Below are 72,089 nucleotides of genomic sequence, written 5' to 3'. Positions count from 1 at the left end.
ATTTGAAATAATATTCAATAAATAAATAAGCTGAGTCATAAGCCCTCGAATGAATATTCGAAATAATATTCAATAAATAAATAAGCTGAGTCATAAGCCCTCGAATGAATATTCGAAATAATATTCATTAAATAATATAAAGTTATCGAATAAACCTTATTCGATTAATAGTTTTGAAAACTATAACCATATATATATAAATATATATATATATATAAAATCTACTCAGGATCCTCGACTCCCGGTTTTAGAAAATGTTTTCACCTTTGGGTCCCTATACTAAGGGTATATGCAATTTACCGCTATTCTCTAGCATAGGTATTATCAACTGAACCAACAGATATATATGGCAAGAATACGAAACAGGCATGCATATGTACCATATCACATGCTACAATATATCGCAAGAATTTGCTAATTTAACCATCATGCATCTATCACAAGATCATGCATATACAAGTGTATACATCACAACAACAGTGTAACGGATAGAAAACTTGCCTGAGTGCTCCCGGATAGGCTTAAGCTTAGAGTGGGTCCGATAACCTATGAACAACAACATAAGTCATAATTAAACCCTGGTCGCTTAAGAAACTAGACTTTAACCATTTAGAGTCCTAACGTTCGCTTTCGCGCTTAACGATTTACTTAAGTCGCTCGAGTACCCTCGGCTCCACCATTTTTAATAAATTAACCATTACGAGTTTTAAGGCGATTCTTTCGCAAGGGTCTTACCAACTACCTATTACACCTTACATAAATGTTTCATACTTCAATTAGTCCTTTAAGGTCTTTAACCTATGTTTCAAAGTAAGGCGAGGGGTAATGATTCGTTCGCGAAACGTCATTACTTAAAACGGCCGTTTCTCCTAAACCGTACATCATAATCAAACGAACCACATATTAAAATGAAGCTCGTAACATGAACTATCTAAACATGGCAATGGTAAAAACCTAACAGTGAGTTAAAGGGTTCTGATGTTAAGAACAAAAATAGTCTACGGTAAATCGGGCATTACGACGGCTATGTTTACGTGATTTCCCAAAATTTTACTTAACCAATTCAACCACCAATCAATCCCAATTCACAACCCAATCAAAACTCCATCCATACCATACTACAACAGCCCCAACAAATAAATATTACCAATTCATACTTATTTCTCAATTATGAACTAAGAGTTTACTTAAGTTCATTGACTAATAACCAAGATTTCCAACTCCAAAAATATCACAAAATCAACCAATCTCTAAACACACCATAATCATGCCTCTCACCAACTAAACTACTCATAACAAGCTTTAAACATGATTACACACCCATTACACTAACCCATCATCTAAACATTAGGAAATCTAAACAACAAAGCTTAAGACTAAGATCATGAAGAGTTATACCTTCCTTGAAGCTTTTAATCCATGAAAGATCCTTGGAATGCCCATAGAAGCCTTAATCTAACCTCCTACAAACTTGATCTTTCAAAGAAATCAAGAACACAAAAATTAATTTTCACGAAGTACTATTCACCATCTTCTTCCTTGATTTATAAAAAAAGATTGGCTTGGAATTAGAAGCTTAAACTTATAGGAAGTATGTAACTATCCATGGGGAAGCTTAGATAAATACCTTGCCAAATATTAAGTGGTGGAGCTTGGATCTTCATTTTTTAAGAAAAGGGGCCGAGAGCTTCATGAAGAAAATGGAGGGTTTTGTGTTTTATTTGGTGAAAAATGAAATGTTTGGCTTGGTTGGTTGAATTTTGATTTATTTTAGGTTAATTACCTAATTAACCTTGATTTTGTGTGGTTATCATTCAACCACACTTCCTCCCCCCCCCATGTCATGCTTACATCATCAAGTGATGTCACCCTCCCTCCTTTGTCCTCTTCCTATTGGTTTGATGACATCATCCCCACTAATCCCTTTGATTAGCTTCTAATTGTTTGCCTAATGACCGCCGATCTGTTATACGGTTCGCTTAACTTTCGTTTTCGTTTATCGTTTGAGGGATCATACCCGGGATCTTATTACTTGGGTTTCCTTAACCTTTCTCAATACATTATATTCCTTTTATGATCCTCTCTTATAATCCTTTAATTAAATCCTTTTTATCCTGTTACCTTATACTCAATTCTTTCCGTATCTAGTGGATTTCCGGGAAAAATCAAAGTGTTCGGAATTGGATTCTGACGATCTTTACATACACTTATATACCACATAGAGTAATAATAATATCCCAGAAGATCAATAAAAGAACCCCTACATAGTGTGGCATGAAAGGTTTTCTTATTCAGCATAATCTGCAAAATCACTATTCATAAGGGTTTCAAAAAAAAATTCCAAAAATTGGGGTTATTATAGTCTCCCCTCCTTAAAAGGATTCCGTCCCGGAATCAGATAAAAATGAATAGGGATACTCTCTTAGCATTGCACTTTCTAACTCTCGAGTAAATTTTCCCACATTGTGGTCCTACCACCAAACTCTGCCTAGTTTGATAACCTTTCTCCTAAGCACTTGTTCCTTTTTACTCTATAACCCTTCCTGGTTGCTCCATATAGGTTACGTCGGGTTGCATATCTATGCGCTCATATGCCCTTATTTATCTGGCATCCTACTTATACTTCCTTAACATTGATACGTGGAACACGTTATGACTTGCTACATGTTCGGGGGTAGGGCTAGCTCATATGCTAACTTCCCAAAACGTCTTAATATATCTAAGGGTCCAACAAATTGTAGACTTAGCTTTCCTTTCTTTCCGAACCCCATCAATACTTTCCAAGGGATACCTATAACATTACTAGGTCCCCTATTTCATACTCTTTGTCCTTTTGAGTCAAATCAGCATACCTCTTATGTCCATCTTGGGTTACTACCAGCCGTCCTCTGATTAGATCTATTATATCCCTGGTCCTTTGGACTACTGCGGGTCCGAGCATCTTGCGCTCTACAACTTCATCCTAACATAAGGGAGATCGACATTGTCTTCCCTCAAGGATCTCATAAGGCGATACCTCAGTACTGACATATGATCTATTATCGTAAGAAAACTCAATCCGTGTTAAGTGATCATTCCAATTTCTTTCAAGTCTATTTCACAGACTCTCATTATAGCTTTTAGCATTAGAGCTTTTGCTTCTCAATACCCATTCTTTTCCAGTTCGTAATCTCTACTACCTTCCGTTCCTAATATTATACTGGTTATACTTTTGCTCGTGAGCGTTCTATAACCTTTTAATAACCACGTCAACCTTAGTATCACGAATGTGTTTCCATTCCGAATACCACCACAACTTTATTACTCCTTTTTTCAGCTGCTTCTATCTTCGAAAGCTTAGTCCTTCATATAGAAGTAAAAAAATTTATTGAGAGATCACTATGATCATGAACACTTGTTCTATTGCATAGTTAGTACAGAAGGTGGCCAGCCTTTAGTACTTGACAAGCAATTAAACAACATGTGGTATCCTACTAGGCTTCTATCACACAGATAGATAGTCATTCGGCAATACCTCCCCTTCTGGAAGGGTTGTTCTTCTCAGCATATATGAAATGAAAAGAAGAGAAAAGAACGAATTGAAGAGAATTGTATATATGAAAAAAAATATACTGCCCCAAAATATCTGGCTTGGAACCTACCTCTGAATTATAGAGGTTTGTCATAGGAGAACAAAACATATGTGTATATATATCAACATCAAGTATTATAGCATCGTATTTCACATGCCTAAATATTTTTTGCTATTCCATCCATCATTCTATGGACCCATGCTCTTCCTCGAGCTTATACACAATTACCTTTGAAACTCCCTTGATATCGAAAATCGAATCTGGGATCTCATTCCAGACATCATCGTTACTAGAATTCTATGCTTGCACCGCAACCTTCCTCATATAGTAATACGACTCTCTTTTCATAAGAGGGAATAAATATTCAATAGGTAGATACTCTACTTAATTAGTCTATCAATGATAACTTATACACTACCACGACCCGATTAGTGGTACTCAATCTCAACATCCATTCCAATACAACTCTCACGGTTGTAATCAGCTCATTACTCGCAGAATCATTGCTGCATTACTATGGTCCACTACTGACCTACTGTCGTCATTCACGTTCCATGAAATCTTAATATCTAACCATACGGAGTCCATATATGTCGTATCAAATCCTTCTAAGGAGGTAACATAATCACCATTCCTGATTCATGAAGAACACTCCTGATCCTGATATACATACATGACATGAAGCAGATAAAATTGTAGAAGAGTTTCAATCAAAGCAACGATAGCAGGTTAATACCATTCTTAATCATATACCTTCAATAGAAGACTTAACTCGAAGGTTCGTTTAGTCCTTTTTGAAATATGGTCCTGGATTATTCTTAAGATAGGACCTTCTAAGATAGATAGCCCGCTCATGGCGATTACATGAATTAAACCTTTACCAACTACTATTACGGTTGGGTATTACACAGTCATCAGAAGGAATGTCAATCTTTCAAACCATAATACAACCTGCATAGCTTTAACCATCATCACTGTATTCCTTTGGCACAAGCGCCTATAATTATCCTCGTACCTTTAAAGTGTCGGCCACCTCTTTGGCCTTTCCTGATAGTAAAATTTCCTTACAGTCAATGTCATCTTAACCACCTCCGAATAAGTTTTCTACCTCATTTCAATCACTGCTTATGTGAAGATGTTTTCCTTAAAATCTGATGAGTAAAAAAAATCACCCTTTTTCTATAAGTTATTGCCTCAGTCTTTAGAGGTTAATCACTGTCACGATTGACTTTTAATCATACTTAGAACATCTTTTTATCTTAAGTCCTAATTGCCCTGAACAATTTCGACCATTACTGGTTCGATCCATACTTTCTCGTGGTTTAACACGTGCCCCACTTGGCATCATTATAATTACGTCATATTTCCTTTATCAACATTTCTATTCTTGAGAATTTTGAATATTACCTTTCTCCTTGTAAAACCTCTAAGGTTATCCTTGAATCGTTCCTCATGTATTCCCTAGATACAGGGCATATCAAGATACCATTTATTAATACCAGAATCATTTTCTATATACTTCTGAAAAAAAATTTCTCCACTGATTCTTGAAGGTTGTTATTACCTTAATCCTTTCCAATTCATACTGTCAAAACTCATACTATCCCTATTAAGGGTGAAATACCAACCTTTATGCATTCCCCTAGGATTCATTTTAAGTTACCGATGTTATATCCTTAATTCCACCTTTAAAAAGGTACATGCATCCTTCCATGGATAAATCAAGTCATATATCCCTGATAAGGGTGTCTTATTCAATCATTCCCACCTCGATAGTATATGCCTAATTTCACAATAACATCTGTATTCAAAATGAGGTCAATCAATTATGGCCTTCAAAAGATAACAACGGTTATCTGCTTTTCTTTCCTAATTTGGTAATGTCAACAGGGATGTTCTGGAAGATATTGGTCGTGTTCAATGTGAACTTCTTCTTAATAATTCCGTATTTACTTTTGTTGTTTATCTCAACAGTCACCTCAATATTGGGATATCTTTCATACCTGGCGTCTCCCTTCCTAGATATCAAGCCACCGGTCTTACACTTCACATTCTTGAAGGTCACTTCCTTCATCCAATTTTCCTAATTTCTTACTTCATTGTCTCCTTAGTCTATCCGCGTCTCATTATTTATCCTTCGAATTATCTCAAGGTTTCCTCGAATCCTTGGATGAAATATATGTATCTCTTATACCTTCAACCATCAATTTAACTCATGATGAATCACCCTCATCCTGACGAATGCATACTTTTCTATTTTTATTGCTACGAGTCTTTAGGGTTTCCTCATACCCAACTTCCTTATCATTCCTCAAACTCTATTGTCTTTATACTCCTTTCCCCTTCAGTTTCTTTTTATTTTCCTTTCTCTTATCATTATTTCATGAACCCACTAATCATTGACTTCAAGCATCACATCATTCTGGGATTCTTGTCATCAGAACGAATCTTGACAACTTTTACAACTTAGATTCATAATTCATCATACTCGTCTGTCTTTGTTCTGGCTCCAAAGCTTTTACACTATCTCCTTATCTTTTGGAATTACTTTCCCGAAAACAATTGACTGAACTTAAATCAGTTTATTATAATCTCTTGCTTCGTGCCTTCCTTGGCCTTTCACCAGCGGGTGGTATCTCTCTTAGGAGGGTAAGTGACAAAAACAGTCTTTTGTGATTCGTCAATCATTTAGAATTTCAAATGATTCCTATATTTCCTTTAGTCAGGCTCTTGCCTTGACGGGGTCAGCTTGTTCCTTGGAACTCTAAGGGCTTAGCGACTTAAAGGTCCTGAAAGAATTTCTCACCGCATTATTTCCTCGGGGTGGTGGTTGGGGATAATAGTCTAAGTCCTTTTTAGACAGGTCCATGAATTGCCGTATAGGAGTACCGTCCCGGGTCTCCTTTCCTTACTCTACTTTCTGTTTCCTTAGTATGAAATGTTTCATCCTTCTCCCATACTTGGGGTTATCTTATACGTTAAAATCCTCATTTTCCACTTCATTATGTTATGGGTTCCTTCTATCTTGATGGCGTCCTCCCTGACTATCACATTCAGGGTTTGTCCTTAATCTTATTCCTTGAACTATGACTTTCATCTAAGATCTCATTTTTAAGCTCTTGAACATTTGGAACCCAAATTCTATAGGAATACCTCATTATTCCCTTATCATCTTTCTCGGTATTAATTTTATATCTATTTGTTGGCTCTCTGCCTTCATTCATCACTTTTTCTGGCACAATATGTTCTTTTCCAAAAATTCGGTCTATATTGCAATCTCAAACAGCTTTTCGGTACCGGCTCCGGTTACCTTCACTTCTATTTCCATTTTCTCAAAATCTCTTATAAACTCTCCCAAAGATATTATTATCTTGAGTCTCTCCTTTTTACTAAGGGCATCAGCCACCACATTGGCTTTCCCTGTATGTTAAAGAATCTCCCAATCAATATTCTTGATTAGCTCTAACCGCCTCCTCTGGCGTATGTTGAGCTCTTTCTACGTGAAAATGCACTAGGGCACTTATGGCTTAGGTAAACCTCGCACTTCTCTCCATACAAGTAGTGTCTCCAATCTGTAGGGCAAAACTATTGCCACGAGCCCAAGCTCATGGGTGGGGATATCGAATTTTATATTCCCTTAATTGTCTTGACGCGTACGCAATTACCTTGTTGTGCTGTATAAGAAGCACCCTAACTCCTTATGCGAAGCGTCACTACACATCACAAAATCTCCTTTTCCATCCGGCAACGCCATCATAGGGGCCGTCACCAATCTTTGCTTCAGTTCTCGAAAGCTGTTCTCGTATTTCTCTGTCCATTCGAACTTCTGAGTCTTACGAGTAAGTCGTGTTAAAGGGGCCGCTATCTTTACAAACTTGAACGAACCTTCGGTAGTGACCAGCCAATCCTACCGCTGGGAGTTTCCCTAACCATGGTCATCAATTACTCAGTGGTCCTTTATTCATTCTTGTCAGGATCCTTCACGAGATCCTCCTCAGCAACAATCCCTTCTAGGACAACATCCTCAATCGTTACATCCTCAATATCAATATCATCCGGTCCTGCGTTAGGACGCTCTATAGGATCCACAATCCGACCTCCAATTAGTAATAAAACATCATCGCGCTGTTACTCCTCAACCTCAGGGTTCGGTGTCCCGCTACCATATACGATAACGAACTACGCTTCTATCACGATATTTATAAGGGTTCCCATAAGGGTTTTAACTGTCAGTACTACGTTAGGTAACCCGACTATGAACTTGGCAAGAGTTCTTATTATCTTAGTTATTATCTTAACGTCACATCATCTCTGAGGTTTATAACGCTTAGCTCTGATACCATTTCTGTAACACCCCCAAATCCGGGGTTGGGGATTCGGGTTGTCACGAGTTCCATTTCCCTTAATAACACCCAATCTTAGTAAACAATCAACTACTCTGTACTGTGACCCCACAATAAACACACACACCATAAGTTATAGTCTCAGAGATGAATATCCAAAAATAATCACAAGTCGTTTTATTCCATAATTATATGCCAATACACCTTAAAAGGGTTTCTGAATAAATTTACATTTCTTAGCCATTATTACAATTCATAAATATACATAAATCTGGTACATCAAAAGTTGAAGCCTAGCCTATTGGTAGTTCCTACCTCAGCTACAGCGACATCAATGCCTATAGGAAACTGCGGAACGTTTCCTATCCGCTCGCGAATTAGGAGCTTGGTCCTGTTCATCTTTTCTATTTGTTGTTGTGTGATGAAAGAAGAAAGCAAGGGTGAGCAGCAAGCCCACCAAAATAATATGTATAATGATTTACTATATATGAGCATTCTCATAGTACTCATGAAAGTCTTGGTCAAGAAGAAATGAACCAAGTTTGATATCTTAATGCGATGAAGTCGCAAAATATTCAGTATATATACATATATACTTTTCAAAATCTTGGAAGTCCTCTTCCATGCATAATATACACAGAGTTCCAGTTTATAACTGTATAAAATATCGTTGCAAGGTGATCTCATATATCTAACCTTGTCTCAACGTTTTTCTGAAAATCTTTGTCATGCATAAGATAATCATTTACTAGATATAAGTTTAAAAGATGAAGTTACAAGATACTCCAATTTACTTATATCTTTCCGAATATTACTTGAACTACCACCGTTCAAGTTATAATTAGTTCCTCCCATAGATTAAGCTACAAGACAAAACTTGTATAGAATCAATCTTTAAAATATCATCAAAATAAAATAAAGTTATGAGATACTTCATTTGATGCAAACATCATTTTGAAAACTTGACCCTGCCAACACTCAACAATCGCCCAACCGTAGCCTTTCTATCGAAGTGCTCTGGGTAGTGTTGCACAAATATCCAATTGGATGATGAACTCATTACGGGAGTTTGCCGCGCCAGGAAGACCACTTACGATGATCAGTCGTAGTAGTACAACCCCACCATTTTCTACATGTAGAGGAGAACCTGTCGGATTTACTTGTCAACCGAACACTGGACTCCTAAGGAATGGACCGTCTTAGCGGAACTTCCAGGCCATTGTGGGCCAATATAATAAGGCTGGGCCGGCGCCACTCGACCACTTACACCACTCCTAGTTCAGATGAAATACATGACTCTGAAACGTAAAGCTCGTCCCCCCTTTCCCCAAGTAGAAACTTGTTGATACGACTCCACCAAGAAGTCGTATCTAGTTGGAAAGGAAAACGCACCGATATTTCCCAGGCGATGCATGTTAATGGATTAACTTGTTCCAAGAATTTTACTTCCCGAGTGTTGGGTAAGTAATCAAAATTCTTTTATCAAGACAGCAACCTTGTTGCGAATATAAAATACACCACAGAGCCGGATCCCTCAGGTTTTGAGTGAGTATTTAAATCCCCTTCGAAAGGAGGATCCTAAATATAAAAATGAGTTTTGGGATCCGCTCTAACTTTTAAAAATCATTTTGAAGACTCGCAAAACATTTTTGAGAATGTTCGGAGTGATGCTGATTTAACAAAATAAATCAGTCCCAATATATTAGAAAATATCTGAATATTATTATTTAAATAATATTCCCATAAAGAATAATCTTTATAAAAATAATTGAAGTAGAAGTTTTAAAACTTATACTTGAAATGAATATTAAATAACCAAAGATATACCTATACGAAAGTACTATCTTTATTTGAATAATCAAAAGTGAGTTTGATTATCGACACCTTATTCTTTAATAAAATAAAGAATATATCTCAGCAAATAATCGGAGTCATAGATCCTCAAATGAATATTCATATAATATTCAATAAATAAAATAAGCTGAGTCATAAGCCCTCGAATGAATATTTGAAATAATATTCAATAAATAAATAAGCTGAGTCATAAGCCCTCGAATGAATATTCGAAATAATATTCAATAAATAAATAAGCTGAGTCATAAGCCCTCGAATGAATATTCGAAATAATATTCATTAAATAATATAAAGTTATCGAATAAACCTTATTCGATTAATAGTTTTGAAAACTATAACCATATATATATAAATATATATATATATATAAAATCTACTCAGGATCCTCGACTCCCGGTTTTAGAAAATGTTTTCACCTTTGGGTCCCTATACTAAGGGTATATGCAATTTACCGCTATTCTCTAGCATAGGTATTATCAACTGAACCAACAGATATATATGGCAAGAATACGAAACAGGCATGCATATGTACCATATCACATGCTACAATATATCGCAAGAATTTGCTAATTTAACCATCATGCATCTATCACAAGATCATGCATATACAAGTGTATACATCACAACAACAGTATAACGGATAGAAAACTTGCCTGAGTGCTCCCGGATAGGCTTAAGCTTAGAGTGGGTCCGATAACCTATGAACAACAACATAAGTCGTAATTAAACCTTGGTCGCTTAAGAAACTAGACTTTAACCATTTAGAGTCCTAACGTTCGCTTTCGCGCTTAACGATTTACTTAAGTCGCTCGAGTACCCTCGGCTCCACCATTTTTAATAAATTAACCATTACGAGTTTTAAGGCGATTCTTTCACAAGGGTCTTACCAACTGCCTATTACACCTTACATAAATGTTTCATACTTCAATTAGTCCTTTAAGGTCTTTAACCTATGTTTCAAAGTAAGGCGAGGGGTAATGATTCGTTCGCGAAACGTCGTTACTTAAAACGGCCGTTTCTCCTAAACCGTACATCGGAATCAAACGAAGCACATATCAAAACGAAGCTCGTAACATGAACTATCTAAACATGGCAATGGTAAAAACCTAACAGTGAGTTAAAGGGTTCTGATGTTAAGAACAAAAACAGTCTACGGTAAATCGGGCATTACGACGGCTATGTTTACGCGATTTCCCAAAATTTTACTTAACCAATTCAACCACCAATCAATCCCAATTCACAACCCAATCAAAACTCCATCCATACCATACTACAACAGCCCCAACAAATCAATATTACCAATTCATACTTATTTCTCAATTATGAACTAAGAGTTTACTTAAGTTCATTGACTAATAACCAAGATTTCCAACTCCAAAAATATCACAAAATCAACCAATCTCTAAACACACCATAATCATGCCTCTCACCAACTAAACTACTCATAACAAGCTTTAAACATGATTACACACCCATTACACTAACCCATCATCTAAACATTAGGAAATCTAAACAACAAAGCTTAAGACTAAGATCATGAAGAGTTATACCTTCCTTGAAGCTTTTAATCCATGAAAGATCCTTGGAATGCCCATATAAGCCTTAATCTAACCTCCTACAAGCTTGATCTTTCAAAGAAATCAAGAACACAAAAATTAATTTCACGAAGTACTATTCACCATCTTCTTCCTTGATTTATAAAAAAAGATTGGCTTGGAATTAGAAGCTTAAACTTATAGGAAGTATGTAACTATCCATGGGGAAACTTAGATAAATACCTTGCCAAATAGTAAGTGGTGGAGCTTGGATCTTCATTTTTTAAGAAAAGGGGTCGAGAGCTTCATGAAGAAAATGGAGGGTTTTGTGTTTTGTTTGGTGAAAAATGAAATGTTTGGCTTGGTTGGTTGAATTTTGATTTGTTTTAGGTTAATTACCTAATTAACCTTGATTTTGTGGTTATCATTCAACCACACTTCCTCCCCCCCCCCATGTCATGCTTACATCATCAAGTGATGTCACCCTCCCTCCTTTGTCCTCTTCCTATTGGTTTGATGACATCATCCCCACTAATCCCTTTGATTAGCTTCTAATTGTTTGCCTAATGACCGCCGATCTGTTATACGGTTCGCTTAACTTTCGTTTTCGTTTATCGTTTGAGGGATCATACCCGGGATCTTATTACTTGGGTTTCATTAACCTTTCTCAATACATTATATTCCTTTTATGATCCTCTCTTATAATCCTTTAATTTAAATCCTTTCTATCCTGTTACCTTATACTCAATTCTTTCCGTATCTAGTGGATTTCCGGGAAAAATCAAAGTGTTCGGAATTGGATTCTGACGATCTTTACATACACTTATATACCACATAGAGTAATAATAATATCCCAGAAGATCAATAAAAGAACCCCTACATAGTGTGGCATGAAAGGTTTTCTTATTCAGCATAATCTGCAAAATCACTATTCATAAGGGTTTCAAAAAAATTTCCAAAAATTGGGGTTATTACAACTATGCTGAGATAACACCGAAGATCCATATTATTAAGGTTGAACGAAGCATTTTACCTCGTAATAAGGCTACAAACTCTGAATATGCCGAGATAACACCAAAGATGCATATTATTAAGGCTGGACGAAGCATTTTACTTCGTAATAAGGCTAAAATAAATTAATGAAGTATTTATCTAGGAGATATCCAGAAGGAAAAATAAGTATCTTCTCAAATATCCCGAAGGAAAGTAAGTCTGTAAGACACCAACCTGTTATATTCGAAATTCGAGAAAAAAAATTGACTCGAAATACAGTCCCAAACGCGAACAACTCAGTCCCTTAAACACTTGGGGGACAAGAAGGCGGTTCCGAAACGATCAAAATAATAATAATAATAATAACTTAATAATAATAATAATTTGTGTTAAGGAAAATAATAAAGCCGAAGATGCACAAACTAAATAAATTATGCTCAGGTAACTATTAAGTACTGAAGACGCATCAATCCTATAAATTGCGCTAGGTTCATACCAAAGATGCGTAAATTAATCAAATTATGCTAAGGTTATTACATATACCGAAGAAGCATAAGAATAAATTATGCTAGGTCAAAAATAAAATTTATGAATCCTAACTGTTCAACCCTTAACAACTCAGGGACGAAGATGAAGGTTAAGCCGAAGACACATATAAAATTTCCTAAATTATGCTAAGGCACAAGAATGACCGAAACAACGTAAAATAGCAGAACTTAAACATGCTCTTTACATGCTATATTCAAATTAGTTATGCATAAGACTAACAAAGACGAATAAATACCTTATTTAGGGAGTCCCCCGAAGAGATAGGCCCATTCGCCTTACTTTTCTAGTATTATTTGACTTTGGCACGAAACACCTATGTAGGAGCCACCCGAATATGATAGATCTTTTATTCGTCCCTCTCTAAAATTTTGTCTCCCGCACAAAACGCTTATCTAGGGGCCATCCGAAGAAGATAATTTCTTCGTCCTCACGATACTCCTTCCTTCAGAGGAAATATTATGCATGAAATTACCTCTAGAAAGGGGGCGAACGAACACCTATCTAAGGGCTACCTGAAGAAGATAGTTCATTCGTTTCCCACTCCTTTATAAGATTTTGATACCTGATGAAACACGTGCCTAGGGGCTACCCGAAGATAATAGGTACTTCGTATCTGCATCGTCTATACTTACCATATAATTTTTAGTAAGTCTTTAAAACACAAGTCCCATCTTTCAGAAAAGGGACAAACAAAATTAACATCATTTCCGAAAAATGGACCTAGTCCATCAAACACTTGGGGCGAAGATGGATGCTAAAAATTTAAAAATTACTGAGGTGAAACAAAAGTCGAGGATGCGATGGAAATTTAACCATTGCTGAAGCAAAACGAAAGCCGAAGATGCGATAAAAATTAACAATTGCTAAGGGAAAAGCCTAAGGCGCAATTGGGACAAAAGCCGAAGATGCAATTGCCTAAATTTACTTAGACAGAAGCCGAAGACGCAATTGTTGAGGCGATACTAAAGCCGAAGATGCGACATACTAAAATTTTGCAAAATTGCTAAGGGAAAAAAAAGCCGAAGAGGCAATGCAAAAGAGAAAAATTTATGCATCAAGACAAAGAAACATCCAAAAATATGAAAAAATACTGCATAATAAAAACAGCCCGAAGGCAGAAGTTGCAAGCCCGAATGCAAGAGATTGATAAAATAAAAATTATTTGTCATAAAGGTCTTCATCCTCGCCCGAGAAAACCACAAGAGGACCTTCTTTTGTATCACGACCGACTGGATCTTCCATTCCTTCGTTTAGAAAGAGTTGTAATACCAGTCGAGGCCACGAGCCTTCTCAACAACATAGTCAAAACCGAACGAGAAACACCTGTCTTCAGTCAGTTCTAGCTTCTTCTTAAGCTTCCGGAGTCCCTATCAAAAAAAATTTAGTTCGGCATTCCTCTAATCAATACGGTGATGAGCCATCTTCAGGTCTTCTCCCAACTTCAGTTTGTCTTCGATCTATGCGCTGAGCATCGTATCACGATAAGTGGCCTTGGGGTTTCTACCCAAAAATGGGCCACACGTATTGTATATCACCCACCACTAGTCCGACCAATAGACAGGGATATGTTAGTGATAGTGGCCCAATCTATCAGGACCAATAATCGAAGGCCCGTAAGGCATCCATAGGCCGAACGTTGAACATGGACTAATGAACCAGAGAAATTTAACTCCCCCAATGTTCGTTTTCCTCTCTGTGTAATGGCTGAAGTATTAATTATAATTTGGATAAATACACCAGTCTATCACACAAAGAATATACACAATTTTATTTGCAATGGCATACACCAATGTTGGTTACCAATAAGCATTTGTGCGTTCATATCTTACTTACAATGACCAATTACTAATTCTCACACCGGAGGTGAATCACAGGACAAACTCTCGCATTATTCTCCTTATAGGTCTGACCGAAGGACGTTCTAATATCATCATAAATTTGGTCGTAACAATAACCATAAATATAAAAGCCAAAAACAACACAGATACTAAGAAATGAGTATCAATCTACGAATCAAATGACAAAAAAAAAGTTTGTTCACATAATGTTCCAATAATGTTTAATCTACAAAGTCGAACCAGCAATAAAAAAGAACAAAATAAGTAGAAACAAATCATGATCCCAACCATTCCCTCTGCTTAAGCAGCCTAAAAGAACAGAGAAATGGCACCTCGATCTTTATATATAAGATGAAACTTTCAAAAATATCTCAATTGTTCTTTTGTAATACAAAATTTTCGCTTAATTTAATGTCTAATTATCCAATCCCAAGGAATTAACGTGTTTCATATGTCACCGGGTTCTGGACCATAAAGCAGGACAGAGCCCGGTGTGATTGGGACAATGCTACCAAGTCTGTCTGTGACAAGACAACGGGGTAGTGAAAAACGAATTATGGAATTCTTGAGGGAAAAGTAATAGAGTCATCAATGGCGAAGTGCATGTTTTGTGTACATGATCTCCGAAAAAGGTGGCCAAGGTACCTTTATCATATTATTTCTGTCCCAAAATAAATGTCGGGTAATACGTAAGTATTAAAATGACGTAGTATTCTTTTGTTCTTTCATATGGAGTATTATATTTACAAAAATTATGTCTGTCAACTTTCATAACCAACCGACCCCGGTCGATTATACTTTGCCACATTATCACCTTAGAAAGTGTTGTTTTATGAATTTCATTTAATTAATTAGTTTTGGATTTTTTTTAACTATCATGTCATCTTTAAAGCCGACCGATGTCTTTCAGTCAATATGCGATTCCCAAACGATGTCATTTTTGCTTTTTTTACCATCAAAACCGACCATTTGTTTGCCGTCGGATTTATTCCTTGTAAATGCGGGACGGTTGGTTATGCCATGATTTTTTGTAAGTATTTATGCACTACTTAAAGCTATAAAAAAAATGTTACGTACGAAACTTAATTTGGGAGAGGGAGTACTTAGCAACAAAAAAAGGATACCTTAAATCTACTCATCACTGCATTGCATTACAGTGCTGGCACTGTCAAGAAGAAGCCAGCATATCAATTTGTACTCAAGTTTCTGAAATTTTGTTAAACGTTTAAAACAGGACTTTATTCATTCCGCTTCGAGACAACATCTTTCCAATTATTCAATCGCAAGGAATCAATCGTGTGACACCCGTCTCTGGACCGCGAAACAGAACAAAGGCCTGATAGCGATTAGCACGTTGTTGCCAAGTCTGTCAGTGACAAGACAGCGGGTCTGGTGAAAGAGCCATTGCGGAATCCTGATAACAGGATAACATGATAACATATACTGGTCGTATTTATAAATCTCATCTTCAACCACCAGTTCTAAGAAAACTTAAAAAATGGCGAGAATATTCACTTTCTTAAAGCCAGCAGTCCGTGTCCTAATGAAATTTTATGGATTGTCCCAACAAATAATCGAAACCGAACCCGGTACCAAAATCAAAATATGGGTTCCATCGAAATCGAAATCGGAAACCAAACCGAATGTTGTACTCCTGCATGGGTTCGGAGCTGATGGTATATTTAACTGGCTATCTCAAGTCATGGCAATCTCTAGCGACTATGCATTGTACGTGCCTGACCTCCTCTTCTTCGGCGAATCAATCACCGACAAGCCAGGGAGGTCTACGGCTTTCCAGGCAGAGGTTATAGCTGCCGTGTTGAAAAAAGTTGGTGCCAAGAAGTGTACTCTTGTTGGACTTACATATGGTGGGTCTGTAGGCTTTATGATGGCTGAGATGTATCCCGAGCTGGTTGAGTTTGTAGTGGCCAGTGACGCGGTGATTGAGTTTCCTGAATCGTTGAGTCGGGGTATAGTGGACAAGTACGGGTATCCTAGCTTTCCTGCATTTGTGTTGCCAACAACAGTTGAGGGTTTGATGGCTTTTCTCAAACTCTGTTATCATGGACCTGTGAATATGCCTGGTTTTGTTGCTAAGGGTTTTTTAAAGGTAATTCTGTGTTTTCGTCTAATTATATTCTAGTGATTTTTAGTGAATATTCTGCTAATTTGACCACAAAAAGTCAAATAAGCCAAAAATTGTGTGACGTATAAGGGTAATAATTTGCGGTGTTTGACGAGTGCAGGAGTTCTATAACAACAGGAAAGAAAAAGCTGAATTAGCAGATGCTTGGGTTATTCCGGACAATGAAGTGAAGCCCATTAGTTTAAGCCAGGTTACTTACTTTGTTTAACATACAGTAGCTGCTGGTACACTTGTGATATGCTGATAGATTGAAATATAAGCTGTGTGTGATCTGTGGCTGCAGAAAGTTAGTTTAATGTGGGGGGACGATGACAAGCTTTTTACTTCCCAAACTGCCGAGGACACAAAAAGGTAAGCCCTTATTTTTTGCACAATATTGATAAAACCATATAACATCTCGGAATAGTGAAACACACCAAAGAGGTCGATACTTTGCTTTGATCGGTTTCGAAAACGAACAATAAGCAAGAAGAGATATTTGTTTAAGATAAAAACTCGAGTTTAGCTTGTTCCCAATCGACTGGCTTTCATTTATTTACTAACCGAACTCAACATTTGAACATGAAAATGAGATAAATTAGTAGACCAACTCGAGCCGGCTATTACATTTCAAACTTAACTCTTTGCTTGGGACTCGAACAAGTTAAATTTGGGTCGGTTCATTTAACTTGCATAAAATTATATGGTTTATAAGTAAAGTTCTATGGAGTCCACCTTTTAACTGGAGTTTTCAGAGTCCTTTCATGTTCTGCAAATAAAATATCTTCTAAAACGTGTTATCTTGCAAAACATGTTTAACAAATATTATTATTTCAATAAAATCATGCAAATCTCATATATTTACAAGTAAAATATGTATGTTCTGCAACACGGAAATTTATGACTATGCATGTTTTGTAAAATAATATATTTTGAAACGTTCTACTTGTAAAATATATGTCATCTGCAAGATTTTCAATAAAATTGTGATATTTGTAGAATATCATTCGAAAAATAATATGTTTTGCAGCAATTTAAGCTATATTTTACTTGCCGAACATATGTGGACTCTAAGGACTCCAATGAAACACGGGACTCCAAAAAACATAACCCTTGAAAGATAACTATATCTTTTATACAATTGATATGCCAATTTATTACAATTTGGTCGTTGGGGTAAAATTATCATATTTTTATGATATGTTTAGATTTGATTTCTCGTGCTTCCAAAAATTAATTTGATATTCTTACCAAAAAAAAATAACTTTTAATATTTTAATCAAATAAACATATAAGTTGTAAACTGAAGTAAGAAAACAATTTGAAGTCTTACACATTTTTTGTTGGTATTAATCGAACTGAAATTTTTATAAAATCTACTCTTATTTAATTTTACATTGACTGTGAATTTTAAAATCAGTCTTATGTCTATGGATCTAAATTTAAAGATAAATTATAGCGAACAAAAAAATAAATGTGTATACCACTGAATATGAATGATATAAAAAATAAATGGGGGTGAGCTTTGTGAAAACGGTGTAAATTTAAAATGTGATATATTTGATATGAAAGTATAAAAGCAAAAACAAATCACCTGAGTTTCGTGAAAATCGTGTGAATTTATAATGTAAATATGTATGGGAGACGCTTAATCGTGTGAATTACTTTAAAAATTGGATTAGTTGAGTAAAAACTACGTGAACAATGACAAACAACTCGATTCTCGAAATGTTCACATCAAACTCATGTTTGGGTTTTTAGTAACGAATCAATCTTGACCATGTTCTTAATAAAAGTCCAGCTCGGTTTTACTTTAGTAAATTTTGTTCGATTTGTTTGTTTACCACCCAGTTCCACATAAGAAAGTGCTGATTATACAATTTATCAAAGAACTAGAATTTTTTACAATTGTACCCATATTTGTAGTCTCTACTCTCTCGTAAGAAATTCTTTTTTTTTTGTATTCATTTTTGCGTTGTAAAGATAATAGATGATAATATTATAATTGCAGACAATTGGGTGGTGATACAACATTGGTATATGTAAAAGACGGGGGTCATTTAGTTAATCAGGACGCAGCAGAGAATTACAATGTTGAGCTCAAAAAAATTCTCGCTTCCTTCCACAACACATCTAAGGATGCTTGAGTGACTTTTTTTTATCTGTCAACTGTAACGATCGGGAATTTCGTGACGTAATTAAGTGAATAAAGTATGATTCTGTGGTGTAATTATAATTTATGTGATTTAATAAAGAGATTAAATTATTTTAATGATTAATTATCTTTATTGTATATTAATAACTGGGAACGTAAAATGACGCGTTCCAGTTTGATGAATCAGCTTAGTGGATAAGTTGTGTTGTCGGGCCGTCAAGTAGAACGTGACCCATTTTTAAAAGTGAATAAAAGTATTTAAACGTGAACTATGTGTTGTTATGTGAAATGGAAATGTTTAAGTAAGTCTTTCAGTCACGTGTCAGTTAGTATAAAGGATTAATTGTGAAGCGTAAACGAAACGCACAGCGTCGGGCCGTTAAGCAGAACGCAACCCGTTACGCAAAAAAGGAAATAATAATAAAAAGGGAAATTTTGTGATCAAATATGAGTTGTGATGTGTGAATATATGTGTTTACTTGTGTGTATGCATGATTATGTGATCTGTTAATTTTTTTAAGTGATTTAAGGGATTTATTTGATTTAAAATGAGATTTATTGAACCTTTATATATTTTTATAAAATTATCAGAGTATGGTCAAGGCGTGAAATTTGTTTTGTTATCTTCAAAATAGTCCTAGAGACTTTCTAAAAATGAAATACGGATTTATTTCCTGATCGGTGCATTTTAAAATGATTTTATGGAGTTAAAATGCTATTTTCAGCATAATCTTGTAAAATCCGTATTAAATCAACCGTTCGCTCAAAAATTATTTTAAAAATATAGCTGAAAAGCTAATTTCGAGATCTTTATTTGTTATGGATAAAAAATTAAGGTTCGGGATCTCAAAGCCTTTAGTGGCTGCTCTCCTGTTTCGTAGTTTAATTATGCCTTTACGAGATGCCTACGTATCTCTGTGAATTAGAGAATCAAGCCAAAAAACGTAGTTCTGATTTGTGGGGTGAGACCCATTATATAGATGTTGGTGGTCCTAGAATTGGACTTGGTATAAGAGACTTGGTGATCAAGTCTCTGAATTATAATGGACTTTGGAGTCCTAAATAGTAGGAAACTGATTTCTTATCCTTCTAGGTCCCTTTGAGGTTAATCTGCAAGGATTTATGTCCTTATCGGGACTCTTCTCAATAGCTAATTTTTCCCTTATTAATTAATTACAAAATTAATTAATATTCAGGGTTTTTGGGCCTTCTTTGTTCCATCAGGCCTGATCTGGTCCATCAGGCCTGATCAATGTGTTAACCTTTTTGGTCTGAATCTCATACATCTTCTTATTGGGCCTAGCAGCCCAAATCATGTATAATTAATGTAATATTCAATTACATAATCAGGATTTATTTATCCCTATCATTTGCCCCCCCAACTTTTGGGAAACCGTATAAGATTTCGCAAAAGTTAAGTTCGTTCATTCCCTTTCAGGGTATCGTTTTGCGTAAAGTGTGGAGCGACCTACACGCTTACAACGATTTGCCTTGTACGTGGCTTCAGGTTTGTTTAAAAACTTCCCCTTTTATTTTCTTACCTTCTCCCTATTTTTAGAAATTTTCTGGTATTTTTCAGGAATTTTCCCTTTTTCCGAGATTTTTTCACATTTTTTGCAATTTTTTACAAATATTCTCAAAATTTCAGCCCTTTTTCGACCAGAATCCTAGTCGAAATTTCGACATGGATCCTAGTCGAATTTTGGGCCAGCTTTCCAATCCTGATCGAAGGACTTCGACTAGGATCCACGACATGGATTTCGACCAGGATCCTAGTCGAACCTTCGACCTGGATTTTGGTCGAAATCTAGTCTCTTTCCTTACTTCCTGGTCGTTTAGTTTCGACTAGGATCCACGAACTGCGTTTCGACCAGGATCCTAGTCAAAACTTCGACCTAGATCTTAGTCGAGACTCTTGTGCTCATTTGCTTCCTGGTCGTTAGATTTCGACTAGGATTCACGAACTCGATTTCAACCAGGATCCTAGTCGATTCACGACCTGGATTTTAGTTTAGGTTTGTGCACTTATTCTTGAAAAATATTGTGCTTGATTCAGTAATTCGACCTCAATCCTGGTCTGACTTTCGACCTTAATCCTGGTCTATCATACCCGTAATTTTCGGGTGTCTGTTCGAAAGAATTAGAGCAGAATTCACGACTTGAAATTCGACCTCAATCCTGGTCTATTATACCCGTAATTTTCGGGTGTCTGTTCGAAAAAATTCGAGCAGAATTCACGACTTGAAATTCGACCTCAATCCTGGTCTTATTGGGCTTCATCCTCATCCAATTTTGGATTGGGCCTTGTTTGGGCCTTATCTTTTTTAAGGGCTTTGATTTGGGCCTTCTATTTTTCCAAATCCTAATTGGATTTGGGCCTTCTATTTTCCAAATCTTAATTGGATTTGGGCCTTCTATTTTCCAAATCTTAATTGGATTTGGGCCTTCTATTAATCTGGGCTTAATAAATTAAAAACCTTCTTTAGAATTCTCTAGAATTCTTGGAAATTTCTTTGGAATTCCTTGAAATATTCTGGAATGTTCCATTTTTTGGGCTTTTTCTTTGGGCCTTTATCCTCACTGGGTCTTTTGTCCCTTCAACTTCACTTTTCCTCCTATATAAAGGAGTCAGTACTGCTCCTCATTTTCTCATTTCTAAATTCTCCTTCTTTCTTCTTCTATTAATAATCTCAGAGCAATAACAGTAAGTCGGAGTATCTTAAGCCCCAAAGCCTTTTTCAGGAGCATTATTTCAAGTAAAACTTCTCCCTTTACTTCCTGTGCTTGTTTTTTGCATAGTTTGCGTTTTTAAAATGGTCTCTTTATGTGCCCTTTTTTTCAGATGGCTGATAAAAAAATGACTCGTTTGGCCAAGATGAATGTGGCTAGAAAGTCCAATGAATTCCCTATTCGATCAAGGTACACTTCCTTGATCGATATGATCAACACCCGAGGAGACGAGTACCCGTCTGATGCGCATCTGGACGCGCACGACCATATTAGTGCCTTGCGGGATCCAAAGGAGCTGGAAAAGTTGAGTAGTTATTTCAGAATCAAGGATCCTTTCAAACTGGTTCTTGCAGGTCCGGCCGACAGGGCCTGTCAGTGGAGGAAGGACGCATTGTGCGTCTACAGGGATACTCTAAAAGCAGGTATCAGATTCCTCTTTCACTCGTTTATCCCTGTTCTTCTAGCTGATGTGGGCATCGGCCCTTTCCAACTCCCTCCTAACTCTTGGAGGCTGATTATGTGCTATCTGTCGCAATGCGCCAAGCACAATGTCCCTACTTCTGTTGCTGTTTTCAGAAAGATTTTTCAGTTCAAGAACAACCCTGACAAGAATCCGGGCTGGGTTTCTTTAAACCAGCGCCCAACTATTCCCCACATAGTGAACGGGAAGTCCATCCCTGACAATAATTTGGGGTGGAAGAAAGATTTTTTGTTCGTCGTTTAGGAGGGTGGCGATTGGGGCACCCTATTTCGCTCGTCTTTTGGGCTAGCCGTAGATGGGAGCCCAAATAATATAATTTTGTCTGAGGAGGAGACCAGAGCTTTCAACCTCCTGTCGCAAGATAATGGGACTTCCCATTCTTGGGATCTTATCAGGGAGACCGTTCTTGTAGAACGCGGCCTTTCTCTCATCCCTAAGAAGAGTATGTTTCCTTCCTTATCTAGTTCTTTTTATTTCCTTCATTTTCTATTTTGCTAATTCCTCAACTTACTTATCTCATTTGTTGCAGTGGCTGAGAAAATTGAGGAGGCTACGAAGCCTAAAGACCTGGAGACGACTAGGATGAAGCGTGCTGGAAAGGTCTTTAAAGACCCGCGCCTTGGGGATCGCTTCCCGGAGTTCCTACTCCAAGCAATGGAACCAGGCGAAGAAGGCCCCAGCCAAGTTTTACACACCAAGCAAAAACCAGGGTCTTACTTTCAACCTGCTTGGGGAATCCGGGGCAAGGATTCGATTGTCGGCAGCACAGCGCTTGCCAAGGAATGGTCTAAGCATTCCATCTCCCTGGTTGACTATCAAGACTTCGTCCTTCAACAGGACTTGGAGGGGAACGAGCTTTTCGGAGCTCAGGCTTTGGCGACGGTACGTCTTTTTCCTTAGCCGTTCATAGTTGCTTTTTTTATTTTTCCCGTCTCTTACTTTTGTTGTGTTTCTTGTAGGAGAACGCCCATTTTCAAGGGGCGATTCACCAAGCCAAGGCTTGGAAGGTTGGCCTGAGGATGCGAACAAGAAGCTGGAGGAGGCCAACCAAAGAATAGAGGCCCTTGAAGCCCAATTTGGCTCTTCTACTTCTGACCTGGAGACGGCCCGGGCCGAAAATGTTATCCTCAAGGCTCAGAAGGATAAAGCCTTTGACGGCTGGATGGACACTCAGGAGTTCAAGGATTTAATGGTGGAGCACGATGCCCTCCTTCATCCAGTTAGCTATAAGGAAGGCTAGGATGCCGCTGTGGAGGCCATTCAGGATGAATTTCCAGAAGTCCTCGAATAGTCCTCCTTCCCTTGCCCTGTGCAAGTTCCAGGACTTGGGGGTGTTACAGGCAAGCTTGCTGATTTGATCAACGACGGCCCATCGAGGAATCAAGGCCAAGGCCAAAAGAGGAAGGAGCTCGAGTCCAGCTCTGAAGAGGAGGAAATTTCTTCTGAGGAGGAGCCTGAGCCCGTTATAAAGAAGGCCAAGATATAAAAGCCTCCAAAGGCAGCGCCTCCTAAACAAGCCTCCTGCAGCATCCAAAGCGTCTGAATGTAGTTCCGAGGGAACCTCTGCGGAGACTTCCGAGGGGACGACTGAGACATCCGAGGAGACTTCGAATAATGGTTCTGAAGAATCCCAGCCTTCCAAGGCCTAAGTTTTTTTTTATGTATTTCTTCTTTATTAGACAATATTTGAACTTTGTAATTGACTTTTATTGTTTTAAGTCGTATTTTGCCCAAGTATCGTCGTATTTTCTTTTGATTTTTCAAACTCAAGTTTATAACTTGGTTTTATCTTTCACAATGCCATCAATCTAGTAGGCCAAGATTAAGTCGTGGGTTTTATATTATAACTTGGTATTCTGGATACCTTACATGAAATGGGTTCAACCCTGATAAAATCTAAACATATCTTCTATATAGAAAAATCCTAAGCAAGCAAAGCTTCAAGGTGCTTTTAAACCTACTTGTCATTCTGACAAGTGAGAATCGTACTTTAACTATGTTAAACATAGTAAACCTTCAGGTTTTGTGCATGCCAAGTTCTCGGGACTTCAAAACCATCCATAGTCTCCAGCCTGTAGGTTCCTCTACCCTGAACGCTCTTGACTTTGTACGGCCCTTCCCAATTTGGGGCAAGTTTCCCTTTCTTTCCTATACCAGAAGCTTCCACTTTCCTCAAGACTAAGTCACCTTGTTTGAAGAACCTTTCCTTAACCCTTAGGTTGTAGTAGAACGAAGCTTTTTTCTGATATTCCACTATCTTCGCATGTGCCTCATCTCGTACTTCATCAATTAGATCGAGGGCTAACCTTTACCCTTCTTCATTTTCCTCAGCATTGAAAGCTTGAATCCTGGGGGAGGAATGTGATATTTCTACAGGAACAACTGCTTCTGCACCATATGCTAACATGAAGGGAGTTGCTCCAGTCGTGACTCTACACGTAGTCCTATAGGCCCATAGTATGGGGAGTATTTCATCCACCCAGTTATTCCTTGACTTCTCGATCCTCTTCTTTAATCCATCCAGGATTATTCGATTTGCCACTTCCGCTTGTCCATTAGCTTGCGGGTGAGCCACATATGTGAATCGTAACTCAATTTCATTTTTCTCACAATACTTCTTGAATTCCTCGTTGTTGAACTGTGTTCCATTGTCAGTGACTAGGATGCGGGGAATTCAATACCGGCACATAATACTTTCCCACAGGAATTGTGCAACTTGCTTAGTTGTGATCTTGGCCAAGGGTTTGGCTTCAATCCATTTGGTGAAACAATCAATGGCCACAATCAGAAACTTCCTTTGTGTCGTGGCCATGGGGAAAGGCCCTAATATATCCATTCCCCATATTACAAAGGGGATGGGCGAGTTGATAGAAGTCAGCATCTCGGGGGGTTGTCTAACAACTGGTGCGTGCTTCTGACAACGGTCATATTTTTTCACATATTCTTTGGCATCAACCATCATTTCTGGCCAATAGAAGCCTAAACGGGTTATCTTATGAGCCAAGGCCCTGCCCCCCAAGTGTTGCCCGCATATGCCTTCATGTACTTCTTCAAGAGCCAAGCGAGCCTCATCAGGCCTGAGACATCTTAAGTAGGGAACCACGAAAGATCTTTTATACAGAATTCCATCTATCAAAGAATATCTTAGTGCTCGAACAACCAATTTTCGTGATTCAGTAGCATCGTTTGGTAACCAGCCGGTTTGAATGTAAGCCTTAATGGTATTAATCCATGACGTCCCTAGGCCTATAGGAGCCACAAGCTTAACATCAATGCTCCGTGTTTTCAAAACGCGATAGTATACACTTCCAGAACTTTCTTCCATCTCAGATGAAGCAAATTTTGACAACGTATCTGTCTTAGTATTTTCCTCCCTTGGAATGTGCTCAACATGGCATTCATCAAATTGGGTCATCACGACCCTTACTAGGCGGACATACTTAGCCATCGTCTCATCCCTTGCCTCAAACTCTCCCTTCACCTGGGATATGACCAACTTCGAGTATCCACAGACTTTTAAGTTCTTGACTCTAAGTGTCCCTGCTAAGCCAAGATCAGCTATCAGAGCTTCATATTCTGCCTCATTGTTTGTGGTTGGGAAGTCTAGCTTCATGGCATACTCAATTAAGAACCCATCAGGGCTTTGTAAAACCAAACCTGCTCCACTTGAATTCATTTTTGATACTTCATCAAAATAGAGAACCCAGTATTCCTTTTCCTTATTAACCTTCTCTTTATCCCCCTTATCAACTTCCTTGTCTTGAGGTATGTTATCTTCCTGCCCCCCGACTTCTTGGTTGGGTAAGGTACATTCCACCACGAAGTCAGCTAGTGCCTGGGCTTTTATTCCCGTTCGTGGCTTATACTTGAGATCGAACTCTCCCAGCTCTATTGCCCACTTGATCAATCTCCCACTTGCCTTGGGACTGTGAATGATATTTCTCAGGGGTTGATTCGTTAGCACCTCAATCTGATGAGCCTGAAAGTAAGGACGCAGCTTTCTCGAAGCCATTACCAAGGCTAGAGCAAATTTCTCAATAGTTGAATAATTCAACTCGGCACCATGCAGAATTTTGCTGACATTGTATACGGGTTTCCGGACTTTCAGTTCCTCCTTAACCAATACAGCGCTCAAGGCACTCTCTGAAACAGCTAAGTACAAGAATAAAACTTCATTCAAAACTGGCTTGGCCAACAACGGGGCCTACGCCATTTATTTCTTCAATTCTTCGAAAGCCTTTTGGTTTTCCTCACTCCATACAAAGTCCTTAATGTTTTTTAGTGACTTGAAGAATGATAGGCACTTGTCTCCTGACTTGGAGATGAATCGTCCCAATGCAGCAACCCTTCTTGTGAGCTTCCGAACATCCTTGATAGTTTTTGGTGGTTCCATGTTCAGGATTGCCTTTATTTTATCGGGATTAGCCTCGACCCCTCTCTTGGAGACCATCAATCCCAAAAATTTTCCAGATACTACTCCGAATGCACACTTTGTAGGATTTAACATCATTTTGTGGTACCCAAGGACCTCAAAAGCTTCCCTTAAATGGGCTATATGATCAGTCTTTACTAGACTCTTGACTAACATGTCATCAACATAGACTTCCATAGTCTTGCCAATAAGATCCTTAAAAATTTTATTTACCAACCTTTGGTAGGTGGCTCCTGCATTCTTGAGACCAAACGCCAGAACAAGATAACAATAAACACCAAAGTCAGTGATGAATAATACCTTTGGAATGTCGTCCTTGTGCATCTTGATCTGATTGTATCCACTAAATCCATCCATGAAGCTCAGCATTTCATGCCCAGCAGTGGCATCTATCAAAGTATCGATCCTTGGTAACGGAAAACAGTCCTTAGGACAGGCATCATTTAGATCAGTGAAGTCCACACACATCCTCCATTTTCCATTAGCCTTCTTCACCATTACAGGGTTTGCTAACCACTCCAGAAATTGAATCTCCTCAATGAAACCAGCCCCAAGAGCTTCTCCACTTCCTGTTTTATAGCTTCTTGCCTTTCTGGAGCAAAACTTCTTTTCTTTTGTTTTACCGTCTTCCGATTTGGGTCCACATTCAGCTTATGAGTAATCAGTTCCTGGTCTATGCCTGGCATATCAGCTGCTGACCATGCAAATACGTCTCTATTTTCTTGCAAAAACTTCACCAACTTCCCTCTAAGGGGCTCCTCGAGCGTTGCTCCAATAAAAGTCACCTTCTCAGGATCTTCGGGGGCTAAAGGAATTGAAACCAAGTTTTCTACTGGCTTTCCTCTTTTCCCATCATTCTCTCGGATATCTAGATCTTCAATAGGAAGAACCTGCCCCCCAACTCCATATGCCCTCAAAGAGGCAACATAACAGCTTCTAACCATTTTTTGGTCTCCTTTCTCTTCTCCGATCCCATCCCGGGTTGGAAACTTCATAACTGAATGGTAGGAAGAAGGGACTGCTTTGAAGGTGTGTATCTATGTTCTTCCCATAATAGCGTTGTAAGTCGAGCTAGCCTTCACCACCACAAAATCAAACATCTGAGTTGCTTGCCTTGGTTCCTGCCCTATGGTTGTTGGCAACTTGAATATCCCCTCTACGGGGCACTCCACTCCCGCAAACCCATATATTGGCATGTCGGTTAGGGTCAATTGGGAGTCATTATATCCTATTCTCAAAAAGGTGTCATGGAGCAAGATATCCACTGAAGCACCATTATCCACAAGGACCCTTCTCACTGGGTTGTTCCCTATTATCGGGGTTATAACCAACGGCTCGTCATGGGGAAATTTCACACCCTCCAGATCAGAATCATCAAAAGACATTTTTACTCCTGTCCTGGCCCTCTTCGGGGCTTCCCCATCAATATGCATAACTTCTCGGGCATACGCTTTCCTGGAGTTCTTGGATAACCCAGCAGCAGTTGGTCCTCCAAAGATTGTGTTTATCACAGGCCCTCGGGGTCGTGGTCCTCCGAAGATTGTATTTATCACAGGTCCCCTAGGCTGGGGATTCCGCCCCTGATCATCTTGGTCCCTCCTACGATCTTCAAAGTTCTTTCTTCCATTGTTATTCCTTTCCCCTCCATCTCCAGTGTATTTATTCAATCTTCCTTTTCGAATGAGGAACTCAATTTCATCTTTCAATTGTCTACACTCATCAGTGTCATGACCGACATCTTTGTGAAATCTGCAATACTTGCTCTTATCTAGCTTGGCGGGATCAGCCTTTAAGGGCTTAGGCCAACGAATATCTCGATCTTTCTCAATTTCCATCAAGATCTGGCTTCTAGGAGCATTCAGCTTAGCGTATTCTCTGAACTTTTGCCCAGGTCCTCCCTTCTTGGGGGTTGAATCAGGGTTTTGCTCGGTTCTAGGATACTTGTCCCTAGCGATATACTCCGGATCAGTTTTCCGCTTCTTGCCTCCAGTGGGCTCATTACTTACTATGGTCTTCCTCATGCTTTCTTCAACCTTGATATACTTCCCTGCCCTATCATGGAGCTGCAACATGCTTTCAGGGGGACGTTTGGCCAAGGACATCTTAAAAAACTCATCCCTAGTTCCTTGTTGCAGTGCTATCATGGCTACCTTATCATCAAGGTCTGGGACTTTTAAAGCCTCCTTTATGAAACGATTCAGGTAATCTCTCAAGGATTCCTCTGTCCCCTGCACAATGCTCATAAGAGATGCTAAACTTTTCTCATGAACTCTCCCACTGATGAATTGCTTAATAAAAGCCTGACTTAATTCTCTGAACGACCCAATAGAGTTTGGGGGCAAGCGACTATACCACCTTTGAGCCATACCTGACAAGGTTTGAGGAAAGGCCCGACACTTAATAGCATCATTCACGGGCTACAACAGCAGTGCATTAGAGAATGTTCTAACATAATTAGCGGAATCTCTCGTGCCGTCATAAGCTTTTATAGTTGGTATCTTGAACTTTCTTGAGATATGGGTATTCATTATATCTTCAGTGAAGGGTGGAGTAGGATCATCAGGATCTCCAAGGGGAAGAAGATTGCTTGGATCAGCCCTTGGGACAACAACCCTTCTCTGCACTAGGCCATCCAGGTCTATGATGGGAGGAGGATTCCTTCCCCTAGGAGGTACTGGGGGTCTGGTAGTCTGGTGCGCCTCCAGGTCGCACCTCAGCCTTTGAATCTCAGCCTCGTGAGCCCTGATTCTTTCCTGCACTTCTTGGGGATTCGTCCCTTGGGTGCTTTGAGGGTGTTGGCTACCATCAGCCATCGGCTCTTTGCCAGCACGTCTCCTCCTCGAGGCTACTTCATCATCCGAAGATTCGGAGTCTCTCTCAGTGTAAGGACCAGAAAATTTCTGATCCCCAGGAATAGGAGCCAAACCTTGTATGTATGGGGGCGAACGCCCTCGCGCTTCACTACGTCCAGCATGTCCACTTCCTCCAACCTCGGGGTAAAGGGGCATCCCATAAGGGGGTTAGTAGTAACAACAGTTGAATATTCGTACCCGACGGGTCGAGAATTCACAGGTGCATGTACTTGTTGAACTTGAGGATTCGTACCTTGAGTAGCCGAAGGAACCGTCCCTTGTGGCTGAGGTTCAGTTGCCCCTATCTGTCCTTCTCCTTGTGTGGTTGCATAGGTTGAGTGAGGAGGCACCTCCACAGTTGAAGAAATCACTTGGGTTGTCCCCGTTAGTGTTCCTCCTCCAAGGGCTCTAACTGTTCTCCGTGTTCTCGCCATGATTATTGTTGCGCTTTCCCATAGACGGCGCCAAATGTTATAGATAAAAAACTAAGGTTCGGGAGCTAAAGGCCTTTAATGGCTACTCTCGTGTTTCGTAGCTTAATTCTGCCTTTACGAGATGCCTACGTATCTCTGTGAATTAGAGAATCAAGCCAAAAAACGTAGTTCTGATTTGTGGGGTGAGACCCCTTATATAGATGTTGGTGGTCCTAGAATTGGACTTGGTATAGGAGACTTGGTGATCAAGTCTCTGAATTATAATGGACTTTGGAGTCCTAAATAGTAGGAAACTGATTCCTTATCCTTCTAGGTCCCTTTGAGGTTAATCTGCAAGGATTTATGTCCTTATCGGGACTCTTCTCAATAGCTGATTTTTCCCTTATTAATTAATTACGAAATTAATTAATATTCAGGGTTTTTGGGCCTTCTTTATTCCATCAGGCCTGATCTGGTCCATCAGGCCTGATCAATGTGTTGACCTTTTTGGTCTGAATGTCATACATCTTCTTATTGGGCCTAACAGCCCAAATCATGTATAATTACTGTAATATTCAATTACATAATCAGGATTTATTTATCCCTATCATTATTCTAAAATTGTTATTCTTGACATTTTCATTTCTACTGAGAGAGTTACATAATATTTAAATTCGTTTTTGAGGAAGAATAAAAGAAAATTTGAAACTCATTTAACCAAATTACCAAACTACCCTTCTTTGGTGGTTATAAATCCCCACACCCCCACCCCCTTCTTTTCTTTCCTCACCACAGACTTCTCTCTTCTCTCTTTCTTTTCTCTCGCTCTCGAAGCTTTCTCTCTCTCACACACACTCTCAATTCGGAGAAGGTATTCGGGTTAGGAAAGGGAAAAGTGTACTAGGTGGCAGTAGTTTAACCCTTGTGAAACAGGAAAGCGAATTCAGGCAAGTAACTCTGCTTACTTGTATAAATTATTTATAGAGAGGATATTGTTCATGCCATGATAGAGTATTGAACTTTTATAGCACTTGTGAACCTGTTATTGTTCCTTGTGAACCTATTATTGATTCTTGAGATACCCTGTTATTGTCCTTTTGAACCTATTCTTGATATGATTATTGTTCAAACCTTTATAGTAACCTCTTTATTCATATCCTGATCAACTATTGATACCTTGAATTCTTGTAAACCCTATATGAACCTTTATGAACTCCCTTGCGTAATGGTCCTTCATTCCTTTGTTTATCTTATTTCATGATGATCCTTGGAACTATTTTGATTCCCTAACTTGTATACCTTATGATTATTTGATCAAGATCCTTAGTGTTGAATCAGAATTTACACTAGAAGGAACAATGGAAACTTTCTTTAAAAAAGGTTTTATTTGATAATAATCATAGTACAAACTATGATATTCCTTACAAGTATAAATGGAATGTCATAAACTACCACAATGAAAACAAGGATTTTGTGGCTTATATCTAACAGACTGACTCTTAACTCCTCACTTTGAAGGTAAGGAGTTTATGTTCTTATAATTCCTGCAAAAAGAAGCCAGATGGTTAGAACTTCCACAGTTATGACACGTTTTCCTAGGAGCTTTAGGAACAGGTTTATAATCATTGCTTTTATTCACACATTCCTTTCCATTCCTATTTTTCCTAGGTGATTTTACCTTGTTTGCGTTCTTAACATCTTTCAGCTTATGCTTAAGCTGCTTCTTAGTCATTAAGCCTATGTTTACTTCAGCTGTCTTTTCCTGTTTTAGTTTGTCAGAAGTTAATCCCTTTTTAACTTTTGATTTTCTCATTATCAGACTTTACGGTTACAAACTTAACAGGTTTTAACTTTGGCTTTTGCTGAACAACAACAGGCTTAATTTCTACAGTTCGTATATCACTCTTATCCTCTCCATAACCTAAGCCCTCTTTCTAGTTTTCACTACTTGGCAAATTTTGAGTTGTTCTGCCAGAGTTAGTCCAAGTCCTGATAATCTCTCTTTCCTTTTCTAACTCAGTTTTTAGAGATTCAATCATTTTTAGCACTTCATCCCTAACATAAAAAGCATCATCTCTATCCTTCTGAGTTTGATGGAACATAACTAACTTTTTTTCTAAGAAATCATTTCTTTTCTTAAAAGCAAGATTTTCAGAAGTTAATCTTTCACATGTTAAAGTTTGAACTCTATAACTAACAAACATGGTTTTAAGATATCGTCTCAACTCCTTAATATCATCAGTATGAAAAGCATAAGTAGTATGAGGTACCTTTTGATTCAGCAGCTTCAGAACTGCTTTCAGCACTTGCTTTATCAGCATTTGCCATCAAAGCATAATTCTCCTCACTTTCAGAGTCTGAGGTGTCTGTCCAGCTTTTCTTCTTTGTGACAAGAGCCTTGCCTTTGTCACTCTTCACTTTCTTGCAATCAGGAGATATGTGGCCTTTCTCATCAAAGTTATAGCATTTGACATTGGTGTAATCTCCTCTGTCAGACTTTCCTCCTCTGCCCTCAAATCTTCTGAAATTCTTCTTATCAGAACTTGTGCCTTTCCTGGAAAACTTCTTTCCCTTCCTGAACTTCCTGTATGCAATCTTTGTGATCCCTTTCACCATAAGAGCACACAGCTTCATCATCTCCTCATCAGCATCAGTCTCAGGCAAGCTTTCAGAATCTGAGTCATCATCACTTTCAGAACTTGATGACTCAGTATCAGACTTTATGAAAAGAGCTTTACCCTTGTCTTTCCTTGAGGTAGCTGCCTTGGGGGATTCTTCTTCAGCCTTAAGAGCAACTGTCCTTGACTTTCCTCCTTTCCTCTTGCTTCTTTGTTCCATCTCAAGTTCATGAGTCTTGAGCATTCCATAAATTTCATCAAGAGTTGTTTCATCAAGATTGTAGTTGTCTCTTATTGTTGTTTCCTTCAAATCCCAGCATTCAGGAAGAGCTAACAGGAATTTAAGGTTTGAATCTTCAAGATCATACTCCTTATTAACCAGTGACAAATCATTCAAGAGTTTGACAAATCTGTCATATAAATCAGTCAATGACTCATTAGCCTTTGAGTCAAAGTGTTCATACTCTTGAGTGAGTATTGTCTTCCTGTTCTTTTTAATTGTATCAGTTCCCTGACACCTTGTTTCCAGAGCATCCCATATCTCCTTTGCAGTCTTGCAGTTAATTACCCTGTTTGACATTACATTATCAATGGCACTATGCAGTAAGTGTCGTACCTTAGCATCCTTAGCAATTGATACGATATCTTCAGCAGTATAATCATTCTTCTCCTTTGGTACAGTCTTTGCTGCTTCACCTGCAACTGCAACAGCGAGCTTGGTTGGTTTGTGAGGTCCTTCCTTGATTCTATCAAGATATTCTGGATCTGTAGCTTCCAGAAACATGGTCATCCTCACCTTCCATATGGCATATTCAGATGGTCTCAGTATGGGAACTCTGATGGTCTCATACCGACTTTGAATTTGTGTCTTTGGAGGTTCTTCAGTTTTGGTAGGCTTAGTTGGAGTTTCTGTGTCAGACATGATTGTGTTTGGATCTTAAACTGTTTGTGCGTTAACAGATAGGCTCTGATACCACTTGTTAAGTCACACACACACTGTAGAGGGGGTGAATACAGTGTAAAGTACAATCAAATCGAACTTTAATAACTCAAGTAACAGAAAACAAACTTTATTGAAACAATAAACTCTGTTACAGTATGGAACTGTTACCTCTCAGTGATGAACAAATATCACGAGAGCTGCTAGGGTTAAAATGAATAATCTTCTCGAATATGATAACACTTTTAGTGTAAACCCTATGTCTGTGTTTATATACTACACAGTTACAAGATAATCGCTAATTGATATGGAATATAATTATGCTTCCTAAAATATATCAATAAGATATCTTTTCTTCCAAGTATTCTATTCCTCATAGAATTCCTTCTTCATGCAAATCTCTTCTTGTGTTTGTCTATATCTTCTTTCCTTTAATCAGCTACTGTCCTTATCTAAACGTCCTTAAGTACTTAAGTTCTGATATCCATCTTCTGATGATTATCTCCTGATAATATAAGTACTGATATCCTTAAGTCCTGACTTCCAGTAAGTACTGATTTATCCTATTTAAGTAAGATCTGAAAACTAAACATAAATCATATTAGCCATGACATTATCAAATATATCTAACAAGAACACATACAAAGAAAAAGAGAAAGTATATGACTAAGAACCGTTGTCTTGATCTGCTTTAGACAAGGGTCGAACGAAGAGTTTAACGACTATCTAGCCTAGTTTGACATGGTCAAGGCAACCAAATTCTTGGAAGTTAGCCTCGATCTGACCAAAGGTACATATATCGGATTCAGTACACTACTTTAAGTACATTTATCTCAATCCATTACATTCATCCTGATTTATTAAGTTAATAAAATAAATTTATTAACAAAATACATATTTAAGGTGTATGCCGAATAATATAGGAACTTTCTTAAATATTCAAGGGTAATATTTACCCCAAAGCGGAATAAGTCTTTAAGACATTAATTATCTTTCCTTCAAGATTGGGTAAAACAAAGTGACCTAATTACTTAAAATTTCAAAGTAGATGTTACTTAGTCCCTTAAAAACATGGGACGAAGAAGCTAGTTATAATATCTGACTATACTGAGTTGACACCTAAGATGCATATTATCAAAGCATAAAGAAGCATTTTACTTCGTAATAAGGCTATAAATTATGACTATGCTGAGATAACACCGAAGATCCATATTATTAAGGCTGAACGAAGCATTTTACCTCGTAATAAGGCTACAAACTCTGAATATGCCGAGATAACACCAAAGATGCATATTATTAAGGCTGGACGAAGCATTTTACTTCGTAATAAGGCTAAAATAAATTAATGAAGTATTTATCTAGGAGATATCCAGAAGGAAAAATAAGTATCTTCTCAAATATCCCGAAGGAAAGCAAGTCTGTAAGACGCCAACCTGTTTTATTCAAAATTCGAGGAAAAAAATTAACTCGAAATACAGTCCCAAACGCGAACAACTCAGTCCCTTAAACACTTGGGGGCCAAGAAGGCGGTTCCGAAACGATCAAAATAATAATAATAATAATAACTTAATAAAAATAATAATAATAATTATAATACTAATAATAATTTGTGTTAAGGAAAATAATAAAGCCGAAGATGCACAAACTAAATAAATTATGCTAAGGTAACTATTAAGTACTGAAGACGCATCAATCCTATAAATTACGCTAGGTTCATACCAAAGATGCGTAAATTAGTCAAATTATGCTAAGGTTAATACATATACCGAAGAAGCATAAGAATAAATTATGCTAGGTCAAAAATAAAATTTCTGAATCCTAACTGTTCAACCCTTAACAACTCAGGGACGAAGATGAAGGTTAAGCCGAAGACACATATAAAATTTCCTAAATTATGCTAAGGCACAAGAATGACCGAAACAACGTAAAATAGCAGAACTTAAACATGCTCTTTACATGCTATATTCAAATTAGTTATGCATAAGACTAACAAAGACGAATAAATACCTTATTTAGGGAGTCCCCCGAAGAGATAGGCCCATTCGCCTTACTTTTCTAGTATTATTTGACTTTGGCACGAAACACCTATGTAGGAGCCACCCGAATATGATAGATCTTTTATTCGTCCCTCTCTAAAATTTTGTCTCCCGCACAAAACGCTTATCTAGGGGCCATCCGAAGAAGATAATTTCTTCGTCCTCACGATACTCCTTCCTTCAGAGGAAATATTATGCATGAAATTACCTCTAGAAAGGGGGCGAACGAACACCTATCTAGGGGCTACCTGAAGAAGATAGTTCATTCATTTCCCACTCCTTTATAAGATTTTGATACCTGATGAAACACGTGCCTAGGGGCTATCCGAAGATAATAGGTACTTCGTATCTGCATCGTCTATACTTACCATGTAATTTTTAGTAAGTCTTTAAAATACAAGTCCCATCTTTGAGAAAAGGGACAAACAAAATTAACATCATTTCCGAAAAATGGACCTAGTCCATCAAACACTTGGGGCGAAGATGGATGCTAAAAATTTAAAAATTACTGAGGTGAAACAAAAGTCGAGGATGCGATGGAAATTTAACCATTGCTGAAGCAAAACGAAAGCCGAAGATGCGATAAAAATTAACAATTGATAAGGGAAAAGCCTAAGGCGCAATTGGGACAAAAGCCGAAGATGCAATTGCCTAAATTTACTTAGACAGAAGCCGAAGACGCAATTGTTGAGGCGATACTAAAGCCGAAGATGCGATATACTAAAATTTTGCAAAATTGCTAAGGGAAAAAGAAGCCGAAGAGGCAATGCAAAAGAGAAAAATTTATGCATCAAGACAAAGAAACATCCAAAAATATGAAAAAATACTGCATAATAAAAACAGCCCAAAGGCAGAAGTTGCAAGCCCGAATGCAAGAGATTGATAAAATAAAAATTATTTGTCATAAAGGTCTTCATCCTCGCCCGAGAAAACCACAAGAGGACCTTCTTTTGTATCACGACCGACTGGATCTTCCATTCCTTCGTTTAGAAAGAGTTGTAATACCAGTCGAGGCCACGAGCCTTCTCAACAACATAGTCAAAACCGAACGAGAAACACCTGTCTTCAGTCAGTTCCAGCTTCTTCTTAAGCTTCCGGAGTCCCTATCAAAAAAAATTTAGTTCGGCATTCCTCTAATCAATACGGTGATGAGCCATCTTCAGGTCTTCTCCCAACTTCAGTTTGTCTTCGATCTATGCACTGAGCATCGTATCACGATAAGTGGCCTTGGGGTTTCTACCCAAAAATGGGCCACACATATTGTATATCACCCACCACTAGTCCGACCAATAGACAGGGATATGTTAGTGATAGTGGCCCAATCTATCAGGACCAATAATCGAAGGCCCGTAAGGCATCCATAGGCCGAACGTTGAACATGGACTAATGAACCAGAGAAATTTAACTCCCCCAATGTTCGTTTTCCTCTCTGTGTAATGGCTGAAGTATTAATTATAATTTGGATAAATACACCAGTCTATCACACAAAGAATATACACAATTTTATTTGCAATGGCATACACCAATGTTGGTTACCAATAAGCATTTGTGCGTTCATATCTTACTTACAATGACCAATTACTAATTCTCACACCGGAGGTGAATCACAGGACAAACTCTCGCATTATTCTCCTTATAGGTCTGACCGAAGGACGTTCTAATATCATCATAAATTTGGTCGTAACAATAACCATAAATATAAAAGCCAAAAACAACACAGATACTAAGAAATGAGTATCAATCTACGAATCAAATGACAAAAAAAAAGTTTGTTCACATAATGTTCCAATAATGTTTAATCTACAAAGTCGAACCAGCAATAAAAAAGAACAAAATAAGTAGAAACAAATCATGATCCCAACCATTCCCTCTGCTTAAGCAGCCTAAAAGAACAGAGAAATGGCACCTCGATCTTTATATATAAGATGAAACTTTCAAAAATATCTCAATTGTTCTTTTGTAATACAAAATTTTCGCTTAATTTAATGTCTAATTATCCAATCCCAAGGAATTAACGTGTTTCATATGTCACCGGGTTCTGGACCATAAAGCAGGACAGAGCCCGGTGTGATTGGGACAATGCTACCAAGTCTGTCTGTGACAAGACAACGGGGTAGTGAAAAACGAATTATGGAATTCTTGAGGGAAAAGTAATAGAGTCATCAATGGCGAAGTGCATGTTTTGTGTACATGATCTCCGAAAAAGGTGGCCAAGGTACCTTTATCATATTATTTCTGTCCCAAAATAAATGTCGGGTAATACGTAAGTATTAAAATGACGTAGTATTCTTTTGTTCTTTCATATGGAGTATTATATTTACAAAAATTATGTCTGTCAACTTTCATAACCAACCGACCCCGGTCGATTATACTTTGCCACATTATCACCTTAGAAAGTGTTGTTTTATGAATTTCATTTAATTAATTAGTTTTGGATTTTTTTTAACTATCATGTCATCTTTAAAGCCGACCGATGTCTTTCAGTCAATATGCGATTCCCAAACGATGTCATTTTTGCTTTTTTTACCATCAAAACCGACCATTTGTTTGCCGTCGGATTTATTCCTTGTAAATGCGGGACGGTTGGTTATGCCATGATTTTTTGTAAGTATTTATGCACTACTTAAAGCTATAAAAAAAATGTTACGTACGAAACTTAATTTGGGAGAGGGAGTACTTAGCAACAAAAAAAGGATACCTTAAATCTACTCATCACTGCATTGCATTACAGTGCTGGCACTGTCAAGAAGAAGCCAGCATATCAATTTGTACTCAAGTTTCTGAAATTTTGTTAAACGTTTAAAACAGGACTTTATTCATTCCGCTTCGAGACAACATCTTTCCAATTATTCAATCGCAAGGAATCAATCGTGTGACACCCGTCTCTGGACCGCGAAACAGAACAAAGGCCTGATAGCGATTAGCACGTTGTTGCCAAGTCTGTCAGTGACAAGACAGCGGGTCTGGTGAAAGAGCCATTGCGGAATCCTGATAACAGGATAACATGATAACATATACTGGTCGTATTTATAAATCTCATCTTCAACCACCAGTTCTAAGAAAACTTAAAAAATGGCGAGAATATTCACTTTCTTAAAGCCAGCAGTCCGTGTCCTAATGAAATTTTATGGATTGTCCCAACAAATAATCGAAACCGAACCCGGTACCAAAATCAAAATATGGGTTCCATCGAAATCGAAATCGGAAACCAAACCGAATGTTGTACTCCTGCATGGGTTCGGAGCTGATGGTATATTTAACTGGCTATCTCAAGTCATGGCAATCTCTAGCGACTATGCATTGTACGTGCCTGACCTCCTCTTCTTCGGCGAATCAATCACCGACAAGCCAGGGAGGTCTACGGCTTTCCAGGCAGAGGTTATAGCTGCCGTGTTGAAAAAAGTTGGTGCCAAGAAGTGTACTCTTGTTGGACTTACATATGGTGGGTCTGTAGGCTTTATGATGGCTGAGATGTATCCCGAGCTGGTTGAGTTTGTAGTGGCCAGTGACGCGGTGATTGAGTTTCCTGAATCGTTGAGTCGGGGTATAGTGGACAAGTACGGGTATCCTAGCTTTCCTGCATTTGTGTTGCCAACAACAGTTGAGGGTTTGATGGCTTTTCTCAAACTCTGTTATCATGGACCTGTGAATATGCCTGGTTTTGTTGCTAAGGGTTTTTTAAAGGTAATTCTGTGTTTTCGTCTAATTATATTCTAGTGATTTTTAGTGAATATTCTGCTAATTTGACCACAAAAAGTCAAATAAGCCAAAAATTGTGTGACGTATAAGGGTAATAATTTGCGGTGTTTGACGAGTGCAGGAGTTCTATAACAACAGGAAAGAAAAAGCTGAATTAGCAGATGCTTGGGTTATTCCGGACAATGAAGTGAAGCCCATTAGTTTAAGCCAGGTTACTTACTTTGTTTAACATACAGTAGCTGCTGGTACACTTGTGATATGCTGATAGATTGAAATATAAGCTGTGTGTGATCTGTGGCTGCAGAAAGTTAGTTTAATGTGGGGGGACGATGACAAGCTTTTTACTTCCCAAACTGCCGAGGACACAAAAAGGTAAGCCCTTATTTTTTGCACAATATTGATAAAACCATATAACATCTCGGAATAGTGAAACACACCAAAGAGGTCGATACTTTGCTTTGATCGGTTTCGAAAACGAACAATAAGCAAGAAGAGATATTTGTTTAAGATAAAAACTCGAGTTTAGCTTGTTCCCAATCGACTGGCTTTCATTTATTTACTAACCGAACTCAACATTTGAACATGAAAATGAGATAAATTAGTAGACCAACTCGAGCCGGCTATTACATTTCAAACTTAACTCTTTGCTTGGGACTCGAACAAGTTAAATTTGGGTCGGTTCATTTAACTTGCATAAAATTATATGGTTTATAAGTAAAGTTCTATGGAGTCCACCTTTTAACTGGAGTTTTCAGAGTCCTTTCATGTTCTGCAAATAAAATATCTTCTAAAACGTGTTATCTTGCAAAATATGTTTAACAAATATTATTATTTCAATAAAATCATGCAAATCTCATATATTTACAAGTAAAATATGTATGTTCTGCAACACGGAAATTTATGACTATGCATGTTTTGTAAAATAATATATTTTGAAACGTTCTACTTGTAAAATATATGTCATCTGCAAGATTTTCAATAAAATTGTGATATTTGTAGAATATCATTCGAAAAATAATATGTTTTGCAGCAATTTAAGCTATATTTTACTTGCCGAACATATGTGGACTCTAAGGACTCCAATGAAACACGGGACTCCAAAAAACATAACCCTTGAAAGATAACTATATCTTTTATACAATTGATATGCCAATTTATTACAATTTGGTCGTTGGGGTAAAATTATCATATTTTTATGATATGTTTAGATTTGATTTCTCGTGCTTCCAAAAATTAATTTGATATTCTTACCAAAAAAAAATAACTTTTAATATTTTAATCAAATAAACATATAAGTTGTAAACTGAAGTAAGAAAACAATTTGAAGTCTTACACATTTTTTGTTGGTATTAATCGAACTGAAATTTTTATAAAATCTACTCTTATTTAATTTTACATTGACTGTGAATTTTAAAATCAGTCTTATGTCTATGGATCTAAATTTAAAGATAAATTATAGCGAACAAAAAAATAAATGTGTATACCACTGAATATGAATGATATAAAAAATAAATGGGGGTGAGCTTTGTGAAAACGGTGTAAATTTAAAATGTGATATATTTGATATGAAAGTATAAAAGCAAAAACAAATCACCTGAGTTTCGTGAAAATCGTGTGAATTTATAATGTAAATATGTATGGGAGACGCTTAATCGTGTGAATTACTTTAAAAATTGGATTAGTTGAGTAAAAACTACGTGAACAATGACAAACAACTCGATTCTCGAAATGTTCACATCAAACTCATGTTTGGGTTTTTAGTAACGAATCAATCTTGACCATGTTCTTAATAAAAGTCCAGCTCGGTTTTACTTTAGTAAATTTTGTTCGATTTGTTTGTTTACCACCCAGTTCCACATAAGAAAGTGCTGATTATACAATTTATCAAAGAACTAGAATTTTTTACAATTGTACCCATATTTGTAGTCTCTACTCTCTCGTAAGAAATTCTTTTTTTTTTGTATTCATTTTTGCGTTGTAAAGATAATAGATGATAATATTATAATTGCAGACAATTGGGTGGTGATACAACATTGGTATATGTAAAAGACGGGGGTCATTTAGTTAATCAGGACGCAGCAGAGAATTACAATGTTGAGCTCAAAAAAATTCTCGCTTCCTTCCACAACACATCTAAGGATGCTTGAGTGACTTTTTTTTATCTGTCAACTGTAACGATCGGGAATTTCGTGACGTAATTAAGTGAATAAAGTATGATTCTGTGGTGTAATTATAATTTATGTGATTTAATAAAGAGATTAAATTATTTTAATGATTAATTATCTTTATTGTATATTAATAACTGGGAACGTAAAATGACGCGTTCCAGTTTGATGAATCAGCTTAGTGGATAAGTTGTGTTGTCGGGCCGTCAAGTAGAACGTGACCCATTTTTAAAAGTGAATAAAAGTATTTAAACGTGAACTATGTGTTGTTATGTGAAATGGAAATGTTTAAGTAAGTCTTTCAGTCACGTGTCAGTTAGTATAAAGGATTAATTGTGAAGCGTAAACGAAACGCACAGCGTCGGGCCGTTAAGCAGAACGCAACCCGTTACGCAAAAAAGGAAATAATAATAAAAAGGGAAATTTTGTGATCAAATATGAGTTGTGATGTGTGAATATATGTGTTTACTTGTGTGTATGCATGATTATGTGATCTGTTAATTTTTTTAAGTGATTTAAGGGATTTATTTGATTTAAAATGAGATTTATTGAACCTTTATATATTTTTATAAAATTATCAGAGTATGGTCAAGGCGTGAAATTTGTTTTGTTATCTTCAAAATAGTCCTAGAGACTTTCTAAAAATGAAATACGGATTTATTTCCTGATCGGTGCATTTTAAAATGATTTTATGGAGTTAAAATGCTATTTTCAGCATAATCTTGTAAAATCCGTATTAAATCAACCGTTCGCTCAAAAAATATTTTAAAAATATAGCTGAAAAGCTAATTTCGAGATCTTTATTTGTTATGGATAAAAAATTAAGGTTCGGGAGCTCAAAGCCTTTAGTGGCTGCTCTCCTGTTTCGTAGCTTAATTATGCCTTTACGAGATGCCTACGTATCTCTGTGAATTAGAGAATCAAGCCAAAAAATGTAGTTCTGATTTGTGGGGTGAGACCCATTATATAGATGTTGGTGGTCCTAGAATTGGACTTGGTATAAGAGACTTGGTGATCAAGTCTCTGAATTATAATGGACTTTGGAGTCCTAAATAGTAGGAAACTGATTCCTTATCCTTCTAGGTCCCTTTGAGGTTAATCTGGAAGGATTTATGTCCTTATCGGGAGTCTTCTCAATAGCTGATATTTCCCTTATTAATTAATTACAAAATTAATTAATATTCAGGGTTTTTGGGCCTTCTTTGTTCCATCAGGCCTGATCTGGTCCATCAGGCCTGATCAATGTGTTAACCTTTTTGGTCTGAATGTCATACATCTTCTTATTGGGCCTCGCAGCCCAAATCATGTATAATTAATATAATATTCAATTACATAATCAGGATTTATTTATCCCTATCATTTGCCCCCCAACTTTTGGGAAGCCGTATAAGATTTCGCAAAAGTTAAGTTCGTTCATTCCCTTTCAGGGTATCGTTTTGCGTAAAGTGTGGAGCGACCTACACGCTTACAACGATTTGCCTTGTACGTGGCTTCAGGTTTGTTTAAAAACTTCCCCTTTTATTTTCTTACCTTCTCCCTATTTTTAGAAATTTTCTGGTATTTTTCAGGAATTTTCCCTTTTTCCGAGATTTTTTCACATTTTTTGCAATTTTTTACAAATATTCTCAAAATTTCAGCCCTTTTTCGACCAGAATCCTAGTCGAAATTTCGACATGGATCCTAGTCGAATTTTGGGCCAGCTTTCCAATCCTGATCGAAGGACTTCGACTAGGATCCACGACATGGATTTTGACCAGGATCCTAGTCGAACCTTCGACCTGGATTTTGGTCGAAATCTAGTCTCTTTCCTTACTTCCTGGTCGTTTAGTTTCGACTAGGATCCACGAACTGCGTTTCGACCAGGATCCTAGTCAAAACTTCGACCTAGATCTTAGTCGAGACTCTTGTGCTCATTTGCTTCCTGGTCGTTAGATTTCGACTAGGATTCACGAACTCGATTTCAACCAGGATCCTAGTCGATTCACGACCTGGATTTTAGTTTAGGTTTGTGCACTTATTCTTGAAAAATATTGTGCTTGATTCAGTAATTCGACCTCAATCCTGGTCTGACTTTCGACCTTAATCCTGGTCTATCATACCCGTAATTTTCGGGTGTCTGTTCGAAAGAATTAGAGCAGAATTCACGACTTGAAATTCGACCTCAATCCTGGTCTATTATACCCGTAATTTTCGGGTGTCTGTTCGAAAAAATTCGAGCATAATTCACGACTTGAAATTCGACCTCAATCCTGGTCTTATTGGGCTTCATCCTCATCCAATTTTGGATTGGGCCTTGTTTGGGCCTTATCTTTTTTAAGGGCTTTGATTTGGGCCTTCTATTTTTCCAAATCCTAATTGGATTTGGGCCTTCTATTTTCCAAATCTTAATTGGATTTGGGCCTTCTATTTTCCAAATCTTAATTGGATTTGGGCCTTCTATTAATCTGGGCTTAATAAATTAAAAACCTTCTTTAGAATTCTCTAGAATTCTTGGAAATTTCTTTGGAATTCCTTGAAATATTCTGGAATGTTCCATTTTTTGGGCTTTTTCTTTGGGCCTTTATCCTCACTGGGTCTTTTGTCCCTTCAACTTCACTTTTCCTCCTATATAAAGGAGTCAGTACTGCTCCTCATTTTCTCATTTCTAAATTCTCCTTCTTTCTTCTTCTATTAATAATCTCAGAGCAATAACAGTAAGTCGGAGTATCTTAAGCCCCAAAGCCTTTTTCAGGAGCATTATTTCAAGTAAAACTTCTCCCTTTACTTCCTGTGCTTGTTTTTTGCATAGTTTGCGTTTTTAAAATGGTCTCTTTATGTGCCCTTTTTTTCAGATGGCTGATAAAAAAATGACTCGTTTGGCCAAGATGAATGTGGCTAGAAAGTCCAATGAATTCCCTATTCGATCAAGGTACACTTCCTTGATCGATATGATCAACACCCGAGGAGACGAGTACCCGTCTGATGCGCATCTGGACGCGCACGACCATATTAGTGCCTTGCGGGATCCAAAGGAGCTGGAAAAGTTGAGTAGTTATTTCAGAATCAAGGATCCTTTCAAACTGGTTCTTGCAGGTCCGGCCGACAGGGCCTGTCAGTGGAGGAAGGACGCATTGTGCGTCTACAGGGATACTCTAAAGGCAGGTATCAGATTCCCCTTTCAATCGTTTATCCCTGTTCTTCTAGCTGATGTGGGCATCGGCCCTTTCCAACTCCCTCCTAACTCTTGGAGGCTGATTCTGTGCTATCTGTTGCAATGTGCCAAGCACAATGTCCCTACTTATGTTGCTGTTTTCAGAAAGATTTTTCAGTTCAAGAACAGCCCTGACAAGAATCCGGGCTGGGTTTCTTTAAACCAGCGTCCAACTATTCCCCACATAGTGAACGGGAAGTCCATCCCCGACAACAATTTGGGGTGGAAGAAAGATTTTTTGTTCGTCGTTTGGGAGGGTGGCGATTGGGGCACCCTATTTCACTCGTCTTTTGGGCTAGCCGTAGATGAGAGCCCAAACGATATAATTTTGTCTGAGGAGGAGACCAGAGCTTTCAACCTCCTGACGCAAGATAATGGGACTTCCCATTCTTGGGATCTTATCAGGGAGACCGTTCTTGTAGAACGCGGCCTTTCTCCCGTCCCTAAGAAAAGTACGTTTCCTTCCTTATCTAGTTCTTTTTATTTCCTTCATTTTCTATTTTGCTAATTCCTCAACTTACTTATCTCATTTGTTGCAGTGGCTGAGAAAATTGAGGAGGCTACGAAGCCTAAAGACCTGGAGACGACCAGGATGAAGCGTGCTGGAAAGGTCTTTAAAGACCCGCGTCTTGGGGATCGCTTCCCGGAGTTCCTACTTTAAGCAATGGAACCAGGCGAAGAAGGCCCCAGCCAAGTTTTACGCACCAAGCAAAAACCAGGGTCTTACTTTCAACCTGCTTGGGGAATCCGAGGCAAGGATTCGATTGTCGGCAGCACAGCGCTTGCCAAGGAATGTGTAATAATCCCAATTTTTGGAATTTTGAAACTCTTATGAATAGTATTTTGCTGATTATGCTGAATAAGAAAACTTTTCATGCCACACTATGTAGGGGCTCTTTTATTGATCTTCTGGGATATTATTAGTACTCTATATGATAAATAAGTGTATGTAAAGATCGTCAGAATCCAAATTCGAACACTTTGATTTTTCCCGAAAATCTACCAGATACAGAAAGAATTGAGTATAAGGTAATAGAATAAAAAGGATTTAAATTCAAGGATTAAAAGTGAGGATCATGAAAGTTAAAGAAACCTAAGTAATAAGATCCCGGGTATGATCCCTCAAACGATAAACGAAAACGAAAGTTAAGCGAACCGTATAATAGATCAGCGGTCATTAGGGAAGCAATTAAGAGTTAATCAAGGAGGTTAGGGATGATGATGTCATCAAACCAACAAGAAGAGGACAAGTGTGGAGGGTGACATCACATGATGACCAAAGCATGACATAAAGGAAAGAAGTGTGGTTGATTTATAACCACACAATTTTTTTTTCATGGTTAAAAATGATTAAAACAAAACAAAAGTCAACCAACCAAGGCAAATCAAAACAAATCACAAAAAACACAAAAGCTCTTCCCTTTTCTTCATCAAGCTCTCGGCCAAAATAAACACAGCAACTTCAAACTGCCATATCTCCTTCAATACTAACTCAAATATTGTGTTCTATAGCTCGTTGGAAAGGTATTGAGATGGCCTACAACTCTTGTTCACAAGTATCGTCCAAATAAGCATGGTAAGACCCTCATTTTTACAGTTCTTTCAATCGGACTTCTAGAAACTTTAAAGCCTAACTTTGTGTTCTTGATTTCTTTGGAAAGATCAAGCTTGTAGGAGGCTCCATAAGGCTTCCTAGTAACTTTCTACCCTCCAAGAAAGGTATAAATCTTCACACCCTTTAGTAATAAGTTTGAATGTTGAAGTTTGGAGATGGTTAGGATGGATGAGTAGTAATTTGAATGATAAGCATGATTCGAGCTTAATTGTTAAGTAGTTTAGTTGAATTTGGAGATGTTATAATATATGATTGGATTGAGATCCTTGAGCTTATTATGACTGAAATCAGTAGCATTGATTTGTATCTTGAGTTGTTGTTGATTGGTAGTTGGATTGATATGATTTGGAATGGTAAAAATTTGGGAAATCGCGTAAACATAGCCGTCGTAATGTCCGATTTACTTTAGACTGTTTTTGCTCTTAACATCAGGACCCGAGAACTCCCTGTTAGGTTTTGACAATTACCATAATTAGATAGTTCATGTTACGAGCTTCGTTTTGATATGTGGTTCGTTTGAATTCGATATACGGTTTAGGAGAAACGACCGTTTTATTTAATGGCGTTTCGCGACCGAACCATTACCCCTCGCCTTACTTTGAAACCTTGGTAAAGGACTTTAAATGACTATTTGGGGTATGAAACATTTATTTAAAGTGGATTAGAAAGTTGGTAAGGTGCTCGCGAAAGAATCACCTTAAAACTCTTAATGGCTAATTTATTAAAAATGGTGGAGCCGAGGGTACTCGAGCGACTTAAGTGAATCGTTAAGCGCGAAAGCGAACGTTAGGACTCTAAATGGTTAAAGTATAGTTTCTTAAGCGACCGGGGTTTAATTCCGACTTATGTTGTTGTTCATAGGTTATCGGACCCACTCTAAGCTTAAGTCTATCCGGGAGCACTTAGGCAAGTTTTCTACCCGTTATACTGTTGTTGTGATGTATATATGTATATGCATTATCTTGTGATAAGTGCATGATTGTTATTAGCAAATTCTTGCTATATATTGGAGCATGTTGATATGATATATATGCATGCCTGTTTCGTATTCTTGATTTATATATCTGTTGGTTCAAATGCTTATTAGTTGCATAATACCTATGCTAGATATAAGCAATAGTTGCGTATACCCTGAGTGTAGGGGACCCAAAGGTGAACCCTTTTCTAAAACCGGGAGTAGATGTTCCCGAGTATATTATATATATATATATTGATGTAGTTTTCAAAACTATTAATCGAATAAGGTTTATTCGATAACTTTATATTATTTAATGAATATTATTTCGAATATTCATTCGGGGGCTTATGACTCCTTTTATTTTATTTAATAAATATTATTTCGAATATTCATTCGGGGGCTTATGACTCCTTTTATTTTATTTAATGAATATTATTTCGAATATTCATTCGGGGGTTTATGACTTCTTTTATTTTATTTAATGAATATTATTTCGAATATTCATTCGGGGGCTTATGACTCCTTTTTTTATTGAATATTATTCGAATATTCATTCGAGGGCTTATGACTCCTTTTATTTTATTAATGAATATTATTTCGAATATTCATTCGAGGGTTTATGACTCAGTTTATTTTATTAACTGAATATTATTTGAATATTCATTCGGGGACTTATGACTCAGTTTATATTATTTAATGAATATTATTTGAATATCCATTTGAGGACCTATGACTCCGATTATTTACTGAAATATATTCTTTATTTTATTAAAGAATAAGGTGTCGATAATCAAACTTATTTTTGATTATTCAAATAAAGATAGTACTTTCGTATAAGTATATCTTTGGTTATTTAATGCTCATTTTAAGTATAAGTTTTACAACTTCTACTTCAATTATTTGTATAAAGATTATTCTTTATGGGAATATTATTTAAATAATAATATTCAGATATTTTCTAATATATTGGGACTGATTTACTTTATTAAATCAGCATTACTCCAAACACTCTTTAAAGTATTTTCGAGTCTTTAAAATAATTTTTAAAAGTTAGAGTGGATCCCAAAACTCATTTTTTATATATTTAAGATCTTCCTTTTAAAGGAGATTTAAATACTCGCTCAAAACCAGAGGGATCCGGCTCTGTGGTGTATTTTATATTCACAACAAGGTTGCGGTTTTGGTAAATGAATTGATTACTTACCCAACGTTCGGGAAGTAAGTCCGTCTATTTGAGTCGGCATAAGCAACATGGGCTCAGTGGGCGTCCATGAAAGTATAAGTGGCTCAGTGGGAGTCCATCAAATGCGTAAGTGGCTGAGTGGCAGTCCAGCATAAGGTCCTATTGCGACCAGGGTGATGACCAGTGGGGAATTCGTCCGTCTACTAATAGAAAAGGTTACTTATTGGTATCTTTGCCTGATCAGCAAGATATCAGGTTTATGCCAAGGTTTTCTCATTTTCAAAATTCATTGGATATTGCAACTCTGTTTATAATTTTCATAACAGAGGTTTTCAAGGAGTGTATGAAATGTATATATATATAGGTGTATATATATATATATCGGGACTTAATGAAGTATCTCGTAACTTCATTATTTATAATGATATTTCAAGGATTGAATCTATTCAAGTCTTATCTTGTAGTCTCATCTGGGTGATGAACTTTTGAAACTGATTATAACTTGAACGGTGGTAGTTCAAGCAGTATTCGGATATAAGTATATTGGAGTATCTTGTAACTTCATCTTTTAAACTTATATCTAGTAAATGATTATCTTGTGCATGTCAAAGATTTTCGGAAAAATGTTGAGACAAGGTTAGATATAGGAGATCACCTTGCAACGATATATTATACGGTTATAAACTGGAACTCTGTGTATATTATACATGTCAGAGGATTTCAAAGATTGTGAAAAGTATATATGTATATATATACTGAATATTTTGTGACTTGGTCCCGTTAAAATATCAGCTTGGTTCATTTCTTCTTGACCAAGACTTTCATGAGTACTATGAGAATGCTCATATATTGTTAATTATTATATATATTATTTCGGTGGGCTTGTTGCTCACCCTTGCTTTCTTCTTTCATCACACAACATCAGATAGATAAGATGAACGGGACCAAGCTCCCAATTCGCGAGCGGATAGGAAACGTTCCGCAGTTTCCTATAGGCGTTGATGTCGCTGTAGCTGAGGTAGGAACTACCAATAGGCTAGGCTTTCAACTTTTGATGTACCAGACTTATGTATCTCTATCAATTGTAATAATTGCAAATAAATGTAAATTTATTCAGAAACCCTTTTAAGGTGTAATGGCATATAATTTTGGAATAAAATGACTCGTGTTATTTTTGGATATTCATCTCTGAGACTATAACTTGTGGTGTGTGTGTTTATTATGGGGTCACAGTACAGAGTAGTTGTTTGTTTATTAAGATTGGGTGTTATTAAGGAAAATGGAACTCGTGACAACCCGGATCCCCGACCCCGGATTTGGGGGTGTTACAGAATGGTCTAAGCATTCCATCTCCCCGGTTGACTATCAAGACTTCGTCCTTCAACAGGACTTGGAGGGGAACGAGCTTTTCGGAGCTCAGGCTTTGGCGATGGTACATCTTTTTCCTTAGCCGTTCATAGTTGCCTTTTTTATTTTTCCCGTCTCTTACTTTTGATGTGTTTCTTGTAGGAGAACGCCCATTTTCAAGGGGCGATTCACCAAGCCAAGGCTTGGAAGGTTGGCCTGGAGGATGCGAACAAGAAGCTGGAGGAGGCCAAACAAAGAATAGAGGCCCTTGAAGCCCAACTTGGCTCTTCTACTTCTGACCTGGAGACGGCCCGGGCCGAAAATATTATCCTAAAGGCTCAGAAGGATAAAGCCTTTGACGGCTGGATGGACACTCAGGAGTTCAAGGATTTAATGGTGGAGCACGATGCCCTCCTTCATCCAGTTAGCTATAAGGAAGGCCAAGATGCCGCTGTGGAGGCCATTCAGGACGAATTTCCAGAAGTCCTCGAACAGTCCTCCTTCCCTTGCCCTGTGCAAGTTCCAGGACTTGGGGGTGTTACAGGCAAGCTTGCTGATTTGATCAACGACGACCCATCGGGGAATCAAGGCCAAGGCCAAAAGAGGAAGGAGCTCGAGTCCAGCTCTAAAGAGGAGGAAACTTCTTCTGAGGAGGAGCCTGAGCCCGTTATAAAGAAGGCCAGGGTAGAAGAGCCTCCAAAGGCAGCGCCTCCTAAACCAGCGTCTCCTGCAGCATCCAAAGCGTCTGAAGGTAGTTCCGAGGGAACCTCTGCGGAGACTTCCGAGGGGACGACTGAGACATCCGAGGAGACTTCAGATAGTGGTTCTGAAGAATCCCAACCTTCCAAGGCCTAAGGTTTTTTTATGTATTTCTTCTTTATTAGACAATATTTGAACTTTGTAATCGATTTTTATTGTTTTCAGTCATATTTTGCCCAAGTATCGTCGTATTTTTCTTTTGATTTTTCAAACTCAAGTTTATAACTTGGTTTTATCTTTCACAATGCCATCAATCTAGTAGGCCAAGATTAAGTCATGGGTTTTATATTATAAGTTGGTATTCTGGATACCTTACATGAAATGGGTTCAACCTTGATAAAATATAAACATATCTTCTATATAGAAAAATCCTAAGCAAGCAAACCTTCAAGGTGCTTTTAAACCTACTTGTCATTCTGACAAGTGAGAATTGTACTTTAACTATTTTAAACATAGTAAACCTTCAGGTTTTATGCATGCCAAGTTCTCGGGACTTCAAAACCATCCATAGTCTCCAGCTTGTAGGTTCCTCTACCCTGAACGCTCTTGACTTTGTACGGCCCTTCCCAATTTGGGGCAAGTTTCCCTTTCTGTCCTACACCAGAAGCTTCCACTTTCCTCAAGACTAAGTCACCTTGTTTGAAGAACCTTTTCTTAACCCTTAGGTTGTAGTAGAACGAAGCTTTTTTCTGATATTCCACTATCTTCGCATGTGCCTCATCTCGTACTTCATCAATTAGATCCAGGGCTAACCTTTGCCCTTCTTCATTTTCCTCAGCATTGAAAGCTTGAATCCTGGGGGAGGAATGTGATATTTCTACAGGAATAACTGCTTCTGCACCATATGCTAACATGAAGGGAGTTGCTCCAGTCGTGACTCTACACGTAGTCCTATAGGCCCATAGTATGGGGAGTATTTCATCCACCCAGTTATTCCTTGACTTCTCGATCCTCTTCTTTAATCCATCCAGGATTATTCGATTTGCCACTTCCGCTTGTCCATTAGCTTGCGGGTGAGCCACAGATGTGAATCGTAACTCAATTTCATTTTCCTCATAATACTTCTTGAATTCCTCGTTGTTGAACTGTGTTCCATTGTCAGTGACTAGGATGTGGGGAATTCCATACCGGCACATAATACTTTCCCACAGGAATTGTGCAACCTACTTAGTTGTGATCTTGGCCAAGGGTTTGGCTTCAATCCATTTGGTGAAATAATCAATGGCCACAATCAGAAACTTCCTTTGTGTCGTGGCCATGGGGAAAGGCCCTAATATATCCATTCCCCACATTGCAAAGGGGATGGGCGAGTTGATAGAAGTCAGCATCTCGGGGGGTTGTCTAACAACTGGTGCGTGCTTCTGACAATGGTCACATTTTTTCACATATTCTTTGGCATCAACCATCATTTCTGGCCAATAGAAGCCTAAACGGGTTATCTTATGAGCCAAGGCCCTGCCCCCCAAGTGTTGCCCGCATATGCCTTCATGTACTTCTTCAAGAGCCAAGCGAGCCTCATCAGGCCTGAGACATCTTAAGTAGGGAACCACGAAAGATCTTTTATACAGAATTCCATCTATCAAAGAGTATCTTAGTGCTCAAACAGCCAATTTCTGTGCTTCAGTAGCATCGTTTGGTAACCAGCCGGTTTGAATCTAAGCCTTAATGGGATCAATCCATGACGTCCCCAGGCCTATAGGAGCCACAAGCTTAACATCAATGCTCCATGTTTTCAAAACGCGATAGTATACACTTCCAGAACTTTCTTCCATCTCAGATGAAGCAAATTTTGACAACGCATCTGCCTTAGCATTTTCCTCCATTGGAATGTGCTCAACATGGCATTCATCAAATTGGGTCATCACGACCCTTACTAGGCGGACATACTTAGCCATCGTCTCATCCCTTGCCTCAAACTCTCCCTTCACCTGGAATATGACCAACTTCGAGTCTCCACAGACTTTTAAGTTCTTGACTCTAAGTGTCCCTGCTAAGCCAAGACCAGCTATCAGAGCTTCATATTTTGCCTCATGTTTATGGTTGGGAAGTCTAGCTTCATGGCATACTCAATTAAGAACCCATCAAGGCTTTGTAAAACCAAACCTGCTCCACTTGAATTCGTTTTTGATGCTCCATCAAAATAGAGAACCCGGTATTCTTTTTCCTTATTAACCTTCTCTTTATCCCCCTTATCAACTTCCTTGTCTTGAGGTATGTTATCTTCCTGCCCCCCGACTTCTTGGTTGGGTATGGTACATTCCACCACGAAGTCAGCTAGTGCCTGGGCTTTTATTGCCGTTCGTGGCTTATACTTGAGATCGAACTCTCCCAGCTCTATTGCCCACTTGATCAATCTCCCACTTGCCTTGGGACTGTGAATAATATTTCTCAGGGGCTGATTCGTTAGCACCTCAATCTGATGAGCCTGAAAGTAAGGACGCAGCTTTCTCGAAGCCATTACCAAGGCTAGAGCAAATTTCTCAATAGTTGAATAATTCAACTCGGCACCATGCAGAATTTTCCTGACATAGTATACGGGTTTCTGGACTTTCAGTTCCTCCATAACCAATACAGCGCTCAAGGCACTCTCTGAAACAGCTAAGTACAAGAATAAAACTTCATTCAAAACTGGTTTGGCCAACAACGGGGCATGCGCCATATATTTCTTCAATTCTTCGAAAGCCTTTTGGTTTTCCTCACTCCATACAAAGTCCTTAATGTTTTTTAGTGACTTGAAGAATGATAGGCACTTGTCTCCTGACTTGGAGATGAATCGTCCCAATGCAGCAACCCTTCCTGTGAGCTTCTGAACATCCTTGATAGTTTTTGGTGGTTCCATATTCAGGATTGCCTTTATTTTATCAGGGTTAGCCTCGACCCCTCTCATGGAGACCATTAATCCCAAAAAATTTACAGATACTACTCCGAATGCACTGAAAGGAATATGTCCTAAGTCCAATCATGTATTAGGATTTAGGAATAACTTTTTATGTAATATGTTTTGATTTCATTGATATTAATAAAAGACTTGTTTTGTTTTTATTACGGGCTTTATCTATTTAAGTGTTTAAATAAGATATACCATAGTTTAGAGTAAAGTTTTTTTATGGATTATGATGAGATCATAATAGTGAGACCTAAAAGATGATAACTCTAAACTTAAATAGTTCCTGGTCATAGGATTACTAACTGGTAATTAATAATCCGCAAAGATCGGTACATACTATGCTTACTTCATTATGAAGGATGTCTGTTCTCATAGACATTTGTGTGGTGACACTATAGCTAGTATGTAGGTGCTTATTATAGAATAAGTTCACTGAACATGACTCGCACAGCTGAACAACTGATGGAGTTCACTCACGTGTCAGCAGTTGTTCACATAGTGATAGTTGTACAAGTATCCTTAGACTTGAGGTCATCATAGTCATCTTGTGTACACTGAACTATGCTTTGGTTTAGTTCTTAGTCTCCAGGGATAATTATTAGGGCTCTACTGGGTATAGGAATTTGTACACGAAGATAGTGTATGATCAATAAAGGATCTACCCCTTCCAGTGAAGGAAGCGAATGTTCAAGGCTGATCCACTTATGATAGTTCAGGAATCTCTGGCCAGAGTGAATGAAATTAGAAAGGAGTTTCTGATTTGCATAGAACTAAGAATAGTAAATGGTAAGCAAGTGATTAAATTAGATAGGCTTGACACGAGATCCATGCCTTGTATTTAATCGGGATATTGTAGGGTAGAAGGAGTTTATTGTACGGTAACTATTCACTGAATAGGTTCTTGGTATTCTAAGCAGTGAATTCATATTATCCGGATAGTCGCGATATGCTGAGAAGTATCCCTCACGATGTAGAATAAATATGATTAATTAATTAATCATATTTAATAAATTAGAGAATTTATATAAATAATGATAAAATAGTTTTATTATTATTTATTTCTACTACCGGCTTAATATTGAACCTACAGGGTCACACCATAAAAAGAGAATGATTTAATGGTGGAGGAATTAATTAATAATGGCTGATAATTATTTATTTATGAAATAAATAATTAATTGGCAAATTTAATAATTGATTAAATGAGATTTAATTGATTATAAATTAATTAAGAAAAGTTCTTAATATTATTAATTAAGAATTTAATTTTTGGAAATTAAATCAAGAGAGAGAATTATTTCTAAAGTGTTTAGAAAAAGGATTAATAATTAAAAGGTGTTTTAATTATTAATGAAAATAATAAATGGGTTAATAATAATAATAATATTTTATGGGAAAATTTCAGCTGAAATTTTTTTCTATAAATATACTATTATAAACCCTATTTTTATTCTAACCCTAATTTTTAGAAAAACCTAATTCTCTCCACCTCCTCCTCCTCCTTAACGTCGTTTTCTTGGTGGATACCGGTGGAGTGCTTCACGTTTGAGGAGCAGCTGCTAAGAATCTCCGATCGTTGCTTTAGGATCGCATATTAAAGGTTAGTAATCGATCCCTATGTTTTTACCACGATTTATATGCTTTTATTTGGATTTTATATGTGTAAAAATGTTTTACCATGCCTCCACTGCGATTAAAATCCAACATTGGTATCAGAGCTTAGGTTGTATGCATATATAGATCTGTGGTAATTTTATGTGCTTGTATGAATTAATTATGATTTTTACAAGTTATATTATGGATTAATTATGTCTGATGAGAAATCGTTTCTCAGAATAATTTTGAATATTGATCTGGGTTCTACAAGTGTTGTAGATTGTCTGGGTATTTTTTTCATAATTTTAGGATGTATAGATTTTTTATTATGAATTTTTGAAGTTCTTGCAATTAAATTCGTAATTAAATAAGTATATATATATATGATATTGTAAGTATGTATATATATTTGTACATCTGCATCTGCTGTGGACTGCTGTACTGTTGTGTTGTTCTGCACGGAGAAAAGCAAAGCAAAGGTACAGAGTACAAGTACGGCGGCACAACAATCGAGGAGGAAAACGGCGACTGTTGAAAACAGAACGAAGGACCGCGCGTCGACCACGCGCGCGTGGGGCTCACGCGCTGGTGTGCCACGCGCGGCGCGTGGAAGACACGCATTGATGACATCATGCTGACGTCATCAGATGACGTCATGCTGACGTCAGCATAGGGGGTTAGGCGCGTGACGCGCGTGTGCGCGTGGGGGCGCGTGGGGAATCTTTTTTTGGCGCGTGAGGGCGCGTGGCACCTAAGAATTGGGCGATTTTGGTGCCGTTGGATTCGTCTTTTCGAGACGCTTCTAATGGTATATTATATGATATTTTATGAAATTGTTTCGAACTGTTTATAGCTAACAGAAGTGTTTTTAAGCTATTTTTGACTGTTTTAATTGCTTTTAAATGCTTCATGTGATACATAGAGATGTATAATGCTTAGACTAATATGCTAGATGATGTAACATGTCTACCTTGATATTTATTCATGTTGATATATGCTTAGTTTATCATGTGATGATAGATTTAGGTGAACTTAAATGAACATAAGGCGTTTGTTAGACAACCTAGTATAGTGAAATTGTTTCATAACCTTAAGAATAATATTATGAATACAATCATGAGATTCTTGTGTTTATGAAACACGTAATTGAATATGAATTTTTGATATGAGAGAAAGGATAATTCTGTCAACAACAGATTTCTATCTGTAAGAAAGGGTTATTAAGTGACGCCTCTTGACAATGCTCCACCCGATCTGGGAATCATCTGATTATAGATTATTGATTTGAAATATTTAATTTAAAAGGAAGAATCTCTTTATAATATGATTATGATTGTAACGTAATATAATCCCTCTAAAATTAAATAATATCAAGTAGTAATTGGCCAATGACACAACGGGCTTGTGTCGGTCAGAGCCTTCCAACATGATAGAAAAATAGTTCTTATTTTTGAATCATTGTCGGTTCGTGCTACAGCCGAGGGCTTTGATTTCAAAATAAGAAATACTTGTCTATTACATAGAGATGTGTACATTGAATAAGAATCTAAAGGTCGGTACGTGCCACAGCCGTGGGCCTTTGGGGACTGATTCAAATGTACGGAATGTTGGGTTAGACTTGACTTAGAATATTGAGTTTGTCATGCCACAGCCGAGACTCAATTATTCAAGAGGCTAAAGTTTGATTAGGGAATAACATAAGATTTAATTGACAAGAGTTGTCTGCCTATTGAACATTACATGGCGGTTCGTGCCACAGCCGGGGTTGTGTAATGGAATGTAGGATCCCTATTCCCACTAGCATTATGAATGCTTAATTTTTCACGTAGGGGGTTGAATAAATTAGATAAACTAGTGGGAGCCACTTATGAATAAAGACCCGATTCATATAGTGTTTTAAAATGAAATCGAATATTTGCTAAGTGTTGTTATGTGTTTATCATTTACAGATTTACAATATACATTATGTCTTCTGCACTATCACTCAGGAGCATACTGGATGCTCACAAGTTGACTGGTCCTAATTATGCTGACTGGCTTCGAAACTTGAGAATTGTTCTCAGGATTGAGAAGCTGGAATACGTGATTGACTCACCTAAGCCTACTGAACCTGCTAGTGATGCATATAATGATGAACATGTTGTGTATCGTAAGTGGGTAGATGATGCAAATGTTGCTCAATGCATCATGCTAGCTTCCATGAACATTGAGCTACAGAAGCAACATGAGCATATGGATGCTCACACTATCCTCATGCATCTACAAGAGTTGTATGATGTGGCAGGGAGGACAGCTCGATATGAGATATCGAAGGAGCTGTTCGGTAGTAGGATGTCTGAGGGATCATCTGTGAATGACCATGTACTTAAGATGATCAATTTGATTGAACGTTTTGGACAACTTGGTTTTGCCATGGATGGGGAGCTGAGCCAAGACATGGTCTTACAATTGCTTCTGAGTTCGTTCTCGCAGTTTGTTGTGAACTTTCACATGAATAAGTTGGATGTCAGCCTGCCTGAACTCCACAACATGTTGAAGACTGCGGAATCGAATTTTCCCCCTAAGAAGAGTTCTGTTCTTCTAATTGGTGAAGGTTCCAATTCTAAGAAAAGGAAGAGGAACCCTTCCAAGAAGAAGAAAGTAGGTGAAGAAAAGCCGGTTCCACCAAAAGCTGAAGACCCCAAGAGCAAAGTTGTTTGCTTTCACTGTAACAAGGTGGGGCACTGGAAGAGGAACTGCGAGGTTTACCTTGCAGAATTGAAGAAGAGGAAGGGTAGTAAGACTACCGCTTCTGATTCAGGCATGTTCATGATCAAAGTTAATATATCACTAGGTCAAATTTCTACTTGGGTATTAGATACCGCCTGTGGTTCTCATATTTGCAATTCGTTGCGAGGACTAAAGGGAAGTAGGAATCTTGAAAAAGATGAGGTGATTCTACGTATGGGCAATGGAGTAAGGGTTGCGGCCATAGCTGTAGGATCATTTAGTTTACATATGCCTACGGGCAAGACTATTATTTTGAATAATTGTTATTACGTTCCCTCTATTGTGAGGAATATTATTTCTATCCCTATGTTGGATTTGGATGATTTTTCATTTATTATTAAGAATAATGAATGTTCTATTCTCAGAGATAATATTCTTTATGGACGTGGTACTTTAAATAATGGTCTGTATGAATGTGACATAATTTACTTCAGATTGAACAAACTAATAAAAGAAAAGGGATGATGAAAATCTCACTTCAATGTGGCACTGTAGTCTCCATTTAGTAGACATGGGGAGAGGGCTGCAAATTTGCTAGGAATGGTACACACGGATGTATATGGACCAATGTCTACGCAAGCCATGGGTGGATTTTCATACTTCATGACTTTCATGGATAATAGATCTAGATTCGGATATGTGTTTGTTAAAACACAAGTCTGAAGCCTTTGAAAAGTTCAAAGAGTATAAGTATGAAGTGGAGAAATAAACCAAACATAGTATTATAATTCTTCGATTAGATCGAGGTGGTGAATACTTGAATGGAGAGTTTCTGGATTATCTCAAAGTAAATGGTATAGTCTCCCAGTGGACGCCTCCAGATTGGTATCTGAAAGGAGAAATCGAACTTTGTTAGACATAGTTCGGTCCATGATGAGCTATACAAATCTTCCAGTATTCCTATGGGGTTATGCATTAGAAACCTCAGCATATTTACTGAATAAGGTGCCTTCCAAATCTGTTCCTCAAAACTCCGTATGAGATATGGAAAGAAAGGAAACCGAGTCTTAAACACGTTAAGATTTGGGGATGTCCAACTTATGTCAAGAAAGTTGACCCAGATAAGCTGGAATATCGATCCCTAAAATGTAGTTTTGTGGGATATCCTAAAGACACTTTAGGGTATTACTTTTACACCGATCATCGGGTGTTTGTCTCCAGACATGCTACCTTCTTGGAAAAGGAGTTTATCCTTGAAGGAAACAGTGGGAGCAAAATTGAACTTGATGAAGTTCAAGAAGCACAAACTATTACGGATCAAGTGGAAACACCTGTTCTGACTGAACAACCTTCTGTGGAACAGCCCATTCGTAGGTCAGGGAGAGTGTCTCGCCAACCTGAGAGGTAATATGGCCTTGTCATTGAGAATGACAATGAGTTGTCGATCATTGATGATGACGACCCTGTGACCTATAATGAGGCTATGAGTAGTGTTGACTCAGAGAAATGGCATAGTGCCATGAAATCCGGAATGGAATCTATGTATACGGTATACGAAAGAATGATTAGAACAGATGGCCAGGTGGAGACCTTTAAGGTCAGGCTTTTGGGAAAAGGATTCAAACAAAGGCAATGGATGGACTTTGATGAAACCTTTTACCTGTAGCCCTGTTAAAATCAGTTCGGATTTTGCTTGCGATTGCTGCTTACTACGACTATGAGATCTGGAAAATGGCCAGATGGATTTCTTTCCAAGGGAAATGAAAACCTAGTGTGTAAGCTGCTGCGAACCATATGTGGTTTAAAGCAAGCTTCTCGTAGATGGAACATCTGTTTTGATGAGACAATCAAAGAGTTTGATTTTATCAAAAAACGTAGATGAACCATGCGTCTACAAAAGGGTTAGTGGGAGCGCGATAACATTTCTTGTGTTGTATTGAAATAGAGTTGACACACATAACAACATAGCAGACCCACTCACAAAGCTACTTTCTGAAAGTCACTTTGATCGTCATAAAGATAAGATGGGTATTAGATACCAGAGTGATTGGCTTTAGTACAAGTGGGAGATTGAAAGGAATATGTCCTAAGTCCAATCATGTATTAGGATTTAGGAATAACTTTTTATGTAATCTGTTTTGATTTCATTGATATTAATAAAAGACTTGTTTTGTTTTTATTACGGGCTTTATCTATTTAAGTGTTTAAATAAGATATACCATAGTTTAGAGTAAAGTTTTTTTATGGATTATGATGAGATCATAATAGTGAGACCTAAAAGATGATAACTCTAAACTTAAATAGTTCCTGGTCATAGGATTACTAACTGGTAATTAATAATCCGTAAAGATCGGTACATACTATGCTTGCTTCATTATGAAGGATGTCTGTTCTCATAGACATTTGTGTGGTGACACTATAGCTAGTATGTAGGTGCTTATTATAGAATAAGTTCACTGAACATGACTCGCACAGCTGAACAACTGATGGAGTTCACTCACGTGTCAGCAGTTGTTCATATAGTGATAGTTGTACAAGTATCCTTAGACTTGAGGTCATCATAGTCATCTTGTGTACACTGAACTATGCTTTGGTTTAGTTCTTAGTCTCCAGGGATAATTATTAGGGCTCTACTGGGTATAGAAATTTGTACACGAAGATAGTGTATGATCAATAAAGGATCTACCCCTTCCAGTGAAGGAAGCGAATGTTCAAGGCTGATCCACTTATGATAGTTCAGGAATCTCTGGCCAGAGTGAATGAAATTAGAAAGGAGTTTCTGATTTGCATAGAACTAAGCATAGTAAATGGTAAGCAAGTGATTAAATTAGATAGGCTTGACACGAGATCCATGTCTTGTATTTAATCGGGACATTGTAGGGTAGAAGGAGTTTATTGTACGGTAACTATTCACTGAATAGGTTCTTGGTATTCTAAGCAGTGAATTCATATTATCCGGATAGTCGCGATATGCTGAGAAGTATCCCTCACGATGTAGAATAAATATGATTAATTAATTAATCATATTTAATAAATTAGAGAATTTATATAAATAATGATAAAATAGTTTTATTATTATTTATTTCTACTACCGGCTTAATATTGAACCTACAGGGTCACACCATAAAAAGAGAATGATTTAATGGTGGGGGAATTAATTAATAATGGCTGATAATTATTTATTTATGAAATAAATAATTAATTGGAAAATTTAATAATTGATTAAATGAGATTTAATTGATTATAAATTAATTAAGAAAAGTTCTTAATATTATTAATTAAGAATTTAATTTTTGGAAATTAAATCAAGAGAGAGAATTATTTCTAAAGTGTTTAGAAAAAAGATTAATAATTAAAAGGTGTTTTAATTATTAATGAGAATAATAAATGGGTTAATAATAATAATATTTTATGGGAAAATTTCAGCTGAAAATTTTGCCTATAAATATACTATTATAAACCCTATTTTTATTCTAACCCCAATTTTTAGAAAAACCTAATTCTCTCCACCTCCTCCTCCTCCTTAACGTCGTTTTCTTGGTGGATACCGGTGGAGTGCTTCACGTTTGAGGAGCAGCTGCTAAGAATCTCCGATCGTTGCTTTAGGATCGCATATTAAAGGTTAGTAATCGATCCCTATGTTTTTACCACGATTTATATGCTTTTATTTGGATTTTATATGTGTAAAAGTGCTTTTACATGCTTCCGCTGCGATTAAAATCCAACATGCACACTTTGTAGGATTTAATATCATTTTGTGGTACCTAAGGATCTCAAAAGCTTCCCTTAAATGGGCTATATGATCAGTCTTTACTAGACTCTTGACTAACATTTCATCAACATAGACTTCCATAGTCTTGCCAATAAGATAATAATAAACACCAAAGTCAGTGATGAATGATACCTATGGAATGTCGTCCTTGTGCATCTTGATCTGATTGTATCCACTAAATCCATCCATGAAGCTCAGCATTTCATGCCCAGCAGTGGCATCTATCAAAATATCGATACTTGGTAACGGAAAACAGTCCTTAGGACAGGCATCATTTAGATCAGTGAAGTCCACACACATCCTCCATTTTCCATTAGCCTTCTTCACCATTACAGGGTTTGCTAACCACTCCAGAAATTGAATCTCCTCAATGAAACCAGCCTCCAAGAGCTTCTCCACTTCCTGTTTTATAGCTTCTTGCCTTTATGGAGCAAAACTTCTTTTCTTTTATATTACCGTCTTCCGATTTGGGTCCACATTCAGCTTATGAGTAATCAGTTTCGGGTATATGCCTGGCATATCAGCTGCTGACCATGCAAATACGTCACTATTTTCTTGCAAAAACTTCACCAACTCCCCTCTAAGGGGCTCCTCGAGCGTTGCTCCAATAAAAGTCACCTTCTCAGGATCTTCGGGGGCTAAAGGAATTGAAACCAAGTTTTCTGCTGGCTTTCCTCTTTTCTCATCATTCTCTCGGATATCTAGATCTTTAATAGGAAGAACCTGCACCCCAACTCCATCTTCCCTCAAAGAGGCAACATAACAGCTTCTAGCCATTTTTTGGTCTCCTCTCTCTTCTCCGATCCCATCCTGGGTTGGAAACTTCATAACTGAATGGTAGGAAGAAGGGACTGCTTTGAAGACGTGTATCCCTGTTCTTCCCATAATAGCGTTGTAAGTCGAGCTAGCCTTCACCACCACAAAATCCAACATCTGAGTTGCTTGCCTTGGTTCCTGCCCTATGGTTGTTGGCAACTTGATTATCCCCTCTACGGGGCACTCCACTCCAGCAAACCCATATATTGGCATGTCGGTCGGGGTCAATTGGGAGTCATTATATCCCATTCTCAAAAAGGTGTCATGGAGCAAGATATCCACTGAAGCACCATTATCCACAAGGACCCTTCTCACTGGGTTGTTCCCTATTATCGGGGTTATAACCAACGGGTCATCATGGGGAAATTTCACACCCTCCAGATCAGAATCATCAAAAGACATTGTTACTCTTGTCCTGGCCCTCTTCGGGGCTTCCCCAACAATATGCATAACTTCTCGGGCATACACTTTCCTGGAGTTCTTGGATAACCCAGCAGCAGTTGGTCCTCCAAAGATTGTGTTTATCACAGGCCCTCGGGGTCGTGGTCCTCCGAAGATTCTATTTATCACAGGTCCCCTAGGCTGGGGATTACGCCTCTGATCATTTTGGTCCCTCCTACGATCTTCAAAGTTCTTTCTTCCATTGTTATTCCTTTCCCCTCCATCTCCAGTCTATTTATTCAATCTTCCTTTTCGAATGAGGAACTCAATTTCATCTTTCAATTGTCTACACTCATCAGTGTCATGACCGACATCTTTGTGAAATCTGCAATACTTGCTCTTATCTAGCTTGGCAGGATCAGCCTTTAAGGGTTTAGGCCAACGAATATCTCGATCTTTCTCGATTTCCATCAAGATCTGGCTTCTAGGAGCATTCAGCTTAGCGTATTCACTGAACTTTTGCCCAGGTCCTCCCTTCTTGGGGGTTGAATCAGGGTTTTGCTCGGTTCTAGGATACTTGTCCTTAGCGATATACTCCAGATCAGTTTTCCGCTTCTTGCCTCCAGTGGGCTCATTACTTACTACGGTCTTCCTCATGCTTTCTTCAACCTTGATATACTTCCATGCCCTATCATGGAGCTGCAACATGCTTTCAGGGGGACGTTTGGCCAAGGACATCTTAAAAAACTCATCCCCAGTTCTTTGTTGCAGTGCTATCATGGCTACCTTATCATCAAGGTCTGGGACTTTTAAAGCCTCCTTTGTGAAACGATTCAGGTAATCTCTCAAGGATTCCTTTTTCCCCTGCACAATGCTCATAAGAGATGCTGAACTTTTCTCATGAACTCTCCCACTGATGAATTGCTTAATAAAAGCCTGACTTAATTCTCTGAACGACCCAATAGAGTTTGGGGGCAAGCGACCATACCACCTTTGAGCCATACCTGACAAGGTTTGAGGAAAGGCCCGACACTTAATAGCATCATTCACGGGCTGCAACAGCAGTGCATTCGAGAATATTCTAACATGATTAGCGGGATCTCCCGTGCCGTCATAAGCTTTTATAGTTGGCATCTTGAACTTCCTTGAGATATGGGCATTCATTATATCTTCAGTGTAGGGTGGAGTAGGATCATCAGGATCTCCAAGGGGAAGAAGATTGCTTGGATCAGCCCTTGGGACAACAGCCCTTCTCTGCACTGGACCATCCAGGTCTATGATGGGAGGAGGATTCCTTCCCCTAGGAGGTACTGGGGGTCTGGTGGTCTGGTGCGCCTCCAGGTCGCGCCTCCAGGTCGCGCCTCAGCCTTTGAATCTCAGCTCGTGAGCCCTGATTCTTTCCTGCACTTTTTGGGGATTCGTCCCTTGGGTGCTTTGAGGGCGTTGGCTACCATCAGCCATCGGCTCTTTGCCAGCACGTCTCCTCCTCAGGACTACTTCATCATCCGAAGATTCGGAGTCTCTCTCAGTGTAAGGACCGGAAAATTTCTGATCCTCGGGAATAGGAGCCAAACCTCGTATATATGGGGGTGAACGCCCTCGCACTTCACTACGTCCAGCATGTCCACTTCCTCCAACCTCGGGGTAATGGGGCATCCCATAAGGGGGATTCACAGGTGCATGTACTTGTTGAACTTGAGGATTCGTACCTTGAGTAGCCGAGGGAACCGTCCCTTGTGGCTGAGGTTCAGTTGCCCCTATCTGGGCTTCTCCTTGTGTGGTTGCATAGGTTGACTGAGGAGGCACCTCCACAGTTGAAGAAATCACTTGGGTTGTCCCCGTTGGTGTTCCTCCTCCAAGGGCTCTAACTGTTCTCCGTGTTCTCGCCATGGTTATTGTTGTGTTTTCCCACAGACGGCGCCAAATGTTATGGATAAAAAACTAAGGTTCGGGAGCTCAAGGCCTTTAATGGCTGCTCTCGTGTTTCGTAGCTTAATTCTGCCTTTACGAGATGCCTACGTATCTCTGTGAATTAGAGAATCAAGCCAAAAAACGTAGTTCTGATTTGTGGGGTGAGACCCCTTATATAGATGTTGGTGGTCCTAGAATTGGACTTGGTATAGGAGACTTGGTGATCAAGTCTCTGAATTATAATGGACTTTGGAGTCCTAAATAGTAGGAAACTGATTCCTTATCCTTCTAAGTCCCTTTGAGGTTAATCTGCAAGGATTTATGTCCTTATCGGGACTCTTCTCAATAGCTGATTTTCTCCTTATTAATTAATTATGAAATTAATTAATATTCAAGGTTTTTGGGCCTTCTTTGTTCCATCAGGCCTGATCAGGTCCATCAGGCCTGATCAATGTGTTGACCTTTTTGGTCTGAATGTCATACATCTTCTTATTGGGTCTAGCAGCCCAAATCATGTATAATTACTGTAATATTCAATTACATAATCAGGATTTATTTATCCCTATCATTATTCTAAAATTGTTATTCGTGACATTTTCATTTCTACTGAGAGAGTTACATAATATTTAAATTCATTTTTGAGGAAGAATAAAAGAAAATTTGAAACTCATTTAACCAAATTACCAAACTACCCTTCCTTGGTGGTTATAAATCCCCACACCCCCACCCCCTTCTTTTCTTTCCTCACCACAGACTTCTCTCTTTTCTCTTTCTTTTCTCTCGCTCTCGAAGCTCTCTCTCTCTCTCTCTCACACACTCTCAATTCAGAGCGAGAAGGTATTCGGGTTAGGAAAGGGAAAATTGTACTAGGTGGCAGTAGTTTAACCCTTGTGAAACAGGAAAGCGAATTCAGGCAAGTAACTCTGCTTACTTGTATAAATTATTTATAGAGAGGATATTGTTCATGCCATGATAGAGTATTGAACTTTTATAGCACTTGTGAACCTGTTATTGTTCCTTGTGAACCTATTATTGATTCTTGAGATACCCTGTTATTGTCCTTGTGAACCTATTCTTGATATGATTATTGTTCAAACCTTTATAGTAACCTTTTTATTCATATCCTGATCACCTATTGATACCTTGAATTCTTGTGAACCCTATATGAACCTTTATGAACTCCCTTGCGTAATGGTCCTTCATTCCTTTGTTTATCTTATTTCATGATGATCCTCGGAATTGTTTTGATTCCCTAACTTGTATACCTTATGATTATTTAATCAAGATCCTTAGTGTTGAACCTTGCTTACCTCTGATTTATTCATTTCTTTGAATTCTTGAAAGTGAACTTAAGAATGAGTTTCGACTTGAAAGAGTCTTAATGATTTCATATTCTTGGTAATGTTAAAATGAACTTAGTAAAACCTTTCTTTTCCAACACAAGGTTTTCCAAATGAATTCCTGAAGGATTGGATTGAGACGTAAGAGATTAGTGGGACTAGTCCAGTCATATAAGAGACTAGCGGGGTTAGTCCAATTTAAGGCTGAAATTATGCCATAGGTACCTTAAAGACCAGATGGAGGTCGGTACGGGCTGATCACCCGTATTATTTTTATGAATTGAAAGTTAAAGTAGTCCAATTAAGGGTTCCATATCATTTATTAAAGAGAAATTGAATTCCTTATTCAGCAATTGATTCTTTGAAAATGAAATGGTTTAAAATGATTTGTGATGAGTTGATTGAGATATTGTTTGGTATTCAGTTTTGAGAACCCTGATTCTATTCTGATATTGTTATCAATCATATAATTGATTCCCATAGTTGAATAGATTCTTGTTTTCCACTTGAAAGATCCTTTGAGATCCTGTTAATGATTTGTGATAAATGTCGGCTTTCACCTTATCTTGAGCTTTGATTCCTGAAAGCCCAAATCTTTCTTCATAACCCTTTCATAGCCCAAAGACAGAAATCTGCCACCTAGAGATTTAAAGTAGAATGTCTTAAAAGCAGTATTGGTATATTGTGGATATTGTATCGTAAAACTGTAATATAGTTACTTGTTGAGTTTTATACTCATATGTTTTGTTTTGTTCTAACCATGGCAGTTAAGTAAGAGGATGGTCAGACTTAGGTGCACTGCTCGTAAGAGCGTACCTGGTGGCCCCTACCGTGTTGTAGGCTTCCAGATACCAGAGCAGGTAATATAGGTTGTGTGTGAGCAAGCGCTTAGTCGGAAGTTTGTAAAGATACAATGGGTTATCTGTCGGTTCCAAGTCGGAATCGATTGTGTAAATTAAATATTATTTTGGGTTGTAATTTATATATTATGGTTGGTAGTTGTAATCTTATCTCTCACATTTTATCTTGTTAGATCATGTTGGTAGTTAATCGGGGTTTATGCTTATTTATTGTTAGTCTAATGTTGTGTGGGTCCTCATTTCCTAATCCCGAGATTGAGGGCGTCACGTCTTTTCGTTTAATGTCGTTATAATTTATTTGAATTTGTTGCATGTATTTTTGTTAATTCAGTTTAATCTTGAAGATTAGTTGTAATAACCCCAATTTTTTTGGAAATTTTTGAAACCCTTATGAATAGTGTTTTTGCTGAATGAGAAAACTGTTCATGCCACGCTATGTAGGGGTTCTGTTATTGATCTTATGGGATATTATTAGTACTCTATGAAGTATATAAGTGTATGTAAAGATCGTCAGAATCCAATTCCGAACACTTTGGTTTTTCCCGGAAATCCACAAGATACGGAGAGAATTGAGTATAAGGTAACAGGATAAAAAGGATTTAAATTAAAGGATTATAATAGAGGATCATAAAAAGGAATATAATGTATTGAGAAAGGTTAAGGGAACCTAAGTAATAAGATCCCGGGTATGATCCTCAAACGATAAACAAGAACGAAAGATAAGCGAACCGTAAAACAAATAAGTGACCAAGAGACAAGCTTGTACAAGAAGCCAGGGACTGTGACATCATCAAACCACAAGGTGTGGACAAGTGGGAGCATTATGACATGTGCAAGGTGACATAAGCATGACATGGGAAGGAAGGAGGTGTGGTGGCTTTGTAACCACACAAATTCAAGGGCAAGAAGGTAATTGACTAAAACAAGCACAAAAACCAAGCAACCAAGCCAAGTAAAATCATTTTCATCAAAAATCAAAAGCAACCAAGGCTTTGTTCTTCATTGCTCACGGCTTTTCACTATTCAAAAGGCAAGAGAATTCAAAAATTCAAGATCCAAGCTTCCTAAATTGGTGAGTAAATTCCCTAATCATCTTCATGCTTAGTTAGGGCTATATCATGAGTTTAAGCCATCAATTCCTTCTCAATCTTCTTCATTTAATCAAAGAAGAAGACAATGAATAGTGTTTTCAAGTTTTTTAACTTGAACTTTTCTTGGTTTTCTTGAAGATCCAAGCATTCTTAAGACTTCTCCAAGCTTCTTAAGGCTTCCTAGCTCCACCCACCACTTCAAGGAAGGTATACCATCTCCAAACCCTAGATTCCTATATAGTATAAGATGATTTTGATTAGTGGGTTGATATTGTAGCTTGTTGTTATGATTTAGAGTTTGGGATTTGGAATGGTAGTGAAATGGAATGGTAATTGTTGTGGTTTTGATATAAAGGAACTTAAGTATGATTAAAGTTAAGTTTAAGCATAAGTATGAATGATTAAATTGAATTGGTTGGGGTTGTTATGATGTGATGAGGATGGATGTTGGTTGTATGTTGGATTTGAGGTTGAATTGGGTTGTGATTGTGGGTTGATTGTGAGATGATTTGGAGTTGTTTAAAATTGGGTAATCGCGTAAACATAGCCGTCGTAACGTCCGATTTTCTTTAGACTGTTTTTGTGCATAGCATTAGGACCCGAGAACCCCCTGCTAGATTATGACCACTGCCATGTTTAGATAGCTCATGTTACGAGCTTCGTTTTGATATGTAGTTTGTTCGATTCCGATGCACGGTTTAGGAGAAACGACCGTTTTAAGTAACGGCGTTTCGCGAACGAAACTTTTCCCCTCGCCTTACTTTGAAACATAGGTTAAAGACCAAAAAGGGTTAATTAATGTATGAAACATTTATGGTAAGTGTGTTAGGCAGTTGGTAAGACACTCGCGAAGGAATCGCCTTAAAACTCGTAAAGGTTAAATTATTAAAAATGGTGGAGCCGAGGGTACCCGGGTGACTTAAGCGAATTAGTGAGCGCAAAACAAGCGTTAGAGTCTAAGTTAGTTAAAGTATAGATTTACAAGTGACTTTGGTTTAATTCCAACTTACTTGTTGTTTATAGGTTACCAGACTCGTCCCGAGCCATTCGTAACCCCAGTCGCTCAGGCAAGTTTTCTACCCGTTATACTGTTGTTGTGATGAATATATGTATATGCATTATCTTGCGATAGATGCATGTTGGTTAATTAGCAAATTTTTGCGATATATTGTAGCATGTGATATGGTATATATGCATGCCTGTTTTATATTCTTGAAATATATATCTGTTGGTTATTTGATAATACCTATGCTAGAGGATAGTTGTATCTTGCATATACCCTTAGTATAGGGACCCAAAGGTGAAAATATTTTCAAAAACCGGGAGTCGAGGATCCCGAGTAGATTTTATATATATGGATATGGATATATATATATATATATATATATATATATTTATATATTTATATATATATGGTTATAGTTTTCCAAACTATTAATCGAATAAGGTTTATTCGATAACTTTAAATTTTATTATTTATTGAATATTATTTGAATATTCATTCGAGGGCTTATGACTCTTTTATATTATTTATTGAATATTATTTGAATATTCATTTGAGGATGTATGACTCCTTTATTTTATTTAATGAATATTATTTATAATATTCATTCGAGGTATTATGACTCAGCTTATTTTATTTTATTTATTGAATATTATTTGAATATTCATTTGAGGATCTATGACTCCGATTATTTGCTGAGATATATTCTTTATTTTATTAAAGAATAAGGTGTAAATAATCAAACTTATTTTCGATTATTCAAATAAAGATAATACTTTCATATAAGTATATCTTTGGTTATTTAATACTCGTTTCAAGTATAAATTTTAATACTTCTACTTCAATTATTTTTATAAAGATTATTCTTTATGGGAATATTATTTAAATAATAATATTCAGTCATTTTTTAAATATTCTGGGGACTGATTTACTTCATTAAATCAGCCTTACTCCAAACACTCTTTAAAGTGTTTTCGAGTCTTCAAAATGATTTTTAAAAGTCAGAGCGGATCCCAAAACTCATTTTTATATTTAAGATCTTCCTTTTTAAAAGGGGATTTAAATACTCGCTCAAAACCTGGGGAATCCGGCTCTGTGGTGTATTTTATATTCGCAACGAGGTTGCAGATTTGGTAAATGAATTGATTACTTGCCCAACGTTCGGGAAGTAAGCCCATCTCATTGAGTCGGCATAAGCGACAGGCCGGGGTACGGTCTATTATTGTGTAAGTGGCTGGGTGGCAGTCCATCAACGCGTGAGGGGCCGGGGTACGGTCTAGCGCGAGGTCCTAATGCGGCCAGGGTGATGACCGGTGAGGAATTCATCCATCTACAGTAGAAAAGGTTACTTATTGGTATCTTTGCCTGATCAGCAAGATATCGGGTTTATGCCAAAATTCTTTTCCTTTCCAAAATTCATTGGATGTTTTAAACTCTGTTCATACTTTACATAACAGAGGTTCCAGGAAATGTTTAAGAGATATATATATGTGGATATATATATATATCGGGACTAAATAAAGTATCTCGTAACTTTATTTCATTCAATAATATTTCAAAGATTGAATCTATTCAAGTCTTATCTTGTGGTCTCATCAGTGGGATGAACTTTTGAAACTGATTATAACTTGAATGGTGGTAGTTCAAGTAGTATTGGGAAAGATATAAGTATATTGGGGTATTTGGTAACCTCATCTTTTAAACTTATATCTAATTAATAATTGTCTTATGAATGACAAAGATTTTCAGAAAAACGTTGAGACAAGGTTAGATATATGAGATCACCTTGCAACGATATTTTTATACAGTTATACACTTGGATTTTGTGTATATTATGCATGGAAGAAGACTTCCAATATTTTGAAAAGTATATATGTATATATACTGAATATTTTGCGACTTCATCGCATTAAGATATCAAACTTGGTTCATTTCTTTTGACCAAGACTTTCATGAGTATTATGAGTAGGCTCATATATTGTAAATCATTATACATATTATTTTGGTGGGCTTGCTGCTCACCCTTGCTTTATTTCTTCATCACACAACAACAGTTAGGAAAGATGGCCAGACTCCAGCAGACCCAGCGTAAGCGCGTGGGAAGCGTCCCGCGTCTTCCCGTTGATGTTGTAGCTGCTATAGCTGCAGAGGTAGATCTATTGTAGATCAGACCATCTACTTTTGAGAATCAATTATGTATAATTATAACTTGTGGCAGATAATGGCAATTAACTGTAAATTTATCAAGTAATCATTTTGGGTTGTAATAACTTTTAAATTGTGGATTCAAAGACTTGTACCTATTTAAATTTCATCTCTGAGACTATAACGGGTTGTGGTGTGTGTTAGTGTGGGGTCACAGCATAAGGTCATTTATTATTAATTAAGTGAAGTGATATTGTGGAAAGAAAGACCGTGACGACCCGGATCCCCGACCCCGGATCTGGGGGTGTTACAGAAATGGTATCAGAGCTAAGCGTTATAAACCTCAGAGATGATGGGACGTTAAGATAATAAGTTCACAAAGATAATAAGAACTCTTTCCAAGTTCGTAGTCGGGCTACCTAACGTAGTACTGACAGTTAAAACCCTTATGGGAACCCTTATAAATATCGTGATAGGAGCGTAGTTCGTTATCGTATATGGTAGCGGGACTCCGAACCCTGAGGTTGAGGAGCAACATCGCGATGATATTTTATTACTAATTGGAGATCGGATTGTGGATCCGATAGAGTGTCCTAATGCAGGACCGGATGATGTTGATATTGAGGATTTAGCGGTTGAGGATGTTGTCCTAGAAGGGATAGTTGCTGAGGAGGATCCCATGGAGGATCCTGACAAGAATGGATAAAGGACCACTGATGAATTGATGACCATGGTTAGGTCAACTACCAGAGGTAGGATTGGTCGATCACTACCGGAGGTTCGTTCAAATTTGTAAAGATAGTAGCCCCCTTTAACGCGGCTTACTCATAAGACTGAGAAGTTCGAATAGACAGAGAAATGCGAGAACAGCTTTTAAGAACTGAAGCAAAGGTTGGTGACGGCCCCTATGTTGGCGTTGCCGGATGGAAAAAGGAGATTTTGTGATTTGTAAGTGACGCTTCGCATAAGGAATTAGGGTGCTTCTTAGCGCAGCAAGATAATCGCGTCTGCGTCAAGACAATTAAGGTAATATGAAATTCGATATCCCCGCCCATGAGCTTAGGCTCGTGGCAATAGTTTTACCCTAAAGATTGGAGGCACTACTTGTATGGAGAGAAGTGCGAGAATTACCTAAGCCATAAGTGCTCTAGTACATTCTTACGTAGAAAGAGCTCAACATATGCCAGAGGAGGCAG

The 72,089-nt window shown here is 37.8% G+C and overlaps 4 protein-coding genes across 4 annotated transcripts; all 4 read left to right on the top strand.

The window, feature by feature from the left end:
• Positions 1–16,133: 16,133 nt before the first annotated feature.
• On the top strand, positions 16,134–19,081 carry LOC141667376 (uncharacterized). Its single transcript, XM_074473833.1, has 4 exons — positions 16,134–16,794; positions 16,931–17,020; positions 17,114–17,181; positions 18,821–19,081. Exons 1-4 carry the CDS (start codon positions 16,183–16,185, stop codon positions 18,954–18,956), a joined length of 906 nt encoding a protein of 301 aa, XP_074329934.1. The 5' UTR covers positions 16,134–16,182; the 3' UTR covers positions 18,957–19,081.
• Positions 19,082–20,201: 1,120 nt separating this feature from the next.
• On the top strand, positions 20,202–23,900 carry LOC141667375 (uncharacterized). The gene is made up of 3 exons (XM_074473832.1): positions 20,202–20,471; positions 22,705–23,057; positions 23,135–23,900. Exons 2-3 carry the CDS (start codon positions 22,758–22,760, stop codon positions 23,231–23,233), a joined length of 399 nt encoding a protein of 132 aa, XP_074329933.1. The 5' UTR covers positions 20,202–20,471; positions 22,705–22,757; the 3' UTR covers positions 23,234–23,900.
• A 14,453-nt stretch (positions 23,901–38,353) lies between these two features.
• On the top strand, positions 38,354–50,573 carry LOC141667373 (uncharacterized). The gene is made up of 6 exons (XM_074473830.1): positions 38,354–39,150; positions 39,287–39,376; positions 39,470–39,537; positions 42,758–42,826; positions 49,552–49,708; positions 49,786–50,573. Exons 1-6 carry the CDS (start codon positions 38,539–38,541, stop codon positions 50,476–50,478), a joined length of 1,689 nt encoding a protein of 562 aa, XP_074329931.1. The 5' UTR covers positions 38,354–38,538; the 3' UTR covers positions 50,479–50,573.
• On the top strand, positions 42,841–45,405 carry LOC141667374 (uncharacterized). The gene is made up of 2 exons (XM_074473831.1): positions 42,841–44,972; positions 45,060–45,405. The coding sequence occupies exons 1-2, from the start codon at positions 44,144–44,146 to the stop codon at positions 45,179–45,181; spliced, it is 951 nt and encodes a 316-aa protein (XP_074329932.1). The 5' UTR covers positions 42,841–44,143; the 3' UTR covers positions 45,182–45,405.
• Positions 50,574–72,089: the final 21,516 nt, after the last annotated feature.

The sequence above is a fragment of the Apium graveolens genome, chromosome 6, assembly GCF_009905375.1.
Source record: "Apium graveolens cultivar Ventura chromosome 6, ASM990537v1, whole genome shotgun sequence".
Classification (NCBI taxonomy): Eukaryota; Viridiplantae; Streptophyta; class Magnoliopsida; order Apiales; family Apiaceae; genus Apium; species Apium graveolens.
This window is presented reverse-complemented; position numbering and strand designations above follow the sequence as displayed.

Coding starts and splice junctions, on each gene's coding strand:
- LOC141667375 (XM_074473832.1), top strand. CDS start 22,758: ATGAAGCGTGCTGGAAAGGTCTTTAAAGACCCGCGCCTTGGGGATCGC. Junction 23,058..23,134: donor GAGCTCAGGCTTTGGCGACG/GTACGTCTTTTT, acceptor TGTTTCTTGTAG/GAGAACGCCCATTTTCAAGG.
- LOC141667374 (XM_074473831.1), top strand. CDS start 44,144: ATGTGCCCTTTTTTTCAGATGGCTGATAAAAAAATGACTCGTTTGGCC. Junction 44,973..45,059: donor TTCTCCCGTCCCTAAGAAAA/GTACGTTTCCTT, acceptor CATTTGTTGCAG/TGGCTGAGAAAATTGAGGAG.
- LOC141667376 (XM_074473833.1), top strand. CDS start 16,183: ATGGCGAGAATATTCACTTTCTTAAAGCCAGCAGTCCGTGTCCTAATG. Junction 16,795..16,930: donor TTGCTAAGGGTTTTTTAAAG/GTAATTCTGTGT, acceptor TGACGAGTGCAG/GAGTTCTATAACAACAGGAA. Junction 17,182..18,820: donor ACTGCCGAGGACACAAAAAG/GTAAGCCCTTAT, acceptor TTATAATTGCAG/ACAATTGGGTGGTGATACAA.
- LOC141667373 (XM_074473830.1), top strand. CDS start 38,539: ATGGCGAGAATATTCACTTTCTTAAAGCCAGCAGTCCGTGTCCTAATG. Junction 39,151..39,286: donor TTGCTAAGGGTTTTTTAAAG/GTAATTCTGTGT, acceptor TGACGAGTGCAG/GAGTTCTATAACAACAGGAA. Junction 39,538..42,757: donor ACTGCCGAGGACACAAAAAG/GTAAGCCCTTAT, acceptor ATTCCCTTTCAG/GGTATCGTTTTGCGTAAAGT.